This window comes from Nipponia nippon, unplaced genomic scaffold, assembly GCF_047370975.1.
Source record: "Nipponia nippon isolate SJK-2023a ecotype South Korea unplaced genomic scaffold, ASM4737097v1 scaffold_3, whole genome shotgun sequence".
NCBI lineage: Eukaryota > Metazoa > Chordata > Aves > Pelecaniformes > Threskiornithidae > Nipponia > Nipponia nippon.
The window spans coordinates 35,668,978-35,741,066 of NW_028262347.1; the positions used below are offsets into that span (position 1 = coordinate 35,668,978).

Genomic DNA, 72,089 nt, shown 5'->3' on the forward strand with positions numbered 1-72,089 from the left:
CAATGCCAAAGGTAGCTCTTTAACTGAATAGGAACTGATGTGGTTTTGCATCATTTTGCCTCAGAAGAAGCTGAAGCCTCACTGTTCAAGAAGATATTATTTCAAATGGCTGTATAATCAATACCTGAAGTTTGATTATCCAGCAGTGGACCCAAATCATAAGTCTCAGCTTCTCCATGCACATCTACAAAGGAAGTGCTGCCTAGAAGTAGGATGCACGTTGCTAAGGCAAATGAGGGGGTCTTTAGACCATGCTGCATACAAGTCTTTCAGAGTAAAGGCATCATAGCCTACAAAATCTCAAAGCCTGTCTTATACTCAGGGGATCTTATTACCTCAGTCAACCAAGTAAAACCTTAATTTCCAGTGCCATCAGATTTGAAATTTGCAGAGTTTAAAATCAGTCACAATTCATTTCAGGACACAGTATATACAGGTGCTCAAATTGGAAACTCCTGTATTGCTTTTGTTGGTGAACAGCCCACGGTCAACAGTCAAGCTGAATGGGTATAACAAGAAAGCACTAATTGATGGCTCAGGAAAGTGACCATGCTGAAGCGCTATAAGTAGTCCATAATCTAGAGTAATTTATGGTTCTGTTCTCTGTTGTGTGGGAAATAAAATCCTGGACTCAAGTCACAAAGCCTAAATTTGTTATACAAGCAGTGAACTTAAATTACTGTCAACTTCACTCTCAGGTCCTGTTGTCCCATGGCATTCTTGAGTCACTGATCACAGGCATTCTGACACAGTGGACCTCGTGGACCACACGACTCTGGGAAACTATGCATTGCACCAGCAATATTTAGTCTTGAACACAAACACAGAATAATAAATGGATCTTGTCTCTTGTCTACCAGAAAAGGAGATTTTAGATGCAGTAAGACATAACTCTCCAGATGACATGCTCGTTGGTGCATAGCTGCTTTTGGCATTTTAGAGCACAGAGAATAAGTGGAATTAAATACACAAAAACTACTGTGAAGAGCACGGGAATGCATGTATTGTATTATAAATATTTTATATCTGTCTCCTCAATTATGCATTTACTGCATATTCATACCAAGAGCTTCCTAAAGCTGTGGCTAGCCTGTCTCCTCACGCTTCCCCTCCTCTCCTCCAGCACCCAACCACTACCGACTTACTGCCTTCAACTACACTGTGCTCTCTGAACCGAATACGTTTGTCCTAGCCTGTAACCACAGTGAGAGGGCAAGCAAAGAAACTGGAAACAGAGCGGTGTGGGTTACCAAAGAGGGTCCCCAAAGGACATGGGAGCAGTATTGAGCTACAAGAGAAAAACCTGCATGGTAAACAGGAGAGGGCTCCTGTGCTTTTCGGTAAGTGATAGGATGTGGATATACATTGTTTGAGTGCAACTACGGAAGCCTAATACTTAGGCACAACAACTGTGAGAAGCACTTTTCGCCACACGTAACTACGCAAAGACACTATGGCTTTTATTCCCTCCTGTAACACATCCCTAAAATATAATAAAGGAAGGTATTTAGTAAGCTCTTCAACTGAGTAAAACCGTGTGTACGAGAACTGCACCTTGTTATACATTGGTTTCCTCCCTTCACTAAACAGGCTAAGGCTCTCTCTCCTCCCCTTTACTTTCTTAATACAAGAATTTCACATAGCTGCTAAACTAACATTCAACTAGTCAGACACTTTCTCTATGACAATACAGCAATACACAAAGTTAGAAAAAAAGGGAGAAGACTTCAGCAAGACAAAATAATTCTCTGTGACATGTTACATCTGCAAAAAGAAGTCTTGCAACTGAAATTTCTGCTTACATTTACACTTGAAAAGAAACACAATTCCCAATTATTGTCCTGGTTTGTAAGGCTGGCAGAACACAAATGTCTGCAGGATAAATCTTCACAAATGTTTAATGGATCTTGAATCTTAACTCTTAGTTTTAAGTTTCTTCAAAGCAGTTCAAAGAATAAGACCCAAGTGTTCAAGAAATCTCTGAGACTGAAGTGAGCAATGTTTGGTGACACTAATGAGTCCTCAGCTGGAAAAGTAGCAATATTCTTCAGCCGAAAGTTTGGGCCTAACTCTTTGCCATTGTGGCACTGTCAAGATCCATTTACAGTTAAGTAAAGAAAAAAGAATTCTAAATTAAAGCATTTCGTCGTGAAATACTGTATCATTCCTTAAGGTTTTATGTGTTTGAAACAGTAACATCCAGCCTTCAGTTAAGAAACTACACCGGTGTGCCACAGCATCATCTCGGACACACCATTTAGGTTATTCAGTTAGGAAATGCTTGCTCCAGAGAGATTCTGGTAAACAGAGAACTCCATTTATCTGTCTAAAATTATTAAAATTATTATTCAGGGCTTGAAGAAACTATACCTCATTAATTGTTTGTATGAGTTCCTTGGGTAAAACATTTTGTTGTGTAAAGCATTAGGAGAATATTGCCTTTAAAGAACATTTTACGAGTTTTAAGTGAGCCCATGACAAGATTCCAGTTGCTGCTGGTCCTAAAACTGTAAAAAGTCTGTTCTGTCATTCAGCAACACTTGCTCCTCATTGTACGACTCTGAGACGCAGTGTAAGCTTTATTCAGTCTTGGCCATAATTTATTTCCCCATCACATCAACTTACAATTTAGCTTTCAGCTGTGTAAATATCAAACTACCAGCTCCCTAATGCCTGGATCTTCAGAGAGGGAAAGGAAAAAGAAAATAAATTAAAAAAAAAAAAAAGAAGAAAAAAAGAGAGAATGAAGGAAACACTTGCACGCCTTTAAAACAGATGTTTGGTTACATCATTGGTCTTAAAAGAGCTATTAAGAGATTGCAAATATCTTGCAATTTCCAGATTGCCACTGTATTTAAGCACTAACAACTTACTAAACATGAAAACTCACACTGGCAAAAAAAGAGGACTCAGGAGCGTTCATTTCCATTTCTGGGTATTTAAGGCATCAAATAAAATTCTAGTCATTCGTATTTTTAGGATGCTAAATGAAACTTGATGGGATGCATCTAAAATTCAGTCATTGACCCTGAATGTTTATTTGGGTACAGAGATCCATGTCCTTGGAAGATTAGGATCTTTATAGTCTCCAACAGCGAGTCCAAAAAAAAGCATTTAAGGGAGAAGATGAAAATAGAATAAAATGACATTACCACCATTCCCCATCTTCCCCTGCGACAGAAAACAAATTTAAAGCTTGTTTTTCATGTTGGACCTTTAACATGGAGTCTTGAGCATAAACATTAATACTGGAATGAAAAACGTACTTACTGTTTTTAACTTTTTTTTTTTTAATATCAAAAAGCAATGTCTGGTTACAAACACAAGCTATTATGGCCCCCAGCTCTCCTCCCCCTAAAAAACCTAAGGTCAGCGGGGGGGGGGGGGGGGGGGGGGGGAGAAAAAGGAGAGTTATTCAGTGAATCAAATTTAAGATTTCTTGCCCTATTGACTTATAGCATGTGCTTAACTCAGGAAAAATTAATCTCTTTCAAAATGCACTTAATTATAATCAAATACCCATATCAATGTCTGTCACCACATCAGCACATCTGGCAGCAATGAAGACAAATTAACAATAAGAGTCAGAAAATCTGGCAATATGATCAACTAAAGCACGCAAAATCCATTCTCTACACTTAGACCACCAGTGACTAAGGATGGATTAACTTCCTGTCTCTAATACTGCCGCCTAAATTAAAGGGAAATTGCATCGCAATCTGGGTACCAGGTTTCTGGCTACAAACAACAAAAAGCCCTTAGCTCAGCTACACCAGGCAGTGAAACCTTTGCTCTAGGTTTAGCCATGATGTCTGTGATGGCCTACTCTAACAGCTGCTTTTAATTTAGTTTAAAAGAAGTGATTTGGCAACCATGTAAGTTTGCACCTTCAAAGCAGACAGATGTAAAAAGCCGATGTCCTGTAATATTAACCGTTTTGGAGTCTCGCTGTTTTAATGCAGTGATGACAGCAGGATTCACAGCTTTTTAAAATAGTAGGCATCTGTACATAGAAAAACAAAATAGAGTGTTTTCACTTAGTTTTAATTACCATTTTATAGTAAGCAACCTTCTTTCTCTGACTTTGTATAGTTAAAGGCATTGGGTTCATTACTGCAAATTTAATCCAGCAAGAATTTACAATTGCTCAACCTGACTCAGCAATTGAATAAAGCACAGATCTCATCTATAACCAGAAAAGGGCAGCTGAATAAGGAACAGAAGCATGAGTTTAAACCAAGGAAAACATCATCTTGTACTTGGATTACCTTCTCATCTTGACCGTGGAAGTGGCTGCACAAGCAAAAAAAAGAGGGAGACAGGGTATGGGAAAGCAAAGACTCAGGCATGCACTGCATATTTGGCAAACGCGTAACACTAAGCCACTTAGAAAAGCTTGATGCTACAGGCAGACATCCAGTGCCTTTTTCCCTTTTTTACTAAATAGCTTGATATCGATTTGTGCATCTACTGTGCATATCCTCCACCCACTATTTGCACACAGGCATGGGCAGACTGTTGGTACTACAGCCTCGTGTGCATGAAAACCGAGAATGTGTGCACACACATCTGATAGTGGGAATTCACAAAGTGGAAGATTTGCATACTTATTTTGGTACAAAGCGCTTCAAGCCACCTTACCAGTCACCAGCAGCTGTGGCAGGACCACACCTGCTCTTAGAAGCTGAACATATTTAACACAGTAAATCCAGAGATACAAGTTTTAGTCAAATAAAGGTGCAGACATGTGACAGAAGGCATCTACATATGCAACACTCCTCTATCCACAAACATAATTCACACTCTTCATTCTTCATAAACTAACGTGGGTCAGAGACCACATGGCAGCATATTTTATTAAAAGTAATGTGCAAATAAGATGCATGATACCTGCAAACAGCATGGAGTTTCCACTTGTAAAAAGGTACAAGTAACAGTACAAAATTAGAATGCTTACTACTCATTTCAATAAAATGAAGTCTGACATAGAAATACATATGCTGTATTATTTACACCATTAATTTACAGAAGATATTATTTGCATAAACCAAAGCTATAAAATAATTAGAAATATAGTATTTTTATAAGGAATGCTTTCCCTGTATAAAAACGTAGAGCATTTTGGCAATTATGCTTTATTTGAATAAAAATGCATTTATTTGTTCTGAATTCATAGCATCATGTGGTTTCTTTCTTCCCTTCTTCCTTTCCTTATTCCCTTTTTAAATAAAAATCCACACTGAGGTAGTAGTATGTCAAAGTATTTCTTTGGTTCCAGAAATCAATGGCAGGTCCAAAAGGAGCTATGTATCCAAATCACAGGATTGGAAAGTAGAAGTCCTAAAGTTTTCGAAGGACTGTTTGTAACTATAAATGCTATTTTCTCCTCTAGAAACTGTCCTTTCCTTTCCATCTTCATCTGCCTCTACGCTGAAGTCCAGTGAGGCATGAGGATTATTATGGGAGGTTTTCAGTTGGCAATTTGTTGGCTGTCTACAACTTGAGAGAGAGTCCAGCTGAGGCCTCCATAAAGGCTTTCCAAATGTTCCTGAAAGACAGCAAATGAGTAAGTAAGTACAGAAATACTGATGCTAACGGTTTTGTGTCTCACTAAGGGCTGCATGTTAGAATGCAAGCCAAGGATCAACACAAGCAAAAGTTCAAAGTCAGATTTTACTTAACTGTTATTTTACGCCTTAAAAGAAAACATCAGTATGATCACAAGCATAAGGCAAGATTCTGCCACCTGAGACATTAAAAACATTTCCAAACTAAATGTATAGCCACACGCAACTTCATTACTTTTCTTTTCATGACTACTCCCATGCCCATTTTTCTTTGGGGAAGGTGGTGAGGGGGGAGGTGGGCACACAGACCAAACTCCAAACATATCACAAGACACTTTCTAATGCAAAAGTCACAACAGTATCCCTGTTTTGCTCTTCAGTGAACGAATGGCACATGAAATCTGCCATGCAGTTCAGCAAAAATAATAAAAAAAAAAAATGTAAAAACCCAACATGCATAGGGTTACACAACATCCTCCCAGTGTGCAATCTGAATGCTAAAATGATCTTTTTCTGGCTAGCATCTCCCATTAATAACAAAGGCCCTGCTAGGCAAATTCTCCATTTACACCTGTTCATCTCTTTGCCCACAACTGGCTAGAACAGACGTAGCCCAAAGAGAATTTGGCATTTCAGTTGAATCTTTATTAATAATTATCTGGATTCACTAGCCAGAAAATAATTAGTGTGTCTGTCACTCTTCACCATTGGGAAGGTGTCAGCAGCAACAGCTCTGCAAGAAGGGCCTTCTCTTTTTTCACTGAAGAAAGATATGGCTGTCACAAGTCATAGTGTCTGTAAGTGACACTCAAAAGACTTATTTTCAGAGGACAATGTGCCACAGGCTGATTTTGAAGAACTCAGTTTTTATTAATAACTTAACACTACACTCATTAATAAATTTTGCACCCAAAAAGCCATACTTCTAGTTTTGCTTAGTTGCTAGAAGCAAAGGTTTCAAGTAAAACTGCAATCTGAGAAGTTACTAAAAATGGATTTGGACAACATCCATATTTGCCTCAATGATTTGCAAGAGCAACTTTGCTCCTAACATGACATGAAAGGATGTGCCGCACAGCACCAAAGCTACAAAACAATGCTGTCTTAAAAAAAAAGAAAATCCAAGTTGTGAACTTTCCGGCTCACGCATCAACAGTGATGTTAATGCCAGCTGTCTTCTTCATTGTGATTGTAGAGGCAAAAGGGGGGCTGAATTTAAAGACAACAATGCTGAAGAAGCAAATCCACAACTAAAGATAAGAAATCCATCAAGACTTCTTCCACAGCCACCACCTGCAAGATGTAACCATAGGCTCTTTGAGTGAAGAGTGCTAGCAATTATGAAGCGTCCACGGCAATGATGATGCAACTTGGGTGGGGCAGTAGCTCAGAGAACCGACAGAAGAAAAGTAGCTCTGTACAGATTTTTAGGGCAGAAAGGGGAATATGAGCCCTCGAGGTTGCATTAACTCCTGGGTATACCCACATACAGTAGAACTACTTTCTGCAGGAGACATGTGGTAAAGCCCTGTCTGCACAGTCCCACCACGGCAATAGTGGCAGGCAGCCAGAATGCGTGTAGTCCCAGGGCCTCTGCCAGATGTCATGGCATCTGCAGTGTTTTACAGTCCAAACATCTGGCTTTCGAAGGGGGAAAACTTCAGAGCTTGTACCTCCCTCCCCACCCCCTGAGAACAAAGAGCCTACTGATGCACATTCCCCCAGGTCCCCTTGCAGAGCCAGCAGACCCAGGCCTTGATCAACCATGCTGACACACCAGCTGGGAGACAATCCACGGTACCAGGGCTGCACTTGGCACTCAGATATCACAGGGATGAAAGCAGTATGTGGGTTTATATGCATTTTAAACCAACCAACCAACCCAACACCCAAAATGTAGAGAGCTTCAAAGGTAAAACAACGCTTTTCTTCTCCCCACCTCTCCCTGCAATCTGGATTAAAATTGTAAACCCTGAATTAAGCTTCAGGAAGTCTTTTGTCAAACACACCATGAGAAAAGAAGACAAAGGAGGGGTAGAGAGAGCATTACAGTGCCTTACTTTGAAGGGTAAATAGTTCTGGCTCACTGTGTTATACAATATATCCTCATACACTGGAGTTCAAGTCTCCCCACCTGTCCTGAGCCCTCCTGGGACCTTGCACACTTTTTGCCTGTCAGGCAAAACTTCTGGTATGCCTGAAGTTTAAGGTGTATGTAAGTAAGTATCCTACCATGGATGGAAATCTGTCGTCTATATTAAGATAAAAGATAGGAATCACACCACTGATGAGATTTTTATGTAAGCATGAGCTATTAAGATCTCTTGGTAATCTAAATATGCACATTATGCAGTCCTACTGTAATCACTTTTCTGTTCCTGAACTTCAAACATTTGGGAAGTTGTATCTAGTTCTTCTTAGAAGTCAGGTTTCCTGAGAAGCAAAAGAGGGCTCACAGTTACACCTGGAGGTGAACCACCACACTTGATCTGAGGATTCCTTCAATGTCTGTCAGTTTTGCTTCTGACCAACCTCAAGCTGCTCCCTTTGTAACACAGGATAGGGCCCACCTCCTGGCTAACTCCCAGCAGGATCCAGAGGGCACCCTGACTCCTGGGGCATCCAACTGTCCTCATGCACTGCAGTGGAGAGAGAACGAGCCTACATGTACAGCTCAGTTGTGCGAGACTTAAAAAATAGATACTGCAGTATTGCATGTTACTCAGGAAGGAAGAGGGGGAAAGAAAACAAAAAGACAAGAACACATGCAAAACACCAAGGACAACTCTCAAACTGCCTTTCCTCAGCTACTTCCTGTCTCTCCTCTCCTCCTTTCTCAAGTATCTATATTCCACATGCTGTATTATGTTACTAAATTAACGGAAATCTGCAAAAAAACCTGCACAAAATTAGTTTTTTCACAACACTAACTATATGAGCATCTAAACATTACTACAGAATTACCTATTGTAGAAGTGGGAAAGAAAAAGCTGAGAAATCAGTTTTGCTTAGTATTGGAAGTAGGAAACGAGATAGCAAGGATTCCAGCAGCTTGCATAAAAACAGATAGAACATACCCATGAAAGTGCTGTTATTGATAATAGATGAGTGTTCCAAACTTCTGTTTAAATCAAATGTGTCTGAGTTCAGACTTTTGCTTTTTAGTCCAGTTCCTTCATTTTGAGTATAAATGGAGTTAATCAATTTGCTACTTGTAGCCTGCACCCCAATAATGCTAACACACTGGTCAAAGGGATCTTCCAGTGGAGGTGAGTATTGATAGCATTCCTTTTTCTTTAAATATCCAGACTCATAAGGGTCCAGGCATACTGTTCTTTGGTCAGGGCTGCAACCTAAAGAAAATGAAAAATTGTTTTTATATAGATTCATCATAGCACAAGATGAAATTAGGACTAAAACTACCCCCCCCAACTTACTTGCACTGTATGCTTCAAAGGCGTCAGAGCCATATGTGTTTCCTTTTAAATACAAAGTCCCTGAAGTCCCCAGATAGTGGCATAGGAACGGATCTGCAACACCCTCCAAGTCTGTTTCACTGCCGTTGTCTAGATGGCAAATGCCTTAAAAATAAAATTGATGTGTCAGCATATGGTCTTTTCTTAAGCTTTAGCTTATAGTTTCTTGAGTAAGTTTTGTTCTTTTAAGAACCCCGCCTGTTCAACTGAATTTCACAGTGTATTTAGAGCTTGCTTAAGTTTAACCTAACCTCTTGATGAGAACTCTAATTCTAGCAAGTGTTCAATAAATTAGCTTGACAGAGAATGTGTCACACTTTCCATCATTATACAGTCCCTGGATAACAGAACAAACCCAATCACAGGGATCAGAACCAGGGACTTCCTTCCTCTAAAGCACTGGAAGCCAGGCTCATGCTCTGTCACACAGTCACATTTCGGAGCACAGAGTGCTAATCAGAAAGTCCTGGGTGCAAGAAATCTGCGGGAGCCACTGGCTGCTTGAACAGCTATACTGACTTTCAGCTCAATGGTTCCTGAAAGCTGTGGACATAATCTGTGGTTCTTGCTCCATAAAGAGGCTGCTCCTCTCACTACCCTACAACTGCAGAACTCTCTCACCACTGCTCCATTCCCACCTGCCCCAACTCCTGACTGTAGCTTGACCCAAACCCCTTCCCAGCAAGGTGCCTTCTCCTCCCTAACCCGGGTATGCACTGGATTCTCAGGGGCCAGACGATAAATATTAAGTACTGCAGCTTTTAACTTGCAGTCACCTTAAATCCTTTATTGACTCTGACCCTAATGACTTTTCTAACAGGAAAGTTTAATCAGTTATATTATACTAAAGTTACACTGGTATTACCACCCATGCCTACATTCCATTAAAAGCATCCTTTTCGAGCTGTAACAGAGGAAGACATGCTATTGTAATTCCTTTTGGAGACTCTTGTTTTGGAAATGTGATCATCAGTTTAAATTTACCCTTGAGACTAGAGAAAAACTTCATGATTTAAGCAAAGCTATAACATCATTCAGATGGACAGAACCAAGGTTCTGTTATTATCTTGTTGAAGCAATCCCAAGAAATAAATTTCACATAACCTCTTAAACTTCAGTGAAGATGTTTCTTTAATGTTATTTCTGTTAGTGAGAAAGACAATAGCCAAACTGCAGCTACTCAAGCAACACGGAAAATCTGTTTAACATTTTATACCTACCATTACTGTCCCTCTGCTGCAAAAAATACCCTCCCACAGAAGATGTGAGGAACTGATGATGACTACCATTTTCAGATGAACCATATCCATCCTGCCTTTCAGCCAGTGTCCCCTGGGATGACAGGTAACTTGGAATGTCAGCAGGCAAATTTGTTTCATCTGTGGGGAAGCAAAACACACAAAAGCCATCAGCATACTTCAGAGTCTGTAGAAGCATTTTTAAACTTGTCAGCAAAGTGCTGAAGGTAACAAGTAATTCACTCTTCTGACTCTGAATCAAAGCACACAAATGTTCCTACAATAAAGTCAGTGCAAAGCAACCACAAACATTTTTTTTCCTTTCCAAGGCAAATCTTCAGTTTACACACCTGTATTTGTGATGCTGCAATCTTCATTTCTCCTTCTGGTGTGGTAGATGATGACCACCCACACCAAGGAAGTGCCCACCACACAGCAAACCACAGCTATGATCACAATGCCAACTGTGGCCCATCCATCATCATCAAGTGATGGGGCAATATTTTGAGGAGAATCGCAGGTGGGAGTAGGAATTACATTAAGACGGATGTTGCCACGTTCCGTTCCAAGCGTATTAGACATTTCACAAGTGTATTTCCCAGCATCTTCTACATCTGTATCCACAATAATTAGTAACTGATTGCCTGCAGCAAAGAAATGTCTTTCTGTTACCGCAAGAGGGCTGTCATCCTTAGTCCAGTTCAGCCGGGGTGGAGGGCTACCACCAGCAATACACTGCAAGACTGCAGTTTCACCTTTTGTTACAGTTCGATCCAGCAAAGGCCGCAAAAATGATGGTGTTTCTGAAAAGAAAGCATAAGCCTTATATTCTAAATGACCTTGCAAGAATGGGAACATGTCCCTTTCCTTCACAGCTCAAGAGGAAAAGCTAAATTAAATGCATCAGTAAGGCCTAATGAAGCTTACTCTCAGAAAAAACACATTCAAGGAATTTGAACTTAGAGCCTACAGTTTACTTGTCAATTGATCAGACCTAAACGTCTGATTACTTTAGGAGGTAAAAAGGCCAAATCATACATGCTCAAGATTGCAGAGAACTAGGTTAAAAATGATTAATAAAACAGGAAATTAAAAGTTAAACTAAATCTCCTGTCTCTAAACAAAAATAACAGTCCCTTTTTTTCCCCTCCCTGCATATCAGACATCATGTACATACTGAAAAACATAACTAACTTTTATTATTTTGCATTATAATAGTGACTGTGTGCTGGAGTATGTATTTCTAATCTATAACTATGTGTCAATACAAATTATTTCAGAATATTTTTATTTCTATACAACACTTTCATAACAATGTTATTTTTTATCGGCTGCAATTTTAAAAGTGCTTAGCAATAGTTCTGTTCTTCACGATTGTGCCATTAAGGATTGCCAATGTCTTACCTAGTACTGTTAACGTTGCGTTAGCTGAAATGCTTCCAGCAGTGTTTTGAGCTGTACAGCTATAAACGCCTGTGTCCTCGATCTTTACGTCAACAATAAAGAATACGTCATCTTCAGGCATGACATGCATGCGCCTCTTGCGCGCTGCAGGAAAATCTGTTCCACCATCTTTCTGCCAAGCAATCTGTGGGACAGGATGCCCAACTGCAGCACATTCCAAACGTGCCATTGCCCCAGCACGAATGGTTAAGTCCATGGGGATCTTCGTAAATGAAGGCAGCACTAAAGAAAATTTAGTGATACCACAATGAATGAACAAAACATACTTTTCCTTTTTTTGCACAGAATATTCTTAACACTCTTCTTGGACCTAAAAATTTTGAGAAGCATACAACCTAAATTTATCAGTAGCCAGCAAAGAGAAAGGGAGGGAGCCGTGAAGTATGTGAGATCTAGATCAGAATCTCATTTCTGCTAACAGCCTCCCACATGACCTTTCCGTAGTACCTTGAAACAGAGTAAACTTACCTCCTGTGAAGAAAAGATTAATGTTTTCAAATCTTGTTACATAGATTTTGTCAGATTTACTAGGAACTGGGTCTGTTATTTGTTTTTTTCCTATACTATGGTTCAACACAATGGGGCCAGACGTAAAACTGAATGGTGACCTTGGAACTAGATACATTTTAAGAAATAATCTCATCTTATTAAGGGATCTTCTAAAAGACACGGATGATGAGAATGGAAAAAAACTATGTTTACATATGTTGATTAAAATCATTCTACTTTAAGTCCACAAGCAAAAAGTAACATACTTACTGTTTACTGTAAGTTTGGCTTTGACAGAGTAGGATGAACCAAAATGATTTGAAATAACACACTGGTATTTCCCTTCATTGCTGAATGCAACATTGCGCAGTCGGAGGATGGTAGTGTACTCCATCACTTCACCGCCCTGTGCCCGGAGGTGTGCATAATTCTCCATTTCAGCATCTTGCAGTAATTCATTGTCTTTCTTCCATGCAAAAGTCATCGGGGAATCACTGCTGCTGGCTGCCGAACACACAAAACTCAAATTGGAGCCTTTGATTGCTGACTGGGTTTCTGGCTGGACAGTGATCTGTGGTTTAGGAAAATCATCTGCACAGAAGGGAGAACAGAGAAAAAGAAAAAGTAACACAGAGGAAGAGAAAAAAAAAAAAAAATATATATGTGAGGCCTGAGGACTCTTTTTAGAAAGAGTTTGTAAACCTTGTTTTATAGGTTTGAGAGAAGAGTCAGATAAGTATTTATAAAATGGATACACGATGCTTCCATTTTAAATTTTGTTAGCCTTAGGGCATTTAAAAATACCATATTTATGAGTTTATTGTGCCAAGTCATCTCTTATTGAAGAGAAAGCACATTTAAAAGCAGACTGTGTGTACAGTTTGTTCAACAGCAGCACTAAAGAGGAGAGAAATACCCCCTGACATCCGTAAGAGCTATTCTGAATGTCAGTCATGAAGCCTACCCTTCATCTTTACAACACCTCAGGCTGCTGTGAGTTTTTCTTTATTGAAAGCATAGTTCTTCTGCCATCAGAAACTGCAAGTTAAAGTTGAGGGTTTTCCCCAAACCCACAAAAAACAATCATGTACAAAAGTCACTGTTCCAGTGATTTGTGGCTGTTTGGTCCACCTTACAAACACAGCAGTGCTGAAAATCCCTTAAGCACGGCAGCACATAAGAATTTCAAGAGGTCAGTTTCTGAAGGTCCCTTTACTATTGGAATGGCTTAAAAGTGCCATTTTGTGAGTTTACAGAAATAGCTGCCTTCCAAGCTATTTATTCTGCCAATTGCATGTACCTTGCATGTACAAAAGGAGTGGGCAATTAAATGCTTGGTCTCCCAAAAGCAAAAGCCTTAGTGCATTCCCAACTTTCAAGATGCCTCCTACCTCCTGACAAAGACACAAGCACAAACTTCACAGGTATTGCAGGAAAAGCCCTGGGCCCCAACTACTCCTTACTGCAGACCCTGCCTGCACTGCAGAGAGTCAGGTTTTACCTAGCCCCTTTGCCTCCTTACGTCTCATCTGTCTGGGAACAACATAACAGAGTCAAAGCATAACTTCCTTGAAGAACCTCCACGTTGCATGTTACAAAAGAAAACAAGATGTGCAGATAGCCTGAACTTGAGCTGCCTGCAGAACACCTGCAAGTCTGGAGCTGCGCTCCAGCGACAGGGCAACATGGATCCCCTGATCTGAGACCCTAAGCGTGGGCCTTAATCTCCCAGGCCAGCTGGCTTTCATGCTTCCATGTGTGAAGTACAATTTACATAGATTTTCTATTTTTTTTTTTTGTTTCACAGATATGGAACCCTTGCCTAACACATGCTTTCCTTTAACAAATTTAGGATGACTCCCTCCTATCTCTTAGCTATTTTCAAAAATGTAACTTGGCACGATTTGGAGGATTTATACACTCATTGAATTATACATCATAGATTATTTATTTTAATTTCAGACAGGACTTAACACACTCCTCTTGAAAATTCTATAAAAGCAAAAGTGGCCATTCTAAATTTATAAGGCAAGGTAAGTACACCCAAAAATCCAGTGATGGCACACTTGAAAGATTTAATAAACAGTGAAACACTCATTCATTGTATTAAGAGATTCTAGTTACTTCTGCATGACAATTACTTTACATATTAAATGTAACAACTTACTCTTAGTACATCCTTTTTTGCTAATGTATCTTAAAGGTTTTGAAATTAATTCATTAAAAATGGCATTTAGCAGCTAAAAGAAAGATCACTATCCCCTGTGGTTTAACAAATAAGATATATATATTTAAATCCCCCAATTTAATTTCTTGCCAGAATGAGTTTCTCATAAATAAGAACATTTACTTCATATATACTCCATTAGCTAGAGTAATCTGTAATTCCCTGCACTATGTTAACGTCTCCTTTTCAGCAGTAACCAGATTATGCACCATCTACTCATTATTTAACTTTAATACATTAAATGTTTGACTGTTAATAGGCAGGGAGAAAACAACAGTTTTGTACATTATTTTATATTCTGTACCTGTTTTCCCACTGAAAAAAGGGTATGAATGGCAACAGCAATAATTAAGCAGTCATATTTGCTGAGAGGAAAGTTATTGAGAAGACAAATATGGTTACTGCTTTGTCTCTGAAGAACATAAAGTTGGAATTTTCTTTAGTAAGAAAAATAAAATGTATACAGCAAAAATATATTAAATCCAGTTAGCTTTTAATTTCCTAGTATTTTCAAAGCTCGCACTTAATGTATCAGAGTACTCAAACACACGTTTACTCTGAACGCTTAGCTTCACTTTGCTTAAAATAGAGAACGTAACATATAGGTGATAACGAATGTTACTAAACACACAGAGAAATTTCAGTTTTAAGGAGGATGCTATCACCTCAAATTCTCGAGTCTTAAAGTAAAAATTTTTTACTAGCATTTACTATCTGGTGTACTGAAATACAAAATATCAGTAGCATAACTGTGGCTATCAGATGTTTTAAAATACAGTTTACATACAGGTAGTAACTTACATGGTCCAAATAATTTTTAAAGTGGACAACATGCACACATAAAAAAGGTCAGAGCTGAGGCCAGTATGGGTATTTTACCTCCAAATTTTCTCAGCTCTGGAATAAGCTCAAGACTGATGAAGTATGAAAATCATAGAATCATAGAATCATTAAGGTTGGAAAAGACCCTTAAGATCATCGAGTCCAACCATTAACCTAGCACTGCCAAATCCATCTATACCATGTCTTCAAGCACTGTATCTATCCGTTCTTTAAATACCTCCAGGGATGGAGACTCAACCACTTCCCTGGGCAGCCTGTTCCAATGCTTGACCACCCTTTTGGTGAAGAAGTTTTTCCTAATATCTAACCTAAACCTCCCCTGGCGCAGCTTGAGGCTGTTTCTTCTCGTTCTATCGCTCGTTACTAGGGAGAAGAGACAGACCCCCACCTCGCTACAACCTCCTTTCAGGTAGTTGTAGAGATTAATAAGGTCTCCCCTCAGCCTCCTTTTCTCCAGGCTAAACAACCCCAGCTCCCTCAGCCGCTCCTCATAAGACTTGTGCTCTAGACCCTTCACCAACTTCGCTGCCCTCCTCTGGACACGCTCCAGCACCTCCATGTCCTTCTTGTAGTGAGGGGCCCAAAACTGAACACAGTACTCGAGGTACGGCCTCACCAGTGCCGAGTACAGGGACACTATCACCTCCCTGGTCCTGCTGGCCACACTATTCCTGATACAGGCCAGGATGCCATTGGCCCTCTTGGCCACCTGGGCACACTGCTGGCTCATGTTCAGGCGGCTGTCAACCAACACCCCCAGGTCCTTTTCAGCCAGGCAGCTCTCCAGCCACTCCTCCCCAAGCCTGTAGCGTTGCATGGGGTTGTTGTGACCCAAGTGCAGGACCCGGCACTTAGCCTTGTTGAATCTCATGCAGTTGGCCCTGGCCCATCAGTCCAGCCTGTCCAGGTCCCTCTGCAGGGCCTTCCTACCCTCCAGCAGACTGACACTTCCACCCAACTTGGTGTCATCTGCAAACTTACTGAGGGTGCACTCAATGCCCTCATCCAGATCATCAATGAAGACGTTGAACAGGACCAGCCCCAGCACTGAGCCCTGGGGAACACCACCCATGACCGGCCGCCAACTCGATTTGACTCCATTCACCACCACTCTCTCGGCTCGGCCGTCCAGCCAGTTTTTAACCCAGCGTAGAGTGCACCCATCCAAGCCGTGCACAGCCAGCTTCTCCAGGAGAATGCTGTGGGAGACAGTGTCAAAGGCCTTACTAAAGTCCAAGTAGACAACACCCACAGCCTTCCCCTCATCCACTAAGCGGGTAACCTTGTCATAGAAGGAGACCAGGTTAGTGAAACAGGATCTCCCTTTCATAAGCCCATGCTGGCTGGGCCTGATCCCTCGGTTGTCCCGCACTTGCTGCATAATGGCGCTCAAGATGATCTGCTCCATGACCTTCTCTGGCACCGAGGTCAGGCTGACAGGCCTGTAGTTCCCCGGATAAAATAATAAAATAATAATAATAATAATAAAATAATTTACAAATAATCAAAACCAAAAATTGCATCTTAAATTTGCCAAAATATGTCTCACTTAAAATGATAGTTATCTAAACAATATCCATCTTTTAAATCTAGAGGCATATACATTTACCACCACAAACTATTCAGCTTTTCCTTGCACGCTATGCTATGTACTATGTAAGCAAGCTGTACATGAAATAAAAGTCAGAAAACCGTCACTCCCCATCTTGTACAAAGCCACAAGCTTTGAGCATCTACATCACAGTTTGGGAACACAGAAGGAAATGTTAGCAATATTAAATCCTCTCCATTTTATTAGAGAAATCAAAATATATCAAAGAAACCACAACAAGAACCAATGCATTCAGCAGAATTTGTTCTATGGAATGAGGAATAGAGGTTATACTCACCACAGACAAATCCATCCAGGCTGACAGCAAAAATACTTCTCCCTTTTAGCAGCTGAGGATGGGCACAACTGGCATTTACAAAGCTCTGAAAGTTATTCTCTGACATCCACTGTGGTAGCCATTTTAACTGGCAGTCACACAAGAGACTTGATGTGTTTAAGTGCCTAAGAAAAAGCAATTAAATTCAAACCCTGTTTGGTTGTTTTTTCTGTTTTGGTCTATATGAGCACACATCAGTAACAAAACTAAATTTTTAGGTTAAATACATATAAGAGAAAGACAGCAATATTATTTAGCTCAGATGTGGTGACACCATTGTCATGACTCCTACATTCTACAAAGCAGTCGTGTTATCCTGAACTCCCAGCTCCTGCTACGAATATGAGTCCAGGCAGTCAGGCATGTTTGTAGTGTCTTGGGTATAAAACTACAGTCGGCAGTAGAACACACAGAATGGGCACATAGAACAGTCCAGAAGGGAGGTGCTCTGGAACTAACATAAAAAAATTCTGAGACAATTTCATTCCCTCATTTCCATTTCAGTCAGAATTTATCTTGGGGAAGATATTTAAAAAGGAGAGTGAGGAGATGAAGGATACTCAAGTGCTGAAATAACAAGTGCAGAACTGGTTATCAGCTTACCTACCCTATGCAAATAGCTACATTCACGGGGCAGGGGGTAGGGGGCCAGGAAATAAGAAAGCAAAGGGATATTCTGTAAAGCATCTAGAATCAGGAGTTGAAGAAGTTCTCAGTTTTGGCTGAAAACTCAGAATCACCCTTAAAAAAGGGTATTAAAAAACACAGTCACTAATAAAGTTCTTCTCTTCAAATCTTACCTGTTCTTGGAGGAAAAGCAAAAATAATTTATGGATCCAGGGAAAGAAACAGCTTTAAAGATAAATGAAGACATACCAATTCTTGATTTTTTTTCTTGAAGAAAAGGAAGAGCGTCTCTGTGCTCTTTTTTCACACTAACACTGCATGGATAAAACCTAGGGATGCCAGCTCACCAGTTCACATTGAGATGAAACAAGTCATCTTTCACGGAAGTTCTAGGGGCATTCTTGTTATTCTTAGGAGGCAGAGAAACCACAGCACTTTTTGCTACCCTGATGCAGTGGGTATCTGTCATATTATTTTCAGATTTACTCTCTAGGGGCCTCAGAATAAAATTACTAGATGGGAATTTATAAAAAATAATCTTACTTCTGGGAAAGTACTTGCTACCATCTGTCTACATCTTCCTCAGACATAATGGATGTCTACCAGGTGTTTCAAGAAAAATACAGAAAAAAATCCCAACAAATCCTGAATAGTTATTTCATTGAAGTGTTCAGAGTCCGGTATCTTATAGCACCTTACACCTCCTGGAGCAGTGTTAGCCTGTCATTCCATCACATTTGATTATTCTTCAAATCATCTATATCAATCCCTAAGCGCCAGCACTGTGCTCCCACTGCTTTTCTTGTGCCAAACGCAGCAACTACCCTGAAGCTGGCTGAGTTGAGTTCAGCAAACGAATTAAGCAATACAACCAGATCCAACTCAAGGACGAGGAAAGACAGAAAACACCTGGCTATGGGTAGAAGCATGGCTGCTGCTTTCTAGAGCAGCTGCAGCTACACCAGGATACAGGTAACATCAAAGTGAACTTTGAATGAACCAAATATTGCCTAGATACAAGAAAGAAATATTCTACAGTGTGAACAATCATGCACTGCAACAACCTTCCCAGGGATGCGGTGGAGTCCCCAGCACTGGAGGTTTTCAAGACACAACTGGACAGAGTGCTTCATCTAGACTCCCTTTTCCACAAAAGGCTGGACCAGACGACCTTCTGAGGTCCCTTCCAACCTGGGCTGTTCTATGATTCTATGAAATATGCAAGGCTCCTCATTACTTTCTCTATGGCACCCAACATGGAGTAATACCATAAGATGAAGTAGAGAGCCAGCTGCTAAGGTGATACTTGATAGGTATCTGGAGAACACACATGAAAAGCTCCAGACAACCTTCTGGCAGTTTCTACTCATAACGAGACCAGCACCTTTTTGTTAATCTTTAGTTTGTTGACAAACTACCCACAGAGCAGCTCAGGACAACAGATCTGACTAGAGAAGGCTGATATGAATAGAGGAGACATAAGATATACGCAAGAGGACAAATTAGCTGTGCTCAAAACACAGGGAACAGTGACAGTGTTCTTCTGCACTCATCAACAGAAAAAGAGGGTAAGAGGACAAAAAAACCCCAAAACTCACTAGAAGAATACATTCTTCCCAGTGACCGCTTCATGACTTCTCTGAAGATCTGCCCCTTTGCTACTACAGGATAGAAGGACCCAATTACAAGCACTGACAACCAGGTCTTTACAAAAGAATTACAGTACTGCATTTCACTGGTCCAGTAAGCTTTAGCTCAGTGATAGCACTCCTGATCTTATAGCACATTACATCAAAGTCTCCCTTATCTAATACCTATTAGAGATCAGCCAATTTAAAATAAGGACTCTAGACACCAAATGTAGCAGAAAATGAACACCTCTTATCCTACACTATCTCACTTAAATACAGTCATCACATAAAAAAATAAAAAAAAAACCAAAACACTGACATACCCTTTTTACATGACTTCAGAGAGATTACAGTGGGAGTTTATCACTGCATCAGGCAACATCTTACAAGGCTTTTATTTATATATTTGTATGGATATATATATCTAATAGAGGTGGTATCTTTAGATAGAAACTTACAGTTCTTTGAGTTTCTTCATTTGTGAAAATGCATTTCCTTGAACTGACATAATTGCATTGTTACTTAGATCTCTAGGAAAAAAAACAAGAAAAATAACATTAGAGGAGGAAAGAGTAATTTATTAAACTGAATGTACTTAAGACTCAAGGAATAGTTTGCTACCTTAGTGACATAGAAAGGATCCCTTAGCTCCAAAACTAAAGAGACAGGATTAAGGAGTTTTATAGCATGCTTAATACATAACACTTGCTGCATTAATTCCAAAATTCATATTTAGCATAACTCCAAAATAAAAGAACCTTCTCAAGATCACCAAGGCAACCAGGGTAAGTATATTTCATTCAAAGTCATAAGTAAAGCTTATTAGTCCGACTTGTATTGCAATTAGTATCAAAATTCATTTTTTCCCATGTTGAGTTAAATGTGAATTTCTACTACTTACAGGTGTTCAAGTGCATCCAAACCAGAAAATGCTTTCTTTGTAATGGATCTAATCCTGTTTCCTTGGAGTATCCTGAAAAATATAAGTACATGATGCAAAAAAGATACAATAAAATGGAAGCATTTTTTGAGCTGAACAACTGCATTTTTGGCATTTATTTCTAAACTGTGACTAATATTCACCATTCAACCTTCCCCAATGCAGCAACGTGTCTCACCTCTAAAAGATACTCGTTTATTCCCCTCGAGTAAACATCTAGACTTTACAACGATTTTAGAAGATGTTTAATGTGTACAGTTCAGTGACATGGATTATTCTACATGTATACACGTAAGCATCTTTTTATTTCATAGATATGCACTTGAAAATTTCAATGCAATGAGGCCACTTCCATTGGATGCTACATTACTTTATCAAAGACTATCCCTGTCACTGTGCCTTTGTCATATAATGCACTTATTACTTCCTATTGTGGGAAACCCTCATTCTTTGAGAAATGTTTCCATAAATAGTAGTAATATTTGAAATATTTCAGATTCATTTGACTTGAAAAATCTGAATTTCTTTTACAGAAAAGGAACATTTTATAGAGAACAAAATGGTAAGGGAGAAAAATAAAATCATCTCAGCTACGGAAAATATAACATCATTAAGTGTTGGGCTTGTCCCTTGAAACACACATAATCTAAGCTCATTTTTTTAAGGAATGATGAGATACAAATATTGTAGCAATACTCACAGCTTCCTAAGTTTATCTAGGCCAGAAAAGGCACCATTCATATCTTCAATAGTCCATGATATTTCATTGTTTTTCAGATCCCTGTTTAAGGGGGGAGGGGAAAATCAAACCACAAGAGCTATTAAAAAGAACAAGGCACATACTTCTTCAAGAGCATGTATTATTTAAAACAATTTCTAAAATAGCTTTCTGGTACCTTGGTTTTTTGTTTGTTTGGGGTTTTTTGTTTGTTTGTTTTTTAAGAGAAGCTTTTCCTGATTAGCTATTTCATTTAAATTTCTACTGAGGAGACTTTGAAGACTATTAGTACTTTTTCCACTGATAATTTAAAAGATCAAAACCACAACAATTTTAAGAATTGTTAGAAAACAAACCCACATTCCCCTACAAGGGTATTCAGATACAGGACTATCATAAGAGAAAGAGCGTCATAGGAAGGGAAAGGATCAACTGTCGCCTCTCTGAAACAAAATACACTTATGCCTTTGTAAGTTCATAATATGAACACAAAGACTTTTATTAATAAGTGAATCATTTTTACATCCTACAACATCCACAACACTAGCTTGATTATCTGCAAAGCATAAAGAGTAGGCATTTATGAAAAGAACAGCGTGGCAGCAGAGAATCAACAGGGTAGGGCTAGAGAAGAAAAAATAAATCTAGGAGGAAAAGTCTAACACTTAGTTCCTAGACACCTCGCAAGTATCTGACTTCCCTCTCTGTGATCTATATCTCTCTGTATACTTAAAAAACATAGCATACACCCCTCTGAATTGCATCTTTGCTAGATGTCCAAAGCGTGAGTATGTGAGCAAACACCTGAAAGTAAAACGTTAGCACCCTTTTCAAAGCCTAGAGGGAAAGGCAACCATTTCATTCATCCGGCTAACAGATGGGTCAATGGTACGCAGCTGGAAGAGTTTAATGAAGCTGAATATATTTAGATTAGTTTACTTCTTTCTTCCCCCTCCATTAAGAAATGCTATTTCAAAAAATGCTCAAATGCTTAAAGTAATTGCTCAGTCACGACAAGCATCAGCATCCATAGCAATACACAGTTTTGAGTTTTGTCTTCTTATTTCTACCGTGAGGGAAAACGTTGATTCAGTTAAGCCACAACTATCATCCAGATCCCTAAAGCTGTGGGCAGCAGTGCTGCTTGCTGCTTTTGAATGGGGACATGCCTTTCCCATAATAATGCTACTGAAAGTTCGTATCGTAATTACCACCATCCATTGTGCACAGTCTTAACTAAAGAGGAAGTCCTGCCTTTCCCAACTATTCTGAAAAAAATCCTACTGTAAGAAAAATATATGCTGATTGGGGAAAGCTAACAAAAGATTCTTGTATGTTTCATAAGGGGAAAAAAAAAAAAAAATCTACACACACTGAGGGATTTTCTTAATGTTTTTGACCTTAAAAAATGAGTTTGTCAACTTACAAAGTCTGTAGACTGGAAAGTCCCCGGAAGGCACAATCGGCAATGTAATTTACTTTGTTGTTTCCAATGTACAGTCCAACCAGCACACTTAAACCAACGAAGCTGGAATCATCTAACCTTGCTAAGTGATTGAACGTCAAATCTCTGCATATTCAAGGAAAAAAAGTATTTTAGTGTTTATGCTGCAGTGCTTATTACTCAGTTCAACCCAGGTGAATTTTCAGGGGGAGAGAAAGTTTTTTACCTTACAACTATCACAAAACCTACTACACCATTTTTGATCACACAGCCTGTGTAGTGTTTCCGATAATTCACGAATTACTGCAGAATGAATTTCATCTGAAAATGACTGTTACAGTTTTAGTACAACTGCCACAGTGACATGAAGCAGTCACAGCTGGCTTCAACCTCTTTCAACAAAATGTAACTGCCTGCCCTGGTTTCGGCTGGGATAGAGTTAATTTTCTTCCTAGTAGCTGGTATAGTGCTGTGGTTTGGATTTAGTATGAGAATAATGTTGATAACACACTGATGTTTTAGTTGTTGCTCAGTAGTGTTTATACTAGTCAAGGACTTTTCAGCTTCCCATGCTCTGCCAGGTGCACCAGAAGCTGGGAGAGGGCACAGCCAGGAGAGCTGACCCAGCCTGGCCAAAAGGCTATTCCATACCATATGATGTCATGCTCAGTATATAAACTGGGGGGGGTTGGCTGGGAGGCAGTGATTGCTGCTTGGGAATGGGCTGGGCATCAGTCGGCGGATGGTGACCGGTTGCATCACTTGTTTTTTTCCTGGGTTTTGTTCCTCCGTTTTTTTGTTGTTGTTTTCCTTTTCACTACAATTTATTATTATTGTTATTATTTTAATTTCAATTCAATTATTAAACTATTCTTATCTCAACCCGTGAGTTTTCTTACTTTTGCCCTTTCGATTCTCTCCCCCATCCCACCAGTGGAGGGGGAGGGTGAGTGAGCAGCTGTGTGGTGCTTAGTTGCCACCTGGGGTTAAACCACAACACTGCCTTACATACAAAAAGTTGTTGTCACCTTGGAAACTTTGTTATGAAAAATTCATAGATCAGTGGTAAGAAGCTCATGCTTTGGCATCTACCATGCTTTCAAAACTGGAATAGAATAAAAGCTACTCACAGCTCACTGAGTTTTTGGCAAAATTCCCAGGCATCAGGACTGATCCTGCTGATGGCATTTTGGCTGAGATGGAGTTGCTGCAGCATCAGCAAGCCATAAAGCCAGCCTTTGGTTACCTCTGTTAAGTTGTTATGGTCCAGCTGCCTACAAACACACACAAACACATACAAACAGAATAAAAGACGTAAGGTTCAGAAACTCAGTGGCACATGTGCTTTGCCACGGGTCCACATCTGACTTCATGATACTGGCTAGACAGCTGCAGCCTCTGTTAACATTTATTAGAGTTGTATGCATGCATTCAGAATATGCTGTCCTACATGTTCACCAATGACTGCTTGCTGCTTTTCAAACCACACTAGAACAATTTAATTCAAAAACATCTTGAAATTTTATCAAGCAATTCTATTCATTTTGCGCAATTCTACTTAACATGTTATCAGCAGAATCTATCAGCAGAAAGTTGATACTTACAAGACTTCCATGTTGGTTAATCCCCAGAAAGCACCATCCATGAGCCTATTAACTCCATTTCTCTGCAGTTTTAATGATTTCAAAGCTGGAAGTCCTTGGAAAGTAAGCCCATCTATTTTTTTAATTTTGTTGCGATTCAGTTCCCTGCATCAATAAAATTTACAGTTACAGCAGAGTAAGTTTACTTGCATGCCAACAACCTTTCTTTCCCCTCTGGAAACAAACCTTATTTAAATGCTTTTCTTACACATAAAACAGAAACAAGATGTAATAAAAAAAAAAATCAAACATTTTACTGGAATACATTACGTTTAACCATGCTAATACTGTTCTGCCTTTCTGATACTGAGGACAAGTACTTGGTAGTTCATTGATTTTCAGATATAAAGAATCCTTGAAGACCTAGACTGTCATGCTTAGTTCCGTTCGCAAATTCTGAAGCAGAAACAAGTTCCTGGTGTTTATCCAGCAGTAGAGCCATTAAGGTTAGCTTGTAATTGCAATCAATAATCAGTCAGAAAGAAAAAGTTAAAATTTTTAGTTGTGATAACTAGGCAAAAATAAATATCCTGGGTGATCCCTCTCTTCCTTAATCTGGAGTCAAGCATTCATTACACTGTCCTCCCTCATTCCCCACAACTAGTTACAAATAGGTCCTTCCTTCTTTCTCATCAAGTGGTCTTGGCACTTGCCCTTCTGCCACTACACATACCCTGTGTAGGTCAGAAGTTGGGACCCATGTGTATCCTGCAAGGGAGTTAGAAGGCATAACTAGCTGGAGGGTAAGCTGCATTGACAGTAGTATTCAATATTTTCTATTTTCCTGCTCTCCATAACACTTTCGTGGCTTTGGTTCTCTTTAACTCCAAACCCTACACCAACCCCAAACAGCTTTCAGACTGTCTGAGCTACTTGAAAAGGGAAGTCTAGCCTCACACAGGCACAAAGAACCACGTTAACTGTTTTTATAACAGTGAATTTTAAACTAGCTATTATTTGCTAAATTAACAGTTATATTTATTACCAACAATTGATATATAAAGAGACAGGATTAGACAATACTAAGAAAAGGCCCTCATACAATGAGTGATCATCTGCCCCTTCAAGAAGATCTTAGATCTATCAACCTGCATCCTACCAAACCAACAGGAATCCTCTCCTTCCAAAACTAACTTCCCTATGGGAGGAGAAGGCCTAAATAATTCTCTCTCCATAGTTATACCACAATTACTTTTCAGAGTCTCAGTCTTCTAAGAATTCAGCTTTCCTCTCTGGTAGCCTGATATGAACCCTACTCTTCCTCCTGTGTTTATATGTGCATAAGCAATGAAGAACATTCAGTAAGAACAGTCTTCAGTTCTTCCCCACTCGTCCTCTGAATACTTCCTTCAGGTGATAACAAAAATTTTTGACCTTCATTGCAGATTAGCCACCTAACATAACTAGGTCAGCCTACTGATTAAATTGTGAATGAGTATAACTTTTTTAGGCAAGAATATCACCAACTTCCAAAATTTCAGTTGAATCTGAAGATCAGAAAGTCTACTAAGATCATTAACAATTCCTGAGCTTTGAAGGCGTGTTCTCACACTCTTCTACTGAGGCTTGAGTCAAACTCTTCCTGCATTTGTATACAGAAAAGACACAGTCACTGTTTCCAGATGTGTCAAGCATTCTAACACTTCACTGTTCTTATGACCTTTCACTTTCAAGGTTAACCTAAGAGATTTCATCATTTTTAACTCCTGACTATCTAATATGGAAAATAATTATTCAGGGTTTGACAAAGTGCAGTCCTAGCCCATCCTCTTGTGAACTTCCTGCACTCTAAGTTTCCAAAAAAAAAAAAAAAATTTCCCCATCCTCTTCCATATTAAATAACTTTATTATTTATTAGGTAAAACATTTATAGACAGCATTGTATCAGTGAAGCTGATGGAGGTCTATTTACTCAAGCATATTGCTTATTGTCATACCTTCTGAAAGCAAATTAATTCCCTTCATTTCACCATGAAAGCACAAAAAAAATAAGAGACTGCTGTAGTGAACTACAGAAGTTTACTTCACTTAGTATTCTTCCAATGCTTTCTTACAGGAATACTGCAATTAGCCCTTCTCCAGCCATTTTTTTCTTTCAATAGGCAAACACGATTTCAAACACAAAGACTATTCACATCTAACCAATATATAAGACTAGTTTTGTTCAGTACAAAGCTGCAGTTAGTAAGGGTTGTAGTAATATGTTTTCTGTGTCTGTCTCACTCTGCCTCTGATTAAATTAAAGGCTAAAGTTCAAGCACTGGCAGTGCTTTGGAAAACCTGAAAACAATTAGTCAATTGTAGGTTGCACTTACAGGTGCTGCAGATGGGAGAGTTTAAACATCTTTTGAGGGATTGCTGAAATTCTGTTCCTGTTCAGTTTCAATACTTGAAGTGTGGTAGACAAATTGTCAAAGGTACCAGGCTCCATGGAGGTTATTCGGTTACTGTTAATGTACCTGTTGAAACAATGTCTAGAAGGTTAAATTTACAGTTATTTAATAAATTCTTAATACCAAGTAGTGAAACACAAAGCTCTTGCGCTGCCTACTCCTTGATAAATGGAATTTCATTTATCATATTAATTAGAGCTCTTGACAGCTCAGTCTATGGTCAAATAGTATTTCACCACCACCATTTTGCTCTACTCTGCGGGAGTGTATTATTGGCAGAAGATAGCATGTTGTAAGTCCATTACTTTATTCTCACTCAGTATAGCTCTGGCATTGCAGTACTACTGAATAAGGATTAAGGTAGATTCAAAAGAAGTCCACCAAACTATGTAACTCAAGACTAGCCAACCATGGGGAACTTAAGTTCATATTGTTACATAATTATTTCCCTCAAGAGACACATCTATTTTGTTTCATCTCAAGATAATGACCTTCAGTTTTTAGGAACTAAAACATCTCATTGCAACAACTCAAGTATTCAAGTTAGCAGCTTATGTTAAACTCAACAGGTGAAAGTAGGAATAAATATTTAATGCATGTCTAATTGAAAGAAGATTTAGTACCTTAACAAACAGCTGCCAATCTAAGCTTTCCAACAAGTTTTTTGAAAGTAACCTGAAAGAAAAAACAGTAATAACAAGTTTTACTTACAGATACTTGAGCTGTAATGATGGAAATGATGATATTTTTAGCTCTGATATGTTGTTATTGCTCAAGTCCAAAGTTTCTAGACTCTGAAACAGCTTCAGATGTTCAGACAAGATGTTGGCAATCTTATTACTGGTCCTGAAATTGAAGGACAGTAGTCAAAAGACTGTAACTTCCAGAGTAAACACTTGTTAACTACACAAGAACTGACTTTCGTCAGTCATAATTCCCCCACTTAAAAATTATTTCTAGTGAAAGAAAACCAATAAAGTATGTTCTCTAGACATAACATTCATTTCTAGCCATCCCAAATCACAAATTGGAATGCTCTAAATAAACGTGTTCATCAACATTTCTTAAAACATATTCCCAGCAAACAAGATGAAAAAAATTGTATTTTAATCCAATTACTGCAATTCCTGGCTTTGAAAACAAGACGTAAAACTCTATGATCATCTATTTCTGAACAGCAGAAATACCTAGTATTTGCATCGAACAGTATATCACAGTATTGTAATGAAATCAGATTAGAGTTGTTTTCTATTTTAACCTAATTAATATCATAGTAGCTAAACATTGGTTTACTTTTTTGAGAACTCCTACGGCAGGAAAATCAGGATGAATCTCCATAAAAACAGAGCTAGATTAGAGGAGATAGACAACAGCGTGCCCCCTCAGAAAAACATTTTATAATTTTGCAATTAGACCTAGTATTTCATCTACATATTTTTCTAGTGAGTTTGCAAAGAATAAAATTTGTGCTTATTACAGCTTATTACAGAGGTTCTGGACTTCATGTCTGGTCAAACTTCAGCTAAGCATCACACAGTTCCACAACAAAAATTCTGCAACTGTTTAAAGACATGGGTATCCTAGTCTACTATAAGGAACACCCCTTCTTTCACTTCCAATGAAATGTACTTTTTCCAGCGATCATATTTCATGTTCATACCCAGCAACCTACCAGTTTTTCCATCCCAGTTGCATAATGTACAGAATCACACACACACACATCAGCAACATTAATCGGATTATTCGTTTGGAGCTAATGGTACATAGGGGAAAACATATCACGACCAATTAAATTAACATAACCCGAAATGATCCTTGTTACCTTGGGAAGTTCAAGTCAGTTCTGGCTGTGGTACATTCTGTACCTAGTATGATGAACGATAAAACTTTAGGAGCTCTCCCCAGCTCCTAGAAATTGCAGGCAAAGGCAATTTCAGTAAAACTATCAACAAGAATGTTGATTCTGGAAGGTGTTTGCCTTTATTGGAAATACTTGCTCTGGATCAAATAGTAAGTCACATGTTTAGGGTAGCAGGGACAACTCTCACATATTCAAGGGGTGTGGGGGGATTACTGCTCGATAAAAAAGTCCTGACTCAAAAACTGAAGCAGAAGTTAGATTAATGGGCCTTCTGACCACATGTGGGAATGGGTAAGTGATCTTGCAGCCCCTCCAACGCTGTGCTTGTATCGTGTTTCATTCCTCAGGCTGTCTGGTAGAGGTACACTGCATGTTTTTAACTCTTAGCTGAAAGTATTTATAACAAATGGAAACAAATTACTTTAATAAAAAACAACAACAAACACCACCACCATGTTTCAGTTCCACTGGCCAAATAACACTGCAAGTTAGATAACAGGTCATAGAGCCTTGCCTTTATGCATTAGTTTGTTTATAAGGTAATTACTAACAAGGTATTAAAACTGCCAATTACTTGAGTGATGAATAAAATTTTCCTTGCAGTAAAAGTGTGCTCCAGCAGAAGTCGGCAATTTCCTGAACTGCACGCCTCCTAAATTGCAGTGTGAAAGTGTTCAGTTATAGAGACGGCTTGCACAGTGCTGTCTTTGTGTCAGCACTGCTCCATAAAACAGAAATTCCTCACAACTGGCAGGATAATAGCCCCTGTATTACAAAGTTTAGTTGGACCTAATGGAACCGAATAAAACTCTTATACAGCCTAGAGATTAGCACTTAAACTAACTGGCAAATTACCTGACACAGACCAGGTTACAACAAAAACAAACAAACAAAAGAACCCAGCTTGTTTCAGGGAACTTTCTTCTTTTTTCGTGATGGTAAGATCATATTGTGTGGAGAAAGTAACTTCTTTTGTTCACAGAAACAGAGCTACACATCAAATTCCTAGTCCCTCTCACAATGAAAAATCAAACCAGCCCTCACTGCACCTTCCTGCTTACTCATATTTGTAGAAGCTACTCAAATGCCAAATATCTGAAGGGTTCACTCCTTACTGCCTCAGCCTCCTAGTCCAGTTTTCTCTTCAAAAAAATTTAAGTGGCATAATTCACACCTAGAAGGAGATTATCCAGCCCTGAACATATCCAAATAGTTCTGCTTTAAGGCCCAGCTTTAGTTAAAATGAGAAAGTTCAATTCTAATTTGATTTTTCTTCATAATCATCACTTAAGTAAATCAAATAAAACCAATGTATTGGCTTCCTCATAACTGCCAAATCACCATCAAAATTAGTCAAGGAGGACATGCTTGAAAATGCAAGCCTACCTAACTGTCAAGACAGAACCAAACAGTATCCTTTGTGTCGGCACAATAGCATACAAGTTTGTTCACTGTGGGGAGAAAACAAAACAACAAAAAAACCCCAAACAACTTTCCAGCAAAGTGCTGTTATTACTGGGCTCAGACAAAAGGAGCTGCACACACATTGGTTTCATTTCACAGACCCTCAAGGGAGATCAGAGCAACAGAGATCCCCTGCAACAGGAGACCCAGCACATCAAGTTCTCACAGAAGCAGACCTGCAGCAATCTGATCACAATTTCTTCATGTTCAAGGAGCAGCAACACACTACAGCTTCCTTAAAACTTCTCCTGTTATAGCTAAAGCAGCAGGAGCACCAAGGAACACAGATAAAACCACCAAAAATACCTGCATAAATCTGAACATGCTTTTTGCAATTTGAGTGCCTACACCCTGACTTGCAGAAAAAAAAAAAAAAAACAACCACCCTAGAGTGCATGCAGACCGATTTAATTATTTTTACATAAGGCTGTGTGAAAACCAGCTTAAGACAGAATATCAGTTTTTCATTATGGGTATGAGAAACCTTAGCTTTCCGTCTCAGCATTCATGACTTTAACCACCCCACTAGGCCAAAACATCTATAATAGCCCTATCAATCATGATCTCAAGATTCACTCTGTATAAACAACAGCTACAACATATCTGACATATCGACTTGTACTTTCCTTGCCTCTGGGGAAATATAAAGCAGGACAGCAACTTCTGTATCCATTTTGTTAAGGATCTAGTTAACACCATTTAGACATAATAGTTCTTATGTGCTGAAAAAAACCCCAATTTTTAAAGATCTGAGGTAGTATGACTCAGTATCTCTTGATAAAAATTGTCAATATGTAAAGTTTTCTAAGTAAGAGAAATACCTATGCAAGCTTCATCACTCTGATCCTGTAACATGGAAGACTCAACTCTGAAATAGATTAAGAGCTGAAGACTTATCTTTTGTTTCTATTCAAAATCTCAGCACAAAAAAAAATACTCTTGCACTTCCTTCTCCAGCATAACTCTTTCTTCCAGGTAGATCTTCCAGGTTGATCTGCTGTGTTTTGAGAACCTCTTAGTCTCATCTTACCCCATGATCCTGACGAGAAGCATGTGTAGGAGTCTGGAGGTAGAGCAACCTGATAAAAAACAAGTTGTCTAGAAAGACAATTTTGGAGAGCTGTGTCTATGCAGCCTGTTCTCCAAAGCCGTTAGATGTAAAATAACTGTTTTAATATCTGTGTGATTCTGGACTAAGACAGTATCTCCTGTCCCCCAACTAAGCCCTAAGAGGCAGGATATATTGAATTTGCCTCACAAACAGGCAAATGAAATCACAGTAGAGTCTTTGCTAGAGACTAAGAGGATATGTAAAGAGAAAAATCACTCTGCTAGGGCTAGATATATCTTTCTGAGCAGTGCTGAAGCCAAGGCACTGGGGTTCATAGATGTTTAGTCTGCTGTTTACAGAGCTTCCAAATTAGAGCTGGCTTGGAGGCAGCCATGTCAGAGCACAGGCAAAGCAGACATGACTGTCCACATCTGAGCACGCACCGGGTGGTCTCTGTTATGTACCGCTACAGCTCACAGCCTCCTTTTTCACATTTCCTCACACCTTTGTGGTTCCTTCACCTATTCTTTCCTCCACTCACACACTGACATATATGACTCCTGGCATAACATCTATTGTTTCCCCACACTCCCCCCTCCAGCCCTCCCAAACTCCTTTGGACTTTTGGAGCTCTTGTAAGAAACAATGATGTCAAGACACTGAGTGGAAGAAAATTTAAGCAAAAAGAAAAAAAAAATTGATAGCAAAGACTAAATAGCAATACTGTAATAAACTTGCCCAGAAAGTGCTGGAAGACTCATGTTTTGTGGCTTTTAGGATAAGGCTGAACAACTTAAGGAGCACATACCAGAAGAAAGAGTCTCAGTAACTCCTACAAGAAGAAAGAGAGAAAAAAGACCTTTTTTTTTTTTTTTCTTAAATTTCTACTCATTTGACTACTAAAATTAGCCAGACTGTAATGAACAATTACATGATTTAAAATATTGTAATTATGGTTTCAAGGTGAACACTACCCTTACAAAAATCCCCTTGATATGAATGGGACCACATGCTCTTCTCACCATTAGACACCCAACTGCACTGAATTAAGAACCTCCATTTTTTTTTTTAATCTTTGCAACTGTTAGATACAGAAATATTTCAAGTGAAACTGTTTTTCTCCAAGACAAAGATGCCAGAAGTAGAGCCAGTATTCTGGCTCACTTCCAGTCCTACTGGTAGGTCTACAAGTCTGATGCCTCTTTCACGCACAGTCTTCTCACGTTCCTTGCGGCAAGTAGTTGTTCTTTCTTTTGAAGGTCTCCTTCATTCCATGATCCACGTCTGTCATTGCTCTTTCAAGCCAGATGTCAGCAAATCTCTGCTCTTATTTTTTGTGCTTTTTGTGGTATACAGGCATAAAATAGAAAATGAAAACTCAGAACTCTGTTGGCTACTGATACCCTGTCCAAAACTTGAGAGCAAAGGTTTATTGATTCCTAAACCAAACATGAACTGGGAAAAAGGGGAAGAGAAAGATGCAGAATGAAACAACTCTGGGATCAGAGATGTTTCCATCATCAAAAAGAAGACAGAGGCAAATCCAAACTTTCAAACACGTGATACTTCCATAGCAATTCTCTCCTGATTCCAGTCATAGTATTGATATGTAATTAATGAAACTTTCCTTCCAAACTCTCTTCTTGATACCCTGGAATCTGTTTCCCATTACACTTTCTGGCCTTTCCAAAATAATCACAAGTTACTTAGCACGTGATAGCCAAGTGAACGTGTAAGTTCACTATTTTATTTTAAAGAAGGTAAACAAAAGCAATGCAGGCATAGCTATTTCAGCATGAGCTGACAGCAGGAATTGCAGAGTTGGTGCACTCGGTGACTGTTAGTTAATGCTAAAGTCTTGGACAATTAGAATTATGACCTAGATTAAACCCAGCATAATGCCCTCCAATATTATAAATCATATTTCTAATCTGATGTATGGACTTGTTAATTAAAAACACCCATCCTTTATTGTTACAGAGCCAACCCTCCCTTTTGGAGGGCGCAGACTGAAGTCTAGGCACTTCAGACTGCACAACCTTCTAGATCTACTCCTAATCTCAACTGTTAGTACAAACTGAGGGATGTTCTCCTGTCCACTTCTGTTTCACTCAAGGCACCAAATCATTACATTGCACTGCTCTATTGCAATAACCACCTACCACTTCTCTAAGACATAACCCCAATACTTATGCCTAACCGCTTAACTTCATTCTGACTTCCCTCATTCTCTGTGCTGTATGCCCTACAACTTGGCACCTCCTCCTTGGTAAAATTTCCTACCGTTCTTCCATTTTGTCACACAGGAACAGTGTTCTCTATTTTTTCTAATCCATTATTATTCTTTTTAATTCATCTTTTTATTTAACACCGTTGATCAGAAAATCATGCCAGCTTTTTTCCGCTGCAAATAGCTCATAAAATTTGCATTCTTTTCCATTCTCATTGCAAAAGCATTCGTCTAGGCTCTCACTACTTTATATTTTTGCTACAACAAACTCTAGGTTTCTAGATACTTCTTCCCTTTCCCATCATTCAGCCTAAATTGCTGCCATAAAAATCTAGTTTCCATGTCCGCAAGTCTGACTAAGACAGGTTCCTTTTCAAATTCTTTCATTTACTTCCTCTTAGTCTCCACACCAAATGTCAAAGACTGCAAGAACTAATTCCAGTAAGTTTTTTCGCTCTAGGTTTTTGCTCACAACTTCAGCCCAAGTCACACATGGTTTACCACCACTCTCATTTTTGGGACCTTCTCCAAGTAGCCTTATGCCTGAAGCCCAGTCTGGCATTCCTCTATCCTTTCTTTCAATCCTTCTTCAAAACAAACTCTTCCAGGCAGCATCCAAATCTTAATCCTTCCCATAATAAAGTGGTAGCTGAAGAGATGACAAGGATGTAAAATATTTGACCAACATTTTCTTAATATTGGGAGCCAGACTTCAGTTTAGTATGCTAGCTTTATAAACACACAATACCACTTTCTCTGGCAAGCGCAGAAGGGAAAGGCATCCACTCCCGCTGAATGTAAGCTTTCATTTTCAGGAGTTGCATCTAAACTTCTTTCTTGTGACTGTAGCTCTCTAAATGCAAACTAAAACAGCGTTCTCCTGAATTTTACACACAGCTTCCACTTCCACTCTGTGAGATGACAGAGAGGCGGATTTCTCATACCTACCCCTATTCCAAATAATCTTGCAAACAAGGATTACAAAAAAAGCCTTCTGTCTTTACAGAAGGCCCTTCACAGAAGTCTTCCTTATTGAGATACTGCCACACAGTGCAAACTATCACTCTTATTTCTACAATGCCAGCTGGGGCAAATATATAATCTATTTTGCACGTTTCCTTCAATTAACTGAATTTTACTTCTCAAGATGACTATTTGAAGCATGATCTGGGAAGCCCATTATCACAAAACATATTTAAATATACTTTTCCACATTTTAAACAGAAATGGACACTAAATAATACTAAAATAAAAATCCCTTCTAAATAGTATAAGGGATTTATCACCACTTTCCTTCAGTAACTACATTTGTGCATGAAGTTAGATACATATTTAAGCTGTATGTTGATTAATCAAAGCTAGGATGCAACAGCGCATGCTCAAGTTTTGGAAGAGTATCTTTTTGGCAACACAGATTTTTTTTTTTTAATCAAGAATGAAAATCAGTGACCAGTATATGCTCTACTATTCCCCCCCACCCCCCAAATAAAGAAGGTAAGACTATTTTATTCTTCCTGGTAAGGAGAATGGAAGCAAGCACGAAGCTGCCTAAAATACAGATGAATTTACAAACCTTTAGTCACAAGCTCAGCATCTTGTTTAGCAAAGATCTATGAGAAGCCACTTCAACTTAAGAGCTGGTTTACTTAGTTTTAAGAGCTCTAAAGAAAAATCCTTTTTCAGATTACATATTTAAGTTAGGTAGCACGAACAATCCCATTCATTCTGAAAGCCCTGTAAGTAAAGATATTGACACTGCAGTATCATAAGCTCCACAGACTAAAGGTTTGTATCACATCGGCATTAGCTCTGTCTCCACTGCCTGACAGAGTAACGCTTTACCAATCGCAAGAAACAAACACGTTGTAACCAGGTCTTTCATCAATGGGATTTTATTGAGATTGGATCAAAGTGTGCTGTCCACTGAAGAAATTTTACTGATGACTGAAATCAGGATTAATGAGCAACTAAGCAAGGCAGGAGGAAGGAGCTAATGTAGGAAGACACAAAGCTAAACCTGGGCTCTTCTGATAACTTAATTTTAAAATTACAGAGCTTATTTATGAAGCCTAGTACACACCAAAACTTCCAGATCTTCTTCTCCAATAAATTCCTCACTGCAGCTGTGTGGGTTGATGAGCAACAAATAGAACCTCCCATTGAGAGCACACACTACCATCTGGACCTGAAGAAACTTTTTAGGCATTCCCTGGGTTTTTCTTTGCTTTCAGTGATGAAAATAATAATTTTTTTTTTAAAACAAACCATTGTTGATGGCTTGGATAATTTTTTTGTTGTTTTGTTTGGCTTTTTTTCTTTCCTTTGAAGAGAATGACTTTGCACTTTTTCAGTGCAGCCATTCACTTTTAGCATTTCAGTTTGCTTCTCAGAAGTGCTCATTGAACACCAAAGGCCTGAGACGGATAATGAAATAATCAGAGTCATTTTAAAGTGGCTGATCAGAAAGCTACATTTAAAGCTGGAAAAATTTTGCTTACTGTGAGAATTTGCGACCCCTGCAGTCAATTAAGACTGGATACTTTCCAGTCCTTTTTGTCCCGTTTTATCTCCTGACCAATCTTTTTTGTTAATATTTTTTGTTCACTTACCTTTTTAAACATCCAGGACACAAGACACATGTCTTCAAAGACAATGCATTTAAACTTGGCATATACCAACTGACAGATACTACAAACTGAAGGCTGTAGAAAGCCTTCAGAAAAGCGACTTGTGGATTCAGTTCAGCGCCTAACAAACACGTGGGAACATTTTGGGAAACCTCGATACTGTAAACATTTTTCATCATCCAACTCAAAACTGAATGGCCATGCAACTCCTTGTTTTAACTGCGTTAAAGACTTCCTGAGCAGATGGGTTTGGAGGATCCTCTCAGGGTAGCAGAGGAAAACCAGTACTATGTTGCATATTCTATGTGTCTCTTCTGAAAAGAAGATTTCACATTCTGAAAAAAGTAAAGTGGGAACATAATACGAACCACATATTAATGTAAAACTTAAAAAAAACATTACTGAATTGTGAATCATCCATGCTCCTTTGTTTCCACATCACAAACTTTGTATTTTCCACCCTGGCAGCTTTAGTAAGACTGAATACGTTTGTTTTCTAGACTAACATGATCGGTCTTTACAACATAAGCTACAAGGATATTTCCATCTAAATCACCTGCACCAAGTACTAGTTGTTTTAAATAATTTCCATTCAGTAAAACGTAAAATCACAAGTTTATTTAAACCACTCCATCGTTTAAAGCTAGTCTAATGTCAGAATTCCACTATACGCACTAGAGACTTTAGCATGTACAGCTTTTCTAGTCCCTACAGACAGCAAGATGATTACTGTATAACATATCCTGGATGTGGGTAATAAGAGACATGTTTCTTAATGTTAATTCTAGTTCTACATATGCATTTTGATAAGAACAGTAAAATTTAGTTGGAGAGGCCAGATGCTTTAATACTAAAGTTGTTCTGTCTCTGTACAGTCACTGCTGCCTTCCATTTTCCAGAGTACTCAAAGATACAGTGCACTGATGATGTTGGATGGTGTCTACAATTATGTGTTTTTAAAAATTCCGCAAGTAAAGTAGTATCGGTTTCTTATTTGAACCATACATCCTTAAACAAAACCTTAAATAACATTGCAACATTTGCATATCAGTCTCTTTCTGCACTCATCACACTAAAAGTACTTAATATTTTCTGAAGAGTTTTTAAGTGAAAACCCCTATGCAAATGGTCATTGGTAGTCAAACACCATGTAGGACTTCCATACAAGGCTATTGTACTTATATTAATTGGTTTCAATCTATTTCTGGATTCAACCTAGGTACAAAACTTTACAGCAATGACATAAAAGACAATAGCAATTTTCTTCTCCTGTACCAACATCACAGACTCTAGCAGTGCATGCGTGCCTGCCTGCCTGATATTTTTCTCTCCCATGGTGTTCAACTCTCAACTGGCATCCATAAAAACAAAATGGCATTGTTGTTTCATGTTACAGACAGACCATGACCATGAGACTGGGAACATCTACTGCTCTGGGTATATTTGCCCTGCATAATTCAACAGTATGTAAATATCTAAGTTAGATAAATATCAATTAGACAGCTAGAAATGAGGTAGCTCCAGAAATGGAAACTACACTAACATGATAATCCACCCATGCTTGTTTATACTGCTTAAAGAATTTAGACGTACAGTGCTGAATGGAGATACCTGCACTATTATTCACTGTAGACATACCAGCAGTGTAACTTCCTTTGCAGGGCAAGAAAATTCTTGCAGAACAGGTAAAATTCTAAAGTTCCACAGCTGAGTGACAAGTACTAAGAAGTGAAAAAAAATTCTTGCAAGAAGAGAGTTTCTTCAACAATGAAGATTTTGGCAAGAAAGGAAGCCATCACTTCCACAGCATTGCTTGAAGACTCCTTGGAAAAAACAACTGGCTTTTCAACTGATAGTAATGAACCAGCATATATGTATCTCATAAGAAATGCAATCAAATCAGTTTCAGAAGACTAGCACCCTCTTTTCTGCTATTATTTGAAAGTCAGAACAAAGACTCAACAAGGAAACAGTGGTTTGTTTTGGAAAGGCTCCACAAGCTCCTTTCATATAAAAGTTTAAAATCCTGAAGAAAGTCATCAGATGTTTCAAGTACAGTTTTTCATTGAAGAGTGGTTCTAAAAATTATATTCTAATTGTTCCATATGTGTTCTCCTCACATGAGTTAGCTATCACATTAACTCAGTTTAATTCAACCCCTCCAAATAACATCCAATACAGAAAAAATAAGTGAACATATTTTTTCACTTCTAAAAAAAAAAGTATCATTAGATTTAATATTTCTCCATCTATGATATATTTTTATGCCAGACAACTGCTGTATGTTTATTCCTCTTCATTTATATTCTTTTCTGTAAAATGAGATTTAACATCTTTACATAAATAACTTCCAACCTGTAAGATGTTTTAAAGAGAAACTTTAGCAAAAGAAACAAGATGCTTTATTTGTTGAACAATGCTATACCACTCTCTAATTTTATGTTCTATGTACATCCATTTTGATACAGAACAAACAATTGTCTTAACTATTATACACTGATATTCATAAGTTAACGTAAAACCTTTAAATTACTTAATGAATTATTTCTACCACATTAATCTCAAGGAATCTCTGCTGTGGTCATATAATAAGTATTAAATCTCAGCTGGAGCACACTAATATTCAGTAATCTCCTGACATCACACAGAAGTAATGGAAATTAAAACAAGAACAGGCTAGCATCCAACCAGACCAACTTTAACTGCATTGGTAGTATGATAACAGCTTTTAGAAATACTTTTTTTTTTTTTCTTCCCTCTTTTAAGTGTCAGTATATATAGTGCAGAGCACCAATCTAACAAAGGTTTTTCCATGTTTGACCACCTGAGTAAATGAACCAAGCTAGTGACCTAAGGATATGGAACAACCAATCCAGCAGTGACTGATTTTCATGTATTCTCTCAAAGGAATACAAAAATCTTTGCACAGCTGCAGAAGGATGATTTTAGGTTCATCTAAACTAGTTAAGTTTCCATGAGAAGGACTAGAGGAGATGCTAAGACAAATTCTCAACTTTATATTCATCAGAAGTAAGGTAGTAGGATACAAACCACTTTATTATGTCAGTATTTCCAACCTTGTGGTAAAAAGAACCTTAGCAAGGTAAAAAAAAAAAAAAAATATATATATATATATATATATATTCTTTAGACCAACTAGATGCTTAAACTACGGAATTCTATGCCAGTGTAAAAATAACATCAACACTAATGCAAAATAGAAGATTTGTTTAAATTCAACAGTTATTTGTCAGACACCATCTGCTTTTTCTTTCATTCTTTTCTGATTCTGATCTGTAAGAAACCACATCAGTATCAAATGTCACTTAGTTCTTATTCAAACAGAGCAGTCCAGACACAGCGGCTGCACCAGCTGACTTAGCTGACCTAGGCCTAGAGTAAAAACAAACCCCTATAAATCACCAGATGTAAGCAATTGAATAGTGATCAATTTAATTAACTGAACAGCTTTCCAAAGTTTACTGTATTGTTTTAACCCTTCAGGCTTCTTCAAGAAAGGTAACTTGCAATTTGTATTCAAGGGCAGGGTTTGGCCAGAGGGCTACATATTACTAGCTTTAGACACTTTAGATTCCCATTGATAAAACCCAAATCCCACACATGAAAATGTGCCTTTTCTTTTTTCCAATTATAGTATAATAGTAACTATTTTTGTTAGCAGTTCCTTGACTATTTAGAGACATTAGATCACAGAGCAGGGGGGAGGGGGGATCAAACTGATTTCAAGTTAAATCCTCAGGAATAAAATTTCCTTTAAAGTCAACTGCTTTGGTTATGGACCCTATTTGCCTTTTACAACTTTATACCCATATTATAGATGCCACATCAAGTAACCTACTAATTTCTTTCAAACAAAACAATGAACATAAACATAATCATTTGTCACAATTGTATCTATTAACTGCAGCTGTAAAAAAATTATGCCATGCATTAAAACGGGCTCAAAAAGACATTTTAAAGATATTGGCAAATAATCTTCTAGCCTAGATACTTGTCCTGAAGCTGTGTCTTGAGGGGATTTCCCCATCTTGCCCACTGAAATCAATGGAATTCTGCCATGATTTAATGCAAGTGGGATTTCAGCCAAGATGCATAATGATAGAGTATAACTCTTGTTTTAAAGTCTGCATTGTACAAGTTTGTGTAACATTTACTAATGTTTGTACAGTGCCTAGCACAACAGGGCTGAGGCTTCTGGGCACTACCGCAACATAAATTAATTCTAATGCAGTCTTTGTATCTGAGGGAAGCATAAAAACTACAAGGATTAAGCTCAATTATACACATTTTAAACAACCTGCTAAATAATATGACATAATCCACTTCCTAACCACAAGCTGCTCTATTTCCAATTATTTCACTTTAATCTCTGTAATGCACATATTTCCATGAACCCTGTAGAGTTAGTTCCACTAACTAGGGACAAGAGTAAGATCTACTTACAAAGACAGAAGAGTTATATTTGCAGAGACTGGTCCCAGATCTGGAATGATTTCCAGTTCATTGTTGTTCAACTTCCTATTAATATTAGAAAAGGGAGAGTCAGCTTTGATGTTAATCAGAGGTATGTACATTGGATTTGCTAAATTGCTGAAGTGTCACCCCTAAATTAAAAAATAATTCCAGTTTCACTTAATGTAAAATATCAGAATAGCAAACATCTTTGTTGTTCAACCAATTATCCCGAGAGATATAGCTACATAATTAGAGAAATAGCATACACAAACACTGGTTGGTTTTTTTTGTTTTGGTTTTTTTTTTTTTTAAATTAAGACAAATTAACTTACACTTCCCGAAGACTATGAAGGTGATCCAAGAGACCGGTCTTGATTGAAGATAATTTGTTGTGACTTAAGTCCCTATGAGGTTACAAAAATAAACAGCCTGTCAGTTTTGCCATGAAATATTGGGTAAAGCAATACAATTTTTCAATCCAAAATACGCTATCATTTGTTTCCAAGTACATAAAAAGTTTTGTTTTTTTTTAATACTAGTAAAATCAGAATAGAAACTCATTTGAGTCTACAAGGTATAAATAAGTGTAAATATCTTGATCACTTCCAGCAGTATCAAAGAATTTCCTACATCTCTGAACAATTTAGAACTGTTCATTGGGGCGTGTGTAAGATCCATGAAAAACATCTTAAGATGTTGACTCATATACACCACCAACAATCACTCTTCCCCATCCCTTCACAACAAAAGATCTGGCTAAAGCAACCTCTTTGCTTTAGCCCATGAAGGAAAATTCATAAACCAAGACTCATGGCAGTCTCATTCCTTGAGTCAATCATACTATTTGCATCATTCACTCTTCTCACTTACTTCTCTAAAGCAACGCACAGATGGTGAGTACACAAATGAAGACTGTCCATAAATCTCAGTTCTATTTTCATGCTTTCACACAATTCGGGGCTCCATTCCTACATAACCAAAATTAATGGGGATTTTAAACAAGCAATTATCAGAAGAAAACAGACACAGGAAGGCCTAATTCTATTCTGAGTTTTAAGATGCCTGTATGCTAGTCACCTTAATACCACACTTAATGGCACTTGAAGAAGTCGTTCGAGCACTTAGCATGTGCTGCTCTGTACTGAAGATCCCAAATATATATTGATGCAGTTTACAAGAAATCTTGTTAGTGTCTTTGCAGCGTTTGCTACAAAACAAGCCAGGGTACCAAGAGTGCCATACGTGTTCTTGACAACTGTCAAGAAATTATTTTCCCTACAGACACCATGCATCTTTACCATATGTCCTCTCAAACATTTGACACCGCCATAAAATAGAATCCTAAGAAACTTTTGCTGTACCCTCAGAAGTACTGGAAACATCACAGAAATAAAAGAATGACCACATAACAGAAGGCAGAGAAGATAATTACAGAAACTCAAACTCGCATATCTATAGAGATCTGCACAAGCAGTACAGATTCACAACTGATCTTGCAACCTTGGCTAGCCCTGTTGAAGACCTCCCCCTTTTTAGTCACCCATCCACCACAACATGCACCTTCCTGCTCCCACACTACCGCCTGTCACTACCTCACCTGCACCGATTCAGCCATCTGCGAAGCACTCGCTGGACATAACAACACTAAGTTTATCCAAGCCAGCAAACAAGAACTGCGCCATTTTTAAGGAGTTCTTAAACTCACTCCAGTGAGAGTTTGCAATTCTTTGTGTCTGTATTGCATCGGCACGCTTCAGCAGTCAGCTGCTGTAGCATCAGGTAAAAACAAAGAAATCACTCACACTTCGTAACACTTTTCCCCATGGTAATTAAGCACTGAACAGTTATCCAACACGCCGGGGTCCTTATCAAGCCATGCAGGCATGAAGTGTATTTCAAGTTGAATCTACGAGGAAACTCTGGGACTCCTTACTTTTTCTGGATGACTCAGTGCAGTCACCTATACTGAGCATGCCAAACACAGGCCTGACTGCCATGGATGTATCTACTCTCCACCTACAGTTCTGGAAGTAAAGAAACCTGATGATCAGCATATCCTTCCTGCACGCAGACCAGAACTGGGTTAAATGAAGCCAGGTTCAGGGTCTGTGCTAGGTGTTCTGCACTGTGACTAAGCCCTGAACAACTGCAGATCCAGAGAACTCCAGTTTCTCTGCACCCACCATCGCAGATCCTTGGACACAGGCGTAATGCTGCAACCCAGTCAGGCACCTAGGCTTCTTCAACAGCACATGGGGACAGTAAAACCTTGTTTAAGACTCCCCCAACTGTTTGGTGCTTTATGCAGTACTTGTTGAACGTTGCCAGGACAATTCCATCGTCCCTTTTGTCCTCCCCTGGAGTGAACAGCTAAAAAAAAATAATAATAAAAATCAAACATTAAAATAATCCCAGGCACGTACAGACATCGCAAGGGGTACCACCAGTACTTGGTTACGAGGTGTACTCTGAGCCAGCCAACTTGATCAGGCCCAGCGGGCTGCAGAACTGCGGCACTGGCGCTTGGCTCACAGCCATGGGCAGGGAGGAGATATGTGCCACATTTCCCAAGCCAGGGCTGTGCAGGAGCATGCACGGGGCAGACCCGCAGGTGCAAAAGGCATTTTCCAGCATAAAAAAAGGAGGGGTGAGGGTTGGGGGGAGCCACCGGAGAAGGGGAACACCCTCTACCGCCTTCAGGTGGCCACAGAGGGGATGTTTTTTTCTGGGACTCAGCTCTGGACTCGAGCACCTAATATATATCCGCACCTTCTTCCAGGTGTATAAACCCCTACAGATTTTCCTCTTAAAGATGAAAAACCAATACAGTGTTAATATTTTCAAAAACCCACAAATGTTAGTTTCATCATTACAATTTTGAGTTCTCCTGTAAATGAGGTTAACCACATTTGAGTTAGAGCACTGCATCATTCAGTGCTTAAAAATCTAGTGCAAACATTTGTCTGGCCATAGACTGGAGAAAAATCCCTTTGTTTAACACCTGAAGACATTAGCTGCACAGATTTGAAATTCTCATACTGCATTCTTAAATGTAAAGACTGAAAAAGTATGCTGTTACAAAGATCTAGATGGGAATCTAATTTGGTCCTTTAAAGCAGACAGAGTAGAGACAATTTTTACCCTTAAACTTAATTCAATATTTGGCTTTAGTCTGTAGGGATTATAAGAACTATGAAAATAAACAGCCAAAATTCAGTGAAGTTATGGCTGTTAGTGCCTAATATGTTACTGTTCTTCATGCTTCAGACAAGACTTAGGGATCAGTAATTATTTCAACAAAGAGCTTTCAACATTAGTGCTAAAAACCTGCATTTCTTCATTTCATCTAGAAATGCTGCAAAAGGTTTATTTAAAACATGTTTGCCTAAAGGACCTACCAGACAGTAACAGACGTGAGTAGATTTGTTCTGCTGGAGTTATAACATGTTAAAAAAAAAAAAAAAAATCTGGCAAAGTCCTTAAACTATAAAAATCCTGCAATTACAACCACTGCTGTGCATGATCACCACACTGGAGCCAGACACTTTCACTCATAGCTCAAGCTCACATCCATCTGGAGTCTATCAAGGCAACTGTGAGCGTAACAACTTACACTAGGTTTCAAACCATTTTTTTTTGTGTTTGTTTTTTAACACTAAAGATACCCACAGATTTTCCACATAGCACCTACTTTAAAAAATACATACATACAAAATCCTTATTCCTGGTTTACTTACAGCAGGTTGTCAAATACAAGTTGCAAAATACCCAAAGCAAACCACCACCAACAAAAAAACCCAGACAATACTGAATTGCCTGTTTCACACAGCTGTATACATGCTTGTCTACCAATTGTTGGTTAAAACATGAATTATAAATATTTTACTAAACATAATTTCAGTGCTACTGGCATGCGAAACATCACAAAAAAAAAAAAAAAGCCTTGCAAGTTAGGTTTTTAAGTTAAATCAGAGTGGTTGGAAGTGAACCAAAAGTTAAAATATTTGTCTTTTACTAATATTCTAAGTGAAGCTTAAGCTTATAGAAGTTTCTGAAACTTCTAAGCACTGGATCTGAGGCATTTTTTTAAATATAAAAATCTATCATTCCTGTGCAAAGCTACAAGTACATTTCAGTCCAATGCATTTCTCAACGTATCTTAAAACAAGTATGAAGAAAAAGTTTGAAAATGAATCGGTATTTTTCCTTCACAGAAATGGAACTGACAACGTTAAAACACCAAGATTATTACTATGCATTTTCCATTTCTGAATTTTCCTTGTCTGTTAAAACCACATTACAAGTGGGGAGAAAATCTCCTCTGTGATTACTTTTGCTACTAGAATTTCAAAAGCCATGAAAGATATAACAGTGAATGCACTCAGAAAGTTCTGAAACTAGACTTATATTAAGGAATTCTTAATAACAATAAAAAGTATATATACCTGTTCTTCACCTCAGATTTTTAATAAAAGTGATTGAGCATTTAAGTAGAATTGCCTCCACTTGAAAAAGCATGCCATAGTTTTTGAGGCCCTTTAAGAACCCGTTTTATGAAAGAAACTATTTTCTATCTTCCTTTACGTTGGTATGACCATCTTTTGTAACTCACAAGTCTCTGCGTTAGAAAGCTGAAATGTAACTCTGAACATCAATGTTCATGTGATAAAAAATTAAAAGGAAGGCCTAATGCATAAAGGGAGAAGGCGAGTGTTTCTTCACACATTTTATAACTTTCAGACTCTAACTTAATTTACAACACTTAGTCACAATTATCATCTTCTTCCTTAGAGAACTCAGAAACCTGAGCCCCAAGTCAAATTTTAAAATGCAAATCCAGCAACAGCTTCTTAATCAGTCCCACTGGGGCCTATAGAGCTGCTAATTCAGCAGAAATCAGGAGAGCTGAAAAACAAAAAGCCAGGCTGTAGCTGTTTTAAGACACTGATCCAAAGTGACTCATAAATCAGCTTGCTATGTTCAAGTTTTAGTCTGGAAAATATTGGAAAACAGCTGTGAAAACCATACGGGCCTTTTTTCTGGCAATTCTGGTACAGAACTAGAGGATTTATAAAATGTAAATACTAAAGATGTAATACAAACACAAGTGAAAACCATCTTTCAGACTTTCCCTCCTGCCCCACCAACAGTGTTAGCATTCCTCAGTGAACCTGGCGAGGGGTACGGCAGTGCCACCGGGAGTTTGCACACACGGAGGACACCGGCCAATGCTCAACACTCTTCCTCCCTCCCTCCGCCTCTGCCACACCAGCTCTAACAAAGCCACATTCTTGCAATCTCAGGACACACATCCTGGAAATAAATTGAAATCTAACTGAAAAACTATTTGTACACAAAACCATTACAAATGTTTATCAGTTCTCAGCAGACTTATCTTCCGTGAAGGCAGCGTCACAGAAGATGGTATTTTGGACTAAAATCACAGTAAAGCTGGCAATTATACCCTATTTACACCCCATTTCGTGAAGCCATTTCCGTACAAAGCAGTAGCCTCACACTTGCCACCAAAAAGAAGGGGATGCAACTCAGTATTCAGGCTCATTTTCTTATTTCCCTCCTTGCCGACTCTGGGGTCACACAGCCTTCCCACGTTAGGCACTCTCATTTTATTTCACCGGGGGATTTGAACACAAAAGGAATGAAAGAGTCGTACTGCTTCAGAAAGCCAACTTCATCCGACCCACTCTCCATCTGGGTGAGCAGAGAGATGGGCAGAGTAAAGTGTAATGCCTAAAGCAGGCCTAGACCTTCTCAGGCACAAGAGCTTTCCCTCTCTTGGAGGATCTCGCCTGCGTATGTGGAGAACATGGTGTAATGGTTGTTGTTTTCCAAAGAGGATTGGAAAGCCTGCAATTAAACTCCTAGCCTTTGGCTATACCCGCTATGGACTTCCATGGAAAACACAGTAAACATATACCAATAAAATTCATAAACAGTCTTTTACAATTTGTAAATGCAGTTTGTTGCAACAATAATCCAGGCTATTCAAACCTTTTTTGCGTATGCAAAACTGAAACGCATTATAATCTTAACAATTGCGCAATCCCAGCTCCAAGTACTGGAGTAGCTGGAGGTAACAGACAACGCTGGGCTCTTCCTTGTTCTCTTACCAAGAAGAGGGGAAGGAAGGAAGAGCGGGGTACTTCTAAGGCATCTGACACAAACAAAAGAAATATTTACACAAAAGCGGCCAGACCACATGGTTTGGTGACACCTACAAAGCTGTACTCCTGTGAGTTTAAGAGCGAGTGACACAGCTGTCCAATGAGTAATCACAGCAGGGTTTCTTACAACAGACCAAAGCTTATTTATACAAGTGGAACTTATTTTCTCACACTTTTAAAGGAATGTGAACTTACATAAGGACAATTTACACTACCAAGGGAATTCTAATTAGAAAAACCTCCCTTGTGCTAACAAAAAAGTCCTGCAATGTGTTTTGCTGTCTCTCAGTAACATAAGTGGAAAAGACAAATTTGGATTACTGCTAATGCAAAATGCTTTTTAAAGCAACTCCAAAAATGAAAGCTCTGTGATTTTTTTCCCCTTGTTTTTTTGTTTAGCATGCTGTCACACCTGAATTTTAATTTAATAGCACTAAAGTAAGCTAAGAAACTAAGCTATGAAGCTTAGCTTAGTATCAAAAAAGCCTTAGGTTTTGTCAGAAAACTTATGTTAGCATACTAAAATAGTTCAAAAGAACAGGAGGGATGAAATTTAATAGGAAGCAAAGCCAGTTGTTGAATGTAAAGCAGATCCGGTATTTGATTCATATGCTTCAATCACATAAGCCAAAAGAAAAAAAAAAAAGTTTCTTTCCCCTCACACTTTCCTATACCACTCCTGGAAATACTCATCTCCCAGAGCCATTCCTATGCTGAGTTCCATATGGTGTCAATACAGCCATCCACATTTCATGAGTAAAGCAGCATGACCTCCAGACGAGCCAATTGAACAGAATTAGCCACAACTAATTGAAAGTCTTCCTGTTTACTTTAAAGTCCTTATCTCAATCTGCTTTGGAAATGTAATAGAAAATTAATACAACGAATATAGAAGATCTTTGAGTGACAAGAGATTAAAAACAAATGTGAAAAGTGCCTCAGCTATTTTCAGGCTTTTAGAAAGCTCCCATAATTTATGCTTTGTTCATAGAAGTTTGTCACTGAAAGTAAATTTTCTACAGATGGCATTTCAAGTACGCGTTACTGCAGATTCACTGAATCCGTGCCACCGGACCGAACTGGGCAAGCTCCAGCGTTAATACAGTCATCAACCCCAAAACTATCGGGGAATGAAGAACTGCACAAAGAAAACCGAGACCTGTTTTCCCGACACGCAAATCAATAGTAACTTAGTGATTATTGCACGTTTTCCAAGAAAGTCATCAGAACTTTTCTCCTCGCCCTCTCAAAACTCCGAGCAGCGCTCCGGGGCCCGACTTCAGCCCGGGCGCTGACGGCCGCCTCCCGGGGCCGCAGCCCGCCCGAGGGACGCTGTCCCGCCGCCGCCCCCGCTGACAGCTCGGCCGCCGGCCCCAGGCGCTGCCCCCTCCCGCCCCACGCACCTGGCCGCCGGCACCTCCCGCTTCTCTATCGCCACGAAACCCGCCCTTCCCTCACCAAAACCCGTCCGTGGACGGGACCGCGGCCCCCGCGGGCACCCCGGCCCCCAAGGGCAGAAGATGGCGGACGGGCGCGGGCCGGTACCCCCAGCCCCCCGCGGTGCCCGCCGCCGCGATACTCACAGCTGCACCGCCCCCCGCGGCAGCCGCTCGGGCAGCCGGCTCAGCTCCAGGCGGCTGCAGGCGACGAGGTGCCCGGCACAGCGGCAGGGCGCGGGGCAGCGGGGGGCGGCGGAGGCGCGGCCCCCCAGCAGCAGCGGCAGCAGCAGCAGCGCCAGGAGGGCGGCGGGCGCCGCGCGGGGCCGGCGGGGCATGGCGGGCTCGGAGCCGCTGCCCGCGCTCCCGTCCCTGGCGCTGCCTCACTGACAGAGCCGGGCGCGGCGCGACCTCCCGCCTCTCAGCGCGGGTGGCGGCTCCCGCTCATGCCCCGGAGCCGCTGCCAAGGGGGGAAGGCGGTGGGAGAGCGGGGGGGGGGTGTAGGAAAAAAGTAAAGGGAGAACGCGGGAGGGGGGGCCCGCCGCGCCGCCCGCCGCCAGCCACTCCGCAAACTTTCCGCCGCCTCAGCCCGCCTCCGCGCGGCCGGGGGAGCCCCGCGCGCGGCCCGCCCCGCCGCAGCCCCCTCCCCCTGCCATGTGACAGCCGAAACCCCCGCCCGCCCCGCCGCGGCCGGCTTGGCCCCGCGGGCTGGGGGGTGTCGGGTGGCAGGCGGGAGGGGCGCGGGTGGGCTGGCGTCGCGCCCCGCTGCTGCCAGGCCGCGGCGGCGGTACCCCGGGCCCGCTGCCCGCCCCGAGGGGCAGCCGACGGCCGGCCTCGCAGTGCGGCGGGCGCACGTGTGGGCCCTTGCCGCCTTCCCCGGCGTCTCTGGGGGCGGGCGGGAGCGGGCAGCGGGCCCTGGGTGCCCTGGGCGTCGCCCACCGCGCGCGGGCCGAGGCGCGAAGGCGAGGGCACCCGGGGCCTGCCCGTGCGGGATTTCCCTTTGCCGTCGGCCGGTTAGCGCGGGTCGGGGCAATCCAGAAGCTGCTCCAGAGGCCCCAACAGGTTCCCAGCCAAGCCTGGGGTCACTGGCATGTAAAAGGTGAGGTGAGGTTAACTCCTGCCTTCCGGGTCCTGCGCGGCTAGTCCAGACACCGTAATTAAGCCCATTACGTTCCCCACAGGATCCCAGCTCCAGAGGTTCAGGGAAGTGGGCAGGGCGTACAGATTCCACATCTCTGAGGTAATCTATGTAATTTAAGTAAATACCTATTGTTCAAGTTCCATACGTAAGCCGGGACCCTGCGATGGATTCAGTTACTGTAGGCTTCACACACCCCTACTCGGCAGCAGCAGGCGTCAAACTGCTCACGGACACTGTGCTTTCTCTCCCACCTTTATATCTATATGTTTCACCTGAAAGATTGTAGGCAGCTTAGACACTGGGGACCTGGAGCCTCAAAAGCCTGACAGCTCTGATACCAAGATTTGTAAGGCTGAAACTTTTTCCCTGTTTTTATTGTTCCATGTGTATCTCGGGACACAGGCTAAATTAAACAAACAAAACTACATTTTATTTTAAGTCAGGAATCGTGAATTTGCAAGCCAAGCAGGCAAGTCCTGAGTAACCACAAACATGACGTGCCACTGTCAACATGAGTGTTTCAGGTACCTAGGGTGTGCAGAGCTGTGCAGTGTTTTGTCAGCTTGTGCTCCATTGACCGCTGGTGCTCCTTAAGGAAATTACTGCGGGAAAACAAACAAACACTGCAGGAACACACATTTTTTTTCTACACATAAAAGCAAGCAAGCAAGCAAGCGAACGAAATACAGGATAAAAATTAATTAGTATATATTTACAAGTTGCTCTCATTTATTTGTTGTAAATGAAAACTATCTTAGCAGCATTGGTGTGTCGTAGTTGTTCACTTTCTTTGCAGCCTTCTTCCTTTCAAAAACGTTAGGTTGACATTAAATTAACAAAGCCTGGTAAACACTGAGCTGTTCTAAATATCCAGTAGGACAGTGCCAAATTCGGATTTTCAAAACTATCCATCATTAGCCTGTACCTGTTCCCACTGAAGTCAGTGGGAAAACGTCCTTGTGTTTCAAAAGTGCCAGCATTTGTTCTAGCTGTCCAGTTGTTTCACACCATTATACTAAGATACAGAGACACTTGAACATGTTGTGTTCATATTCAGGTAAAATATGCTGTACTTGCTACTCTTGCAAAGTAATCAAAAATTCAAGAGGAAGACCTTCATGTTTATTGAGCACCTTACTAAAATTAAAATGGATTTCTTACTAAAATTAAAATGGATTTAAAGTAACTAAGCCTTGTACTACAGTTCCCAGACTGCACAGCAAAGGGCCTCTTATTTGGGAAAAGTGAGCTTGTCTTATCTTGAGTGTTGGCAAGGGCAGTGATTCACTGGTAAGTGGCAACAGAGTCATTAAGCTGTCAGTTTTAACATGCAAGGAAAAGAAAAAATATTAAAAAAGCATTTTGAACTTATTTTATCATAGCACTCAATAATATAGATGGTACATATATGAACTACAGAATGAGAGAATCTGAGAAAAGCAGGAAAAAACCAAATTAAAATGTTGAAAAGGGCAAGAACTTCTGGTTTTGTAATTTTGAAAACCACTCATGCAGTCATGGAATGCTGTGCCCTAGAAAAACCTTATGCATATTTGGTGCTAATATATGAAGCTGTTTTAAATTAAGCAAGGTAAATCAATTCAGAAAATTAATCCATTTGTCTTTGCAGCTTCTTTTCTCAGAATACTCAATAAAACATTTTAGAACTGATTATATTACGAATTCTAAAATGCTTAAATGCTGTACTTCAGAGCCTATGGCAGAAAGTCTTTCTGCCCACAGGGAGATTTGCTCTCTTCAGAGCTCTCAGGGACCAATTCTGCACCTGATACGAATGCTGCAAGAGCTGGCAGCCCCCAGTTCCAGGGGTCTCTTCATCATGAGTTTCAGGTTGAGAGTGCACCATGATTGTACATAAGCAAATACAAATGTCTCCTTTATGGGTTTGGCTGGACCATACGTGCCCTAAGTAAGCTTATATCAAAATGAGAGGTCTCATGTTCCTCTACCCTGTTATCTCCACACGTAGCAAGGGATTTCTGCTGACCCTCGTTTGGTGTCAACATTAGTGTAAATGCATATTCAACAGGATTAAGGGACTGATCAGACTGAAATGCCATCAAAAATAATACCACCCCCCCCGTTTAGTTCTGAGTTGGAATAATTCCCTCATCCAGTTTTCCAGGTAGCTGCACAAGGAAGAGGGCTTATTCATGGTGCTTGCGCAAAGACAGGCACTTTCCACGGCAGCCTGAATATAGGTCAGCCTGAGGGGATGATGTTGAGGAGGGGGAAGCACAGCTGCAGAGAAAAGTTCTTGTAAAACTAGACCCTTGAGCTCTCTGTTTGGCTTATGAGATTAGTTTCCTCCACAAGACTACTGAGCATAGTAGTCTGGGTGAGTTGGGAGTGGAGGAAAGGAGGTTGCATAGTGAACTGTAGACCCTGCATTGGGATGTTATGGGTTGACTCTAATGGTGTCTTTTTCACTCCCTGATTATTTTAAATCAGATAAACACAGGTTTACAGACTCAAGTCCAAACATATGTTGTTTAAAATATGCGTTCACTTCAGGCAAAAGACACACCCAGAAGCTAAGTATGATTTTTTTTACATATCATTAACGCATTGAAATCGGGCACTGCTTTCAAGTAACCTACCTCCAGAAAAGGTCAACCTCAAATCAGGCTGGTTTTAGCAGATTTCTGAAAGTAATTTACCTATTGCTAAATTAAGCAACACCAAATTAAGATACTGTACATTTTCTGTTCTGAGTTAAATTTAGAACATCTTTTATAACATTAATAACTTGTAACAGTTTGACTAATTTAAATTCAGTTTTTTTAGTCAGTTTTCAAAGGAGTCTCAAGCCACTACAAGAGGCAATTACATATAGTTACATGTAGTTATGTATAGTTAAATCTGCAGGATTTATGTCAGAAGGTCAAAAGGAGTGAACATGTAATACAGTTACATCTACTAAATGATTATGTCCATTAAGGCCACCCTGGGAATTAAAAGGCTCCCCATGTACTCCTGCATCACCAGATAATCCAAATCTATGTCTAGTATTCGTTTTGGATTTTCTACTTTTCATGCGTAAATAAAGTGATTTAGGTAGTGTTCAGCAGCAAAAAGCAGAAGCAGAGCAGAACAACATTGCTTATGCTCTGACACATCTGAGGTCTGATGGAGTGAGATAGAAATCAATGGTCCATCTATCCACTTTCCTATCAGTAAACGGCCCTGTAGGAGTATTGGCAGAATTAATGTCTTGTCTATTTATTCCTAAACCTTCCCAGTTCCATTTTATTTCTGGTCAAAGAAGATGTTTAGGACTATCTCGGAGAAGGAAATGAAAAGTTCATCCTCTCAAGATTATCAGTCACTAATGCAGGTTCCCCAATTTAATCAGTTTTTAAAAAAAAAAAGCTTAAGGCTAACAAAACTTTTTCTAAAGCCACAGCTGGAGAGAGATGAACCAGTGAGACCCATCCTGCTTAAAAAACAGAAGTGGAGCAGGACATGGTTTTTGTGGAGACTGCTTGCATACACAAAATAGCTTGCAATAGGTAAGTTTTGCCTCCGGCACATGTCTGGAAGTTTCACTAGAGTACCGTGAAAGCTCCCTACTGGATGCAGAAGACCCTTTCCACTTCTTCTGTTTGTGTGTGTAAACAGGAATCTCATCCAATATCATGGAATATTTTTCATGGAAATGGCTCTAAATGCAAAGGTTTCCCACCTTCTCTTCCTTCTCCCTCTCCTTCTGCCCATTGGGTATAGCAATTGATATTACTTTTAGTTTATAATAGCACTAAGATTTCTTGACCATTTATTTCAATTCCTGTGATTAACTATTGCAATTTCACTCACATTTGAGGAAAACAATAAAATGTTCTTAAATATTTCCTAGTAATTGTGAATCTCCTACTAGTGTGTCATAAGTCCACGTTGAACATCCCAAGGTGCATACAGAAATTTATTTTTGGTAGTAATTATACTTGACTTTATGCGATCCAGCACTGAAACCATGAAAACCAAATTATGCATAATTTGAATGCTCTGATTACAACCAGAAAAACCATACGAACTCTTTATGAAAACTTTGCCTAGGGCAGAAAATGTTCAGCTTTTATAGAATTCATCCAAACAGCGAGTGTTTGCCTCCATTACAAATAAACTTAAGCATCCTAAGGCAATCCACATTAGTGAGGATTGTTAATGTCTTCAAGTCATGTCCTGCATCGGGCTAAGTGGGAAGTTAAGTGCATGATTGAAAGGACAATTAAACAATCAACATCTACAATGATGTAACTTCAAAGAGGAAAAAAGAAGAGTTAGTTTTATGTCATTAAGGAACACTCAAGTTGAAATGTTGTCAATTTGAATAAAAATAAGTAGATGTAATTTCAGGATGGTGCTACTGTAATAAAACACCTGCCAGGTCTGTTCTACTCGTTGTTTTAGTTTGTTGGTTTTTTTTAAATAATCTTTTAAAATAAGTAAACGTTTTGTGGTAAGAAAGATCAAGAATTGGCCAAAAACAGAATCTAAAAGAGATGCTCTATCGAATCTAGCGGTGGCTCTCCCACACAGTAATGTCTCGAGCTATTCCCTCCTCCCCTTCCCTGTGGTGGGGAGTTACTGCACCTGAAGCACGAACACATATTCCCTTCTGCAACGGGGATGGAAATTTCTGCCAGAGGAGAGGCATGGCTGCTTGCTCGCAGTATTTGCTTAAATTGTCACGGGCAGACTTGGCGAGATTTTTATCAGTGTTTTTGCGCCTCCCCCCTGCAATGTTAAGTGTTCACCAGTTTAGATGTGTAACTCTCATTGAAGTCAACGGCTAAAAGAATCTCACACTGGGAAATCAATGGCAGTTAGGGCCTAAATCTTTGAAGAATTTAGGTCTGATTGTCTGTTCTGGGGGGGAACAAGCTGCAGCTGGGACTCATCTTGTGTAATTTTAGCAATTTGGAAGTTTGGTATCTATTCTAAAGTAGTTGTCTTGGCTTCTTCTGTAGTCAGTGGAGAAAGACACATCCAGAGAATGATTACTACCTTACTAAAATAAGCAATCAAGGCATTTGGAATGAATCAGCCTCTGGAGGTTTTTCTCCTCCATTGACTAGAAAGAGCCTTATGACTGATTTAGACTCAGCCCTGCGTTTTTAGATGATTCCCACTCTGTGCCTTCAAACATACACATTACATAGCTAAATAGACTGATATGTATACGTATTTCTCAAACTTTTTCAATTATAGGTACCTTAAATGTTGTAGCAGTAATAAGCAGAATTTCTCACAAATATGAATTGTAGTTTTTAATTTTATTATACCCCCATAATAGTTTGCTTTGTTGTCTGCTGATGTAACAAGTTGTATTAAGGATTTATTAACAGATTAAATCTTATAAGACTTAGTAAAACAAAGGGGAAGTGCTATGCTTAAGTGAAGAATCATGTACAAATACAAAATGAGGATCCTGTAGAAAAAGACGTAGTAGTGCATCACAAACTAAATAAGTATGTGTCAACAGTGAAACATCAAAGATGACCTTCTGGGGTATATCAGAGTTTTCTATGTGAGGGAAAGAAATAATGTTCTGTTGAGGGCTGAAATGAAGTACTATATCCCATTTGGGGATCAGCTACAAAAGGAGAGGAGAGGAAAGGAGTGGGGAGGAGAGAGCTACAGAAAGCTGGTAACAGGGTCAGGAGGACACAGTTTACAGCTCTCACAAAATGAATGCCCAGTGTTGCAGCACAGCAAGCAGCACTTCAGATTTTGCACAAAGCTATCCTATTGCCATCATTGGGAAACCAGGGAGTCACAGCAGACTGTAGTGTCGTCTGGACTTGCTGCCCCCTTTCTGTTGTCTGCTGCCTGTTGCTTGCCCAATTATTATATAAAACAAAATAAGCAAGCACTGTCCCGGTAAGAAGTTGGCCAAACACACATTGCACCACTTCCACAGCTGCTCAAGTGGTTCCTTGCAATAGCCATGTTTGCCAATAAAATTTGACTTTCTGAGCTGGAGCATCAAAGAGCAGGCTGGATCAGACAGCAGCAAACACAGCCTGCTGATCTGGATGGGCTGGGCGCCAGCTATAGCCCAGCAGGAGTTGCAACAAACACCAGAGCTGTACACCAGCTGGTCAGATTGGTGAACAATGGTCTGCAGCACGCTCTTTGTATTGATCTTGTTAATATGGAATTGGGAGAAACTGCAAGGGATACTGGTATGAGTCCTGTTCATGGCTCTGACACTTTTTGAGAATCTTACACAAGCAAAGCTTTCTATGGCCTCTCTTACATCTCCCACATGCAAACAACATGGTTTGGGAAGCCTCTGAAATGCAGATGTCACCTTCCAAATAGCCCTGTTAGCTGCCAGCTAACACTAGGAGGCTGAGGTTTGTCCATTTCCTAGTGGTCACGGCACTTCTTCTCTTGGCCCTCAGTGACTTTCTCAAGTGGGTTTTCTGCTAGGGTAAGCTAAGAGAACCATCAGCCCACATTTCCATGAATGTTGTCTGTTGTGAAGATTTTCCTTTGTTGTTTTCCTTCCCAGGTCTGCGGCTTAGTCACCTCCTCAGTCACTGCTCCCTCTCACAGGCCCCTCTATGCTCTCCAATCTATCGAAGGAAATGTTTAGCAGCGCAGAGAGTTGCACGTGTTGAATCTTGAAATACTTTTCTGGTTGTGTGCTGTCATCTCCAAACAAGAAACTTCTGGATCAGGGACTCTCTTTGCATTTGTGTTCTCTATTGCTGTTGCAGCTTATGGAGAGGAAATAAATAGGATAAAAGGGTGCAATGCTTTAGCATTGCTAGAAGGCAAATAGCTCAGTGTACAGTTCTCTTTGGACTGTACTGACCTTAGCATTAGAAAAAGCAGCCTTCTAGACAGATGCCAACAACAGTGTCAGCATCCTACAGTGCCTCAATGTTGGTTATTAGGTGCCTTGGCCCACATGTACAGTGTCAAAATCAAAGCAGTACTACCACATACATGCTCAGGCTGGGCACAAGTCTGGCAGCAGTGATTAAGAAACCATGGCTTTCATTCAATTGCAGACACTTGATTATTGAGTTATACTTTGAGTGATTTATAATCAGAAAAGTTTCCGTAAGGTTGGCTAAACTACTTCTACAGTATGAATTTCCCAATTTTGTGGAAAAAAAAAAAAAGCTAGAAACTAAAGTAAACAGGAAGAGGCTTGCTGATCATTTTAAACTTTGGGGAAATTACATCTTATTTTAATCATAATGAAAAAAAAAAAAACACACCACTAATACACCATGTTATCCACACTAATACTTTTCATTCTGATTTTTTGTTAGAAAAAAACGGCTAATGATAAACACAAAATTACTTTCGTAGAATTTTGATAAAATCATACACACACTCACCTACTACCACATGCGAGCGATATTTCAGTTATCCCACTGATGTCACTGAGATGGAATTAAAAGTGCTGAAATTTTCAATGATTGATATTTCACCGCAGCTGTGAGCAATGTGTTCCTCAGAGACTGTAATTGTCCCAGGGCAATGTTAAACCCTTGGACTTGCATCTTATTAGTAAAATAATACAATTTAAAAATAGTATCAAAAGAGATCTAGCCAAGAAACTTAGCCTTGTGTATATTTCAGTCTGTATATAAATTAATCTCTTAAATTATAAATAAATGTGCTTTTTACACATATATATGGCTGCATGTCATAAAAATAAACCATAAAGTATGTTAAGATAAAATCAACAAGAAAAGGGCATTCAAAGTTAAAACTAAAACCATAATCTCTGACATGGCTTTTGAATGTATGTCGTTGTCTAAAAGATGGCAACAGTTAAATATGAAGTGGTAGGATTTTTTAAAATTTGTAAGTATAGTTGTCTGACTTCTTTTGCATTTCAAGTCTCTTAAACTTACTCTAATGCTTTCGAAATACTTCATTCTCTAATTTATTTCCTTAAATGGATGTTTTTAAATTAAGTATATATTTAATTATAAAATATGTTAGAGCAGCTCACACAAATGAATAATTCTACCAAAGAAGCTACTACTGACTAGTCTGCAAATGCAAACAGCCCTTTGTTGTTGTCATTATTTAGTGGCATACACCAATCTCCAGAGCTGCAATAGACTACTGTAAAAAGCCCTGATTCAGAGGAGCACTGGAATGTGTATTTAAGAAAAAGGTTTGGACACAAAAGGGAAAGCCTGGTGGAGTCAATGGTGAGAACTCTTCCTGACCAGGACCCCTTCATGAACTGCAAGTGTTTGGTAACCATGAGTAGCTCAAAGCCATTTCTAGCACTACTCCTTCAGCAAATCAGATATGCCTGAATAGCCTTTAGCCTGTGGCCTGAGTACCTTTCCATACTCATGGACAACTTTTTCAAGTGGGGAGGATGAGGGATTACAGTGCAGAGTATCCCTGTGAACAGTTCCTCGTACCATTTTCTCAAGCAGCGGTGTCTTTAGGTTTTCCCATCCAGCGCGCTGCCTGCTCAGACCTGCCCCTACCACCCTTTCTACGGCGTGAGCACAGCTGCTTGTGGTGCCTCAAAGGAGGCCAGGTCATGATTTTTTGTTGCAGTTATTTTTAACCTGTCTCTGTTTGTTCATCATTTGGTTTGTCATTTGGCCCCAAAAACGGTGCCAGGTGCCATGGTATGGACCAGGGAACAAGTGGCAAGGCATTAAGGGTCCTGGCTGCACCTTAAGCTGTTGTTACCAATGAAAACAACATATCAAAAAATATTGTGGCTTGAAGAATCTCATTTGATGTGGTGGTAAATTCAGGTTTTGGGCACTGAGTCTGAGATCAGAAACAGCACAGTCCCTTGAAATTACAAAACCTCACTCTGCCTCTTCAAATGAATTCAGTTTTTTTTCCATAGGTATCTTTGTCCTTGAAACTGTGCTGGCTCAAACGTTGCATTTCTCCACTGGTTTAACTTTATGCTGGATCAGATCTGATCTATCTGTAGCTCAAACAAAACTAGTATAAGATACTAAAGATAGCATTAAACATCATACTGTCCAGTTTATCGGAATGTAATTGCATATTCACACCTGCTCTGGCTCCACTTCCATTTATTCCAGTAATGTGCAGGTCTGGTATTCATGATCACGGAACTTGCAGTACAAGAAAAACAAGCTCATTTTCATAAGCCTGACAGACATTCATATTGCCAGTAAAAAATGTATAGGGGCTCAAAAACTGAAAAATAGTTGAAAGCAAACCAGAAAGCATGCATTGTACTTCACGTTCTTCTTCCATTTCTAGTGCTGTAAAAGCTTGTCTAAAGCCACAAAGTTTGCATGTGTGCTACAGTTCTTTAATGCACATTTTTTATCCTGCTTTCTGAATTTAAATTATGTGCAGTTAATGCTCAGACCCCCGTTTTTGCATTGTACATGTAAATTCATATACACACACACACATACACACACAAATATATTTTATATGTACTTTAACTTTCTGCACACATGATATTTAACTTCATGTACTGCATGCATTTTTGTCGGGAGGAGTACAGTAGGTTCCAAGCACAGCTAGTGCAGCCTTCAACTGAGATTATCTATGGCAGCCTCAGGCTGAACAGTCTGGGCAGGAAAACCTGCAAATCCTGCTGCACCCCACAGGTTTCTGTGACTTGCAATGCTGATAGAAACATCAGCTCTGTTGAGGCATTAGAAGTTCGCAAATAAAGAACCTTTGCTTCACTCTTTCAAACTCACCAAATTGTTATACAACTGCAATTTTGCATCTCTTTGATGCTAAACTTGCAATATGTGTTATTGCCACACGTACAGTAAATAAGCATCAAGGGGGATAACACTGGAGCTAATGGGAGCTTTATTGCATGACTTTAAGAGGCTGGCATTTCTCCCCAGCAGAAAGATGCTGTTCTGTCCCACAGTTAATTGTACAGTGCTATCTCATAGTGTCTAACAGTGACCTTAAACACAGTCCTACAGCTGCCACGGATTTGGTGAATTATTCTGGGAATGTATTTGGTCCATTCTGGGAAATGAAGTAGAGGACTCAAAACACTGCATCACAAAATTGTATGTATTAGTTTTTTTAAATTGATCTGTCACAGATCAGATTTTCAGCTGGAAACTTCAGGAAAGACCAACAAAGGGTCTGGAGAGACACTGGAGAAAAATGTCCTGTAGGATGTCAAGACTTGTATTCCTTGTTTTCATTTGTGGTCTGAAAGAATGGACAAAAAGTGTTTTATGTATATTTATAATTGGTAAAGACTGTGAACACAACACAGGACAGCAAATAATAAATGCAACCTGGAGATATTAGAAATAGAGATAATTTAGGCCTCCGTTCTGCAAACAGTTATACACATTTTAGGAGTGTGAGTGGTCTAATTCTAGCAGACTACTCCCATATCTAAAGTCACAAGGGCAGTGGGTATTTTTTCTGAAGGAGATTAATAGTACAAAAGTTAAATCAATATATATAGTGAATTGTACTCTGAAATTTAGATTGCAATAAAGGAGAATACTTGGAAGGCAAGAAAATTAACGCAAAAGTAGGTGTACAAGTGAAAGATCAGGGAAGTACACTTTGAGCTTACCACGCAGCACAGACAAAAGACTCAAACCTGTTTTACCCAACGGGACATTTGACATTTTCCTTTCATTAAATTCGTATAAAGACGTGGGTGTGACAAGCCACTTAAAAGTTAAGAAGCCTTTGCAAATAATTATGTTTATGTGTAAGAAAGAGCCAGAGTATTCCTATGTTAGGTTGAATAATAGTTATAACTGGGCTTTTAAAAAGGCATCTATCTGCTATTTATTTGGTTTTTGAGGTTGCCTTCGACTGAGAGATCACAAGAAGCTTTCAAGAGCCATAGTCAATGCATAGTACTAATTAGAGCTCGAAAGAGCAGGCCCATTAGCGCTTACTTTCGCAAAGTGCGAGGCCATCTGAGATGCTGCATGCCCTCAGCAGCTTGGGGTTTAGGGGCGGGGTGGAGCGGGGGGGGTTACGGGGACGGGGGCGCAGGGGCAACGCGGCTCTCAGGGTCCGCGGCGGGGGCGGCGGGGGCGGCGGGGGCGGCGGGCTCCCGCTTGCCTTCTCCTTGAAGGCCGTGGGATGTTTGCTGCCTGCTCCTGGCAGAATAAGAAAACCCCGAAATAAAGTGTTCAGCCAGGCAATAAATGTGTTACTAGGCACTTTTTCCTTTCTGAAAATAATAATATTTGTATAATTACACACTTAAGATATTAATCACTTTTAATTTTTCAAATACCATTATCATCTACCAGCAAGTGAAGGCATTCCCTTTACTTGGAAACACCTACTCAAGGATCTTCACTGTTTAAAAGCTGATTAATCAGCATATTAAAGGGGACTAATCCTTCCACAATGTCCCTTGGTAATTACTTTTTCAGACCATCACTGGCAGCTTCAAGTCTGTTTATTCCTCTGAACTCCAAACCAAAAAGCTCAAAAGCTCAAAAAGCTCAAAAGCTCAAAAAGCACACCAAAAAGCTTTTAGTATGGCGAAATGTTTAGTATGTATGTTTAGTATGTATGTTTAGAGTATGTTTAGTATGGCGAAATGTTTGCACCTTTTCGCGTCAGCTGAAAGAGGTAATAAAGATGTGTTTTAACTAAACAAGTGAGACACCTGTTGTGAAGTCTCAAGATGTTTATTAACACCCACCCCCCCCGAAAAAAGAGTCTTTTAACACTTATCTTTAGGTGCTATTTCAATTTTAAATAGGATAAATATAAAATATTGAAAGGAAATAGAATGAGGAAATTAGACCCAGAAAAATTTTGAAGTCAATAGGATGATTGTCACTGTTAGGAATTTTAAAAATCGTAAACTTGTAAAAAACTTCTTTTCTCCTTAAGGAATAGAGAAAATGGAATAAAAACAACTGCATTTAGGTACTGAAGAGAGGCATGATAAAACCAATTGCGCTTGAGGACTACAAAGGCTTGACCCTGATAGATTTAACGGGAACTTCAAGTAAGAGTTATTGAGGGAGAAGATTGTTCTTATGAAAAATAATCCTATCTCTGGTTGTGCTGGTGGGAAATTGCCAAGGAATGTTTTAATCAAGTGTTTTACTTGCCACCATTCTACCACTAAAAGGGGAGGACCTTGTTTAAGGCAGCAAGGTTTTGCATTTAAATAATGAGAAAAGAGCACACAGACTTTTGGTAATAAAATGTCGTATTTAAAAAAACGACCAATTCAAATGTAACATGGGGTACCAGTAAGGAACTTGTAGTGCTTCAGTTCAAACTAGTTTATTTCCTTTTTTTGTGATCAAATATCCTATTGATCTGACAGAGGATGGTACCTGGGAAGCAAACGGAAAACAGGTCATAAACCCCTGAGTCTGGAGGATGAATTGTGAATAGGCAGATGCCCATTTGCTTCACGCAGGTTTTGTGAATGCTCGGACTTATGAAAGGATGGCATTCATGGCAGGACTAAGGCCCATGTGCTTTAGAGGCAGTGATTTCATAGGAAACTTGTCAAGGCTGAACAAAATAGATGTAGTTCCTCCATCAAACATATTTTAAGCCTTCTTAATGAAATAAACAAGAAAAGTAACTTCCTTTGCTGTTTCTGAGTTGAAATTCAGTAACTGAATTACTAGGACATATTTTTTTTTCAAACTAAACAAGACCCATTCCCCATTGCCTGCAGAATAAATGTGGTAATTTTCAAGTCAATGCAAGTCAAAGGTATAAAACAGCTTAAAAAAGAGCTTCATAATGGATGCAAACCTAATTAGAGGTAGTCTATTGCCTCTCCAAAATAAACACCTAATAAAATAATAAGTAATAAATATGTAGTAATTACCTCATACCTATGTATAACAAATCAGGTATTTCAGTGCAGTGACTTATGGTGCTGTCTGGAATCCTGTAGCCTGTGGAGGTGTAAGTTCATTTCTGGAATAATTTTGTCAAATTTCAATAATAACAGAAGGTTGTGCTTTGTTTGTGTTTAGACGTAGGTAGGTATTTTGTGATTCTTTGATTCACAGGAATGAGGAAAGCTAGGGTCCGGTTTAGAGCCTGTTCTTCACCATGCTTACCATGCAGTCCCTGCAGCATGGCCACAGAAGCTGGCTGCCATATGCTAAGACCCCTGGCAGCTCTGGGTTGCAGCCAGGTAGAGTGGAAGCAAAGTTCGCTCTGCCTCAAGCTTTGAAGCAGGCATTAACTCTTCCTTGGATTTCCAAGTGGAAATATGTGGGGTCAGCAGGGGAAGATCCTGTGGCTAGCAGATGGGCTTCCTCTTCTTCTGCTTTCTATCTCTAAAACTTTGTGTTATCCAAAGGCAGGAGCTTCCACAGAGTGAAGAGACAAAAGGTCATGGAGAGACTATAGATATCTGTAGGCAGATCCAATGGGTCTCAGTTGTCTCCCTTACATAAGCAAAAAAGACTGTCTTAGCCTCAAGCAAAATGGATGTTACAAGTTGATCAAAATTTTGTGTACAGAAAAGTAAAATCTGTATTTGCAAAATAATTTTGAAAGGGAACTACTGATGTCATCCTCCCTCCTTCCCTCTCTCCCTCCCTCCCGCCTTTCCTCCCTCCCTCTCTCTCCCAAAAACTTCAAAAAAAAATAAGGCACGTACTTAAAAGTGATGTCTAGAATGAAGTCACTTTCAGAAGAAAAGACAAAGAGAGTTTATCTCTGCTTTAAGATAAGCAAGGATGCTGTTCCACATATATTTTCTAGGTTATGAACGTTTCCATTCAGACACATAAGAATGGCCTCAGCACACAGTTCTAGTATATAAGTCAAAACTCAGTTTCCAACTCTGCCATTGACTTCAAATACACCTTTAAATAAGTGACTTAGGCCCACAGAAGCAGTCAGGCACCATAAGTTAAAATTAAGTTCCTAATCCCAAGACTACTGTTATCAAAATCCTGCCTAGGTTTTGATTGCTGGACACTGTGCACACTGCACACTGCCTGGAGTGGCATGCTAAGAGCAGTTGCTTATTTTGCAAGCAGTGAATTCACCAAGCAAGGATTCAGAGATTCTTAAAGAATATAGTTACTTGTAGACAAACATCTGCAGCCAACATTTGAAAAACTTTTGATGACTTTCTTAACCATTTCCTTGTATGTCAGCACTCCCTTCATTGATTTCCTCATTTGGTTCCTGTAAATCTGCTTCAATGTAAATCCTAATACACATATAAATAATTTACTCTGGTTTAGTAACGGATGCTCTCACACTATTTGTTTGCATTTCTGGAAGAAGAAGGAAAAGTGCTTGCTGCCTCCAACATGACCATCAGAACTGTCTGGAGAATTTAATGGACAGACCCAGAGAAAATCCTCTCTTACCACTAAAGCGAAGTGTGAGGTCTGGATTAGAGGTGTTTCCGAGATGCTGTTTTTGGACGATACACATCTTAATACCAATCCTTTTTCAGAGCAAGTATAAACAGTCCTCACTGCATGCTGTTTATAACTTATCCCCACTGAGTTAGTACAAGCTCAGCATATACTTCTTGAACAGCTTTGCCATAAGGGAATCTCTCTCCCCAGCTTAAGCAGCAGCTAATGAACAGTTCCAGGCTGTATTCCTCCCTTTGAGTTGTGTATACAAGTTCCTTTAGTAACTATTGTGTGTCCTCTGTGAAAACCTTTCTTGACTTGCGGGGGCCAGACATTAACAGCGTGCAGATGTTCTGGGAAGCCATCCTTTCCCTTCATGCCATCATGGTTTTACTAGTCTTTTCTATGTGCTTGTTTGGGTTCTATTTAATGTAGCCTCTAGCTTGCTCCTGATGTTGCTTGCTATTATCCAATGTTGTTTGCAAGTCTTGGAGAAAAATCAGAAGTGTTGGGTGTCACTGATCATTGAGATTCTTGTTAAATTCAGATCTGGGCCTTGGCCTAACTACATATGAGAAGACTGATCACCGATAACTCTTCATTGCTTGCCTTGCCTACTGCAGAGTAATCTGCCACATGTCTCCCATGTTCTCTGCTCCCATACAGCTCGGGCTTTTGCATTTTCCCATTCCTTGAGGGCTGTACCCAGATCTGCTGACCTGAGTACATTGGCCTTAGATCTTTGGAACATTATCATCCCCTATCATTTACTGCTTTTTTGTTTTGTCATTCATTCTTCTGCTAGAGCGTGAAACAAAAACATTGTTCTTTGATGCATCCTTTTCTGAGGTCCCTCCTTGTATGGTTGATAACTACTGTAACACTCTAGGATGTCTTGCATCTCTGTCTTCATTTGCTTTCAAAGCACCTATTAGGTGATAATTTGTGCTTAAGTTCACAATTGACACTGACTGATTTGTGTTGTACTGCAGGTCATGGAGGCCTGTTGTCTCAACAGGTCAGGTTTGCTACACATCTTTCAAAGATCAAAAAGAGAGTCTCTGCCTGAATTTGTGTGTTAGCGGAGAATCAGTGCATACAAGTAGAAATGATGACAAAGAAACTATAAGAAACTCTTGGTCAGTGTGATGTTAGTGATCTCAACAAAATCTGAGCAACCCGTTGACAGGCTTTACAAGCATCACAGGCATTTTTGCCTGTGACCTTAGTTTTGCCCTCCATGCAGCGCACTTCCTAGAAAATGGAGTACTAATCTGTTGCTGTCTTGTAATTTCTGTAACTTTTAATAATGAAAAGATCTATTACAGATGTCCTGTTCTGTTGGTTGCTGGACTATGATTATTTTTTCATAGATCTACGTATGCTACTGATTTAGCATTTCTGCTTGTAAAGTACTTGTTCCCCCAGCTCATCTCAGACATATCTCTTTCTCCACATGTGATGAATGCATTTGTGCAACCTTCCAAATCCTCTGAAACTACTTCTTTATCCCTACCTTTTTAAAGAAAACTCTATCTTGTAGCTTTGTCTATAATAGGGACTAACTTCCGAGGCGTTTACTCCTTGAGACATGGCTAGCTCTGGAGTACGAACTTTTCTGCTGTCTACTGTCTGCCATTCTCAACACTCACAAAAGAGAAACAAAGGTATTGCATTTTGCATATATTTTCTATTTTATAGAGCTGGAACAATACTTGTCTCCAGAAGGCATGCTTTGATGTGTATCTCTGTCATTAGTAATGCTGTTAGTGAGTTGCTCCTTGCAGCATTGCGCTAGCATCTCAGTAACGTGAATTGTGCTCAGTCTTGCAGCGTGCAGTGTTTTCTTTGTGATAGTGACTGGTGATGAGACCACGCATCCCACTCACTCATCCATTTCCAGAGAACATGGCCTTGGGTTTTCATGCAGTGCTGATGCTGCTCTGGGCAGTGCAGTTCTAGATGTCCCATAGGGACTGTGTACCTCAGGACTAAAACTTTGCTCATGTTCTGTTCTTGTGCTTCTGTCTGCTTTTACACTGCATAATTAATTGCCTGAAGGATACATTGATTTCTCATAGGTAATTTAAGTATCTGAAAAGATACATCACCACAGTCCGTTTTCATTTTTTCTTCTGGGCACTGCACTCATGGCTTTCCGTGTCTCACTGTCTAACTGGAATCTGAACATAATTTTCCACCAGTTTGCTTTCAGCCCAATATTTCTATCGTAGCATCTGCTATCTGTGTAGGCATCTGCTGAAGCTCCATGCCATGATTATGGGCTGCTTCTCTCCAGATGTCTCTCCTCCAGTAATGAGAATGTTCCCAGCTGCTGTCTCAATTTGTGGGAGTCCCCTTGATGGCTGCTTCAGTTTACAGTGATCACCTTCCGGGGTTGAGATGATGCCCATTGGCATTCATACCAAGTGCTACCTGCCAAAAAGTGTGGGAAAGGTTGTCAGGTGGTGGGGTGGCTCATCTGGCCGGACAAACAAGAGCCCATTCTTGATGAGAGCTGGTTGGGAATTTTCCAGTGAAACTTGCTTTGTTGGAAAACATAGAAACTGGTATGTATTGACCAGGTGGCAAGTCTGGTCAAAACCGAAGGCCGAGAGACCCACCACAGAATAATCTGGCTGGTAACACAGCAATGCAGAAGACTATAATTCATACCCAAGCTTTGCACAACTAGTTCTTTGCACAGCCCTGTGGATGTCTTAACCACAGGATCACTGAGTACTCAGTCACACCTCTCAGCCCCTCATGGTGCAGCTGCTCAGATTTGTATAAGCAGTTCAGGAACTTAAATCCAGAGCTCTTAGGCTGTACTTAGCTCTCACAGCTACTGGCTGCTCTGCTATTTTCTTTATGCTTATTTTGATCAAAAACTCCTTGCTGAAAATCTCCCCTTTAAAAGCTTTTTGTTAAAACTTCATTTTCTGTCTCAAGAAAGATCAGAAACTGTATGATATTTTCTGTAAAAATCTAAAGACCTAAAAATCCCAGGTGAAATTTATCAGTGCCCTCATCACTGGATGCATTGCTAATTTCTAAACTCTTAATGTGTCATTAAGATATCATGGAGTTCTGGTTTTCATAGTTTCAGTATAGGTCATTTTTTTTCTGTCTTTGTTTTGCTGTCCACAATATGGAATTATACCATCCTAGCCAAGACATTTGCAGTCAGGCTGTCTCTGTCTTGCGTTCGTTTATCCTTGCTTCTTCACTAGGAATAGCTTCAAACTGAGGAAGGAAAGTCTGCTCCTTGATTGCAACAATTCGTGCTATTTTCACAGATAGATCAAGAAATCATCTCATTCTATAACAGTAATATTTGTTAATGTCATTACTTCCAGACTGTTCCATAATACTTTGTTCTTACATAAATGATGTATTTTTAAGAGATACTTTCTCAATCATCTTCTAGCATGTGAACTGCTGCTGACAGAAGCTCAGGCAAACCAAATACAATGAAACTTTTGAATCATGCCATAAAATATTATCTAATTCCAGAGGAAAGTGACAGAAGTGCCTTTACTGTGGTATACAAAACTGTAACATACAGCAGTAACGATTCCATTTTCCATGCAGGATATGCTTCCAGGACTTTGGTCTCTCCAGGGGTAGCTGCAGTTCTCAGATGGAACTGGCAATTTAAAATTTTTTTATATTTTTCTGGTTTTGTTGTTTCATTTAATGTAAAATGACTTATTCCAGAAAAGAAAATATTGTCTCTTTTTCTCTGTGGAAAACATAACACTTCACATTTTCTTTAAGTTTGGAAACACTGAGCTGTTATTTGAACTGGTTTAATAAAGGGGAATTTCTGATACTGGCAGAGAATAACTCTGTGGAAATATCTTTCTCTCTGCAGTAATCTGTAAGGATTTAAATTGCCCAAGATACTCAGTACTTTCAAAGCACCATTCGCATTTTCACTTTTCAGATTTCCATTTGTGTGAATATAAGAAAATGAAGGAATGCCTTTTTCTGGTTTGTTCCTTTGCAGAATTTCAGTGCCTCTTTGCTTCAGCTCTGTTCTTTTAGCTCTGTTTGCCCGTGTAACTTAAAACCAAAATGGAAGTGAATAGTTTGAAAGAAAGATATTTGCTTAACAGCTAGTGGCTCCAACTAAAAAAATCTGCAGTGTCCCATTGCTCTCACACACTGGGTGAGGCAGCCTGGGTTTGACTGCAAAGCTTATAAAGCATTGGGTATTTCTTGTTTAAAAAGTAGTTACTTTTTGAGTCTTCTGCTGTGATTTTGGTAATGTGTTTGATGCTTTAGCCTTGGTTTTCCTAAAGAAATGAAGTTTAGAGAGTGGAACAGTCCTGCATTTTTGTCTGTCAGATCATCCCCTATCATTTTTGAATCTACTATCACTTTTAACCGAGATAGAGGACCAGCAGTTTGTATGCCACTAAGTTTCCAGAAAATAGACAGAGAAAGAGGAGAGGGACCATTCTGAATGGAATGAAGAAATGGGTTGAGGGAGCAGTTTACATTTAGTGATATGGAAGAACTCACATAGGGCAATGTTGTTAGACACTGTTGGACAGCATCGTCATCTTCTGAGATGGAGAACATGGCATTTGCTTTCCTCGGTTTAGAAAGTTACAATATGCTCATCATGTCAAACTCTCACTACAGTCAACAGGAAAAAATAAGCACTCATGGAGCTAGACTCCATTGATTTTGTTGACTAGATCTCCACTAATCATAAGGAGTGCACTTTTGCCCCCACTTTCCCTGCATTAGTTCACATTGCAAATGTATTTCAGGAATGTGCTCAGGAGGCTCCAATTGTTTAATGGGCATTTGGTCCACAGGACCAGACTAGAAGTCGTCCAAAATAAACAACTCTGAAATATGTACAGCACCAGCTTGCATCTACTGGTCCACACTACTTGCTCATGTAGTGTGAATGTAGAAAACAGGTTTTTCTTTAATAAATGATTGCAAAGGCATCCTTTTTGTGCTTTCTTTGTGGCTAGATCATGTCAATTTATGAGCAATGTGTAATAGCGTTCTGCTATGTTCATTCTACCTAGCATCAGGCAAATCAATTAGAGTTAAACTCTCAGTATTGGGGTATTTTCCTATTTTCCCTTGCTCTGCTGCAATTTCTATAGCAAGAGAGGATATGTTGAAGTTCTCCAATTAAAAGGATTTTAACCACATTCTTGAGTCTAAATGAATTTAATGGTAACAAATTTGAGGTCGATTTATTATAACTCTTCCAGTATTGCTACTGTAACAGAATAAAACCAAATGATTCTAGTGTCAACAGTCTTTGGTTATAGTATGGAGGAGACTTTTCCACCATAAAAAGTCTGAGACCTGTTATATCATCTTCTTCGTTCAAAAAGAGACCTTGGGGGGTTTTGCAGAGCTGATTTTTGACTGAAGTATCTAGCTTGGGTGTGATTCAAAACTACACACTGAAAGTAGAAGCCTACATTTGTTACAGTTAACATCATATCTTAAAAGAGTTATTCAAATCACTTGTATTAGATTCCATTCTCATACAAGGAACATGTGATGGGGAAGGACTGTCTGGCTCATAGAGTCCATTCCCTTGCACACAACTGAATGTAGATTTACAGACCCTAGTTTCCAAGTCTTCAAATAAATTTTCCTAGAGTTGAATGTTTAGGCCTTGAGAAAATGGTGGCCTGAACTTTCTCTTCTTTCTATGAAAGAGATGCAGATGAATATTCTCTATGTATATATCCACAAGTCTTATACGATCCACGAGTGGGTCACCGAAGCTTTTCTTGTTAGCTGCCACCACTGGCAGCATGATGTCAGGGTATATCACACGTAGCGGTGGCAGCTCTGCGCGCTGTACCTGCATGTATGCTAACTTCAACATGTGTGATTCATGGATCATGTCCATACTACAGCTTGATTGATGCTGTACAGTGGGAAAAACCCTACTTTCAGGTTCTCTGGTGCAAATTTATAATGACTCCACACATTTCAAGAGAGGAAGAGAGTTGCCAATGCAATTTAGAGCAAAATCTGGTTCTTTGCCCTTGGAGTAATAACAGAATGACTTGTGTTTATAAACTGTTGTTTGGAAAAGTCTGTTGCGTTCCAGATTAGGTTACGTATAGTGTGAGTAATCTTCTGCATATACCAAATAACCACGTGGGCTATTTAAGGAAAACTAGTCAGCATTCAAGCAACACATTATTTTGACATAGAAGATCCACTGGTAGGAATGACAGAGGTAAATAGCTATGCAATTAATTTTTTTCATTATAGGGCTTTTGTGTTTCTCCTGATTAACATGGGGAGGGTTAAGTCACTGGCCTTGAAAAGTAAATAGAATGTAGAATGAAAAAGAATTTAGGGAGAAAATTGTGAAAAGAAATTATTTTATTATCTGTTCTGAAATCTTCACATATTTCTCTATTATTTTCCAGTTTTCATTACTACTTTTTTCCTGGAGCAAGTTCACTTGACTGCACATATACCTCTGATAAGCCTATATTTCTCTCATTGATACAATAAAAGGTCAGAAATATCGAAGACCATATTAATCAGTTAGTTAGTTAGACTGTTTGCTTCACTTGCCCAGTCCAACGTGGCAATCTCACCACATGCACATTGTGTGGTTGCAGGTAACCAAACAACCTTCTCTCTAGGTCAAAACATATGTTCAATTAAGCTTGCATTTCAAAATAAATGATGTGTTAATCTTTTATAGCTTTTTAATGTAATGTGGTTTTAATCAGTTAATACCTTCAATAGTAAAAAAGAGATAAATATATGTGGCAAAACTGGTTAACATGAAGCCATGAATACTTTTGGAAACTGGCTTTGGAAACATGGAGTAACTTGTAACTGAAATTGTTATTGTGTCACTCACGTCATTTCCTCTGAAAATTAAAGCCTTAAAAACCGCCAAAACGTAGTAGTTCCTCTTGCCTGAATAAAATAGACTTAATCTTCATCTCTGAACATCCCTTGTTTGGTACAACCCTAAGAAAATGGCCTGTGAAGCTGTTCCTGTATTCTCCATCTCAGGAGGTGGTACAGTTGTGATGAGATAGAGTCAGCTCTGTCATTGAAACTGTTTCTGGACTCTCTGCATTGTAAAATGGAATAAAGGACTTAAAACATCAAAAAAAGTGTTGAAAAGGTAAAATAAAATAACTCTCCCCATATTCTGCATTGTTTTTCCATCTTAATTTCTAGTCTATAATCTACCATATTTCTCCTGCCCTTCTCTCTCCTAAAATCCATCTTCCCCTGTCAGCATGGCCCTATCTCCCTGCATGTCGTTACAATGCTTTTTATCTTCTATCAAGAAAATAACATTGTGGTTAGCTTCGGAAGGGTAGAAGCTCTTAAGACATCCTTTGTATGCATTTTGTACTGGATGCTGCTTGTGGGCTTCCCTGCATTCTTTTTGGTTTCAGCTACTGAACTGTTTTCTTTCAGAATATTGAAAGATAATGTCTGATTCCAGCCCTCTTCACTTGGGGAAAAATTTTATTAAGTGGAGTTTCCTAGTTACTCCAGATTCAATGTCAGAGAAGCACTTAAGTTGCAAACTCTTCAAGACACAAATATCCAATTCACAGGCAGTTAATGGAACGCCAAGTGAGAGTAGAACAGGCTGGATTTGTCCTCTTGATTAGTGTGCACTGACATACGAAACTGGATCAAAAGATCATTGACTTTATTGGACAGATTTTCACAACATCTAGCACTTCTTATTTCAATGTGTACAGAAGTACCTGGATTTTTAAAGATTTCCCACATGCCAAAGACCTTACTGACAGTAATGAGTGTGGGTGGGCACTGACCTGTCTTGATAACTTTTCCTTTCAGAGCCTTATGATTTTAAAAATCTGAATTCAGATTTTCCAGTAAAGCATATTTGTCCGTATGGCTATTGACTTATATCCTTGTAAAGTGGAAAAATATTTTAAATATTGTTTGCAGTATTCTGAAGGGAAAGAGACTGTGTAAAGCAATGTTTCAACACTCAGTGTTTTCAATGTTTGGAATTATTTCCAGGACCAAAAAGGCATGCTTAGAAGTACAACCCCAGATTCATATCAGAGCCTAGACTCCATGTCAAGTATTCTGAGTACTTGGAGAGTATTGAAGACTTTCTTGTTCTTTGTAGTAATATACATTTACATTTCTTACCTATGCAATGCAGCAATGATATTTTAAAGGAAGAACAACCGGAGATTCACTGATACTCAAAATGAACATGAAATATGAACTGGCAAAGTCTGTTAAACAGATGATAAAGCAACCATATATTTTACTTAAAATACTAGACTCCTGTGTTTAATTCATGGAAACATTAATTACAGTGCTAAACTTCTCCTGACAGGCAAAGTATAACAAGACTTCAAATAATAAAACACACCTAATTTCATCTCAACCCCTTTTCTATAAACAAATGCATGAGTGTGTCTCCAGAAGTACACAGTCTCATCTACGTGGAAACCTAAATATTTAAAATTAGAATCTCTATTGAGGGGGAGGGTTACTATGGAGGGACTTGATATACAGCTGCTGTTTAATACCAGTCAACTTAAATCTTGTGCCAAAAATGTCTGGTGTTTGTTTTCTTTTGTGAAGAAACAGATGATTGTCCAGATGATATCCAGATGATT

General features: G+C 39.5%; 1 protein-coding gene across 1 annotated transcript; it reads right to left on the minus strand.

Moving 5' to 3' along the window:
* Positions 1–3,928: 3,928 nt before the first annotated feature.
* LRIG3 (leucine rich repeats and immunoglobulin like domains 3) lies at positions 3,929–48,296 on the minus strand. The gene is made up of 19 exons (XM_087765329.1): positions 48,106–48,296; positions 40,670–40,741; positions 40,326–40,400; positions 27,340–27,474; positions 26,551–26,694; positions 24,197–24,340; positions 23,723–23,866; positions 22,575–22,718; positions 21,131–21,211; positions 20,392–20,463; positions 19,949–20,020; positions 17,194–17,357; positions 12,505–12,825; positions 11,686–11,967; positions 10,632–11,084; positions 10,264–10,422; positions 9,005–9,148; positions 8,645–8,920; positions 3,929–5,548 (listed from the first exon to the last, which is right to left on the minus strand). The coding sequence occupies exons 1-19, from the start codon at positions 48,294–48,296 to the stop codon at positions 5,304–5,306; spliced, it is 3,318 nt and encodes a 1,105-aa protein (XP_087621455.1). The 3' UTR covers positions 3,929–5,303.
* Positions 48,297–72,089: the final 23,793 nt, after the last annotated feature.

Coding starts and splice junctions, on each gene's coding strand:
- LRIG3 (XM_087765329.1), bottom strand. CDS start 48,296: ATGCCCCGCCGGCCCCGCGCGGCGCCCGCCGCCCTCCTGGCGCTGCTG. Junction 11,968..12,504: donor AGCCAAACTTACAGTAAACA/GTAAGTATGTTA, acceptor AATTTTCTTTAG/TGCTGCCTTCATTTACGAAG. Junction 11,085..11,685: donor CGCAACGTTAACAGTACTAG/GTAAGACATTGG, acceptor CTTTCTTTTCAG/AAACACCATCATTTTTGCGG.